General features: G+C 38.0%; 5 protein-coding genes across 14 annotated transcripts; 1 reads left to right on the top strand and 4 right to left on the bottom strand.

Moving 5' to 3' along the window:
• Positions 1–11,300: 11,300 nt before the first annotated feature.
• SK13 (shaggy-like kinase 13) lies at positions 11,301–23,013 on the top strand. Of its 4 annotated transcripts, none has more exons than XM_010250188.3 (13): positions 11,301–11,522; positions 16,001–16,156; positions 16,270–16,362; positions 18,036–18,095; positions 18,226–18,498; positions 20,355–20,429; positions 20,503–20,559; positions 21,450–21,590; positions 21,687–21,737; positions 22,018–22,113; positions 22,211–22,294; positions 22,503–22,605; positions 22,687–23,013. In XM_010250188.3, the coding sequence occupies exons 2-13, from the start codon at positions 16,046–16,048 to the stop codon at positions 22,767–22,769; spliced, it is 1,227 nt and encodes a 408-aa protein (XP_010248490.1). In that variant the 5' UTR covers positions 11,301–11,522; positions 16,001–16,045; the 3' UTR covers positions 22,770–23,013. The 4 variants fall into 4 exon arrangements, with proteins under 4 accessions (XP_010248490.1, XP_010248491.1, XP_088760106.1 ...); XM_010250189.3 differs by having other exon boundaries at positions 15,976–16,156; XM_010250190.3 differs by having other exon boundaries at positions 11,341–11,522; positions 16,020–16,156.
• A 932-nt stretch (positions 23,014–23,945) lies between these two features.
• Positions 23,946–27,200, bottom strand: LOC104591399 (putative polygalacturonase At1g80170). The gene is made up of 9 exons (XM_019196805.2): positions 26,802–27,200; positions 26,548–26,676; positions 26,299–26,469; positions 26,161–26,181; positions 25,812–26,019; positions 25,337–25,418; positions 25,112–25,220; positions 24,831–24,947; positions 23,946–24,586 (listed from the first exon to the last, which is right to left on the bottom strand). The coding sequence occupies exons 1-9, from the start codon at positions 27,051–27,053 to the stop codon at positions 24,272–24,274; spliced, it is 1,404 nt and encodes a 467-aa protein (XP_019052350.1). The 5' UTR covers positions 27,054–27,200; the 3' UTR covers positions 23,946–24,271.
• Positions 27,201–28,599: 1,399 nt separating this feature from the next.
• Positions 28,600–31,513, bottom strand: LOC109114353 (PPR superfamily protein). Its single transcript, XM_019196795.2, has one exon. The coding sequence runs from the start codon at positions 31,468–31,470 to the stop codon at positions 29,461–29,463; it is 2,010 nt and encodes a 669-aa protein (XP_019052340.1). The 5' UTR covers positions 31,471–31,513; the 3' UTR covers positions 28,600–29,460.
• Positions 31,514–34,469: 2,956 nt separating this feature from the next.
• On the bottom strand, positions 34,470–39,194 carry LOC104591400 (uncharacterized). 4 transcript variants are annotated; one of them, XM_010250192.3, is made up of 6 exons: positions 38,922–39,194; positions 38,634–38,748; positions 37,930–38,267; positions 37,234–37,338; positions 37,077–37,124; positions 34,470–34,953 (listed from the first exon to the last, which is right to left on the bottom strand). In XM_010250192.3, the coding sequence occupies exons 3-6, from the start codon at positions 38,194–38,196 to the stop codon at positions 34,714–34,716; spliced, it is 660 nt and encodes a 219-aa protein (XP_010248494.1). In that variant the 5' UTR covers positions 38,197–38,267; positions 38,634–38,748; positions 38,922–39,194; the 3' UTR covers positions 34,470–34,713. The 4 variants fall into 4 exon arrangements, with proteins under 4 accessions (XP_010248494.1, XP_010248497.1, XP_010248496.1 ...); XM_010250195.3 differs by having other exon boundaries at positions 38,716–38,748; XM_010250194.3 differs by having other exon boundaries at positions 38,634–38,685.
• Positions 39,195–49,100: 9,906 nt separating this feature from the next.
• LOC104591402 (uncharacterized) lies at positions 49,101–53,835 on the bottom strand. 4 transcript variants are annotated; one of them, XM_010250200.3, is made up of 5 exons: positions 53,714–53,835; positions 52,757–53,156; positions 50,195–50,299; positions 50,043–50,090; positions 49,101–49,556 (listed from the first exon to the last, which is right to left on the bottom strand). In XM_010250200.3, exons 2-5 carry the CDS (start codon positions 53,021–53,023, stop codon positions 49,317–49,319), a joined length of 660 nt encoding a protein of 219 aa, XP_010248502.1. In that variant the 5' UTR covers positions 53,024–53,156; positions 53,714–53,835; the 3' UTR covers positions 49,101–49,316. The 4 variants fall into 4 exon arrangements, with proteins under 4 accessions (XP_010248502.1, XP_010248498.1, XP_010248501.1 ...); XM_010250196.3 differs by having other exon boundaries at positions 53,653–53,793; XM_010250199.3 differs by lacking the exon at positions 53,714–53,835 and adding an exon at positions 53,593–53,645.
• Positions 53,836–61,794: the final 7,959 nt, after the last annotated feature.

Raw genomic sequence — 61,794 nt, 5'->3', positions numbered from 1 at the left:
ATTAATTCCGGTATTGGGTACGATAATACTATTGAATTACAGAATTACAGAGAAAACAATTCATGCCAGTTTTCAAGTCTTCGGTCCCGTCTGGAAGCATGTCTTTCTCTTTCCTTCTACGCCAATCCCATCTCCCATCACAACAACATGGCCCTGTCTTCAGCGACAATCCGCTGCACTCCATCTTTCCACCAGATCCCACCTGAGGGCCCATCCTAATTCTTTTTTTTTTAATCTCTCTCTAGAGATTAAACCTTTTAATCAATGCGCCAGCCGGAGCCCAGAGGCCTTATTATTTAAATTAATCCAACTTGAAATTCGATTACTATCAACCCAGCTGCTTTTCCCAAGGATTTCACGTGAGATCTAGTAAAACCCAAGACGCCTCAAGTAGGAAGAATTCAATCTCCACAAAGAAACAACCAACCCAGGAAAACTAAGCTGGTTTCAATTAAGGAAGATCATATCGATCTGAGTGAGTTGTTAGGGAAAAAAACAATAGTGCATTAAGAAGACAGCTAAAGCCTGTGTATGTGTGTGTGTCTCTCTCTCACAGTCAGTCTCAGTTTCAGAACGAATGCGGATAAAGTGTGTTGTGCAGTGAGTCATGTAAAAATGAGAGATCATGAGCGATAACTGGTCACATGTGACTATGCGAGAGGCCTGGGCCAAGTCATGTGCCTTTGCTTTGAGTTGCTCTCTATACCTGTTCATGGGCCGGGCCGGGCTTTCATTCTATATTAACAGATTTTTCTAAGGCCCGAGCCCGGCCCCCATAAAAAGCCCGAAGTTCGGGCCTGGGCCCGTGCCCGAAATTTAGCCCATGCTATTACTATTGCTAAAGCGGCTGAATAGAGAGAGAGAGAGATTATAAAGAAAAAAAATAAAAATCTATATATTAAATTATAAATATATATTTCAATAAATATTATATTATTTATATAATATATAAAATACACATTATGTATTTTATAAAATATATAATGCTGAATCGGGCCGGGTCGAGCCTTTTTGAGAGAGAGAGAAATTTAGCCCATGCTGTTATTACTGCTAAAGCGGCTGAATAGAGAGAGAGAAAGAGAGAGAGAGAGAGAAATTATAAAGAAAAAAAATAAAAATGTATATATTAAATTATAAATATATATTTCAATAAATATTATATTATTTATATAATATATAAAATACACATTATGTATTTTATAAAAATATATAATGCTGAATCGGGCCGGGTCGAGCCTTTTTGACAAATCCCGAACTCGGTCCGAAACACAGTCGGGCTTACTGTGTTAGGCCCGAGGTCGGGCCTGCAGGCCTAATTACATGACCAAGCCCGACCGGGGTGTGGGCCGGGCCATCGGGCTACCCAGCCCATGAACAGATTTATTGCTCTCACAGGAAACAAATAGACACCCAAGTACCCATGCTGTTGGCCCTAGGGGTGTCCATAAAAATAGAAAACCCAAGTAACCAAACTAATCAAGAAAACCGAATCGGAAAATGCAGTTAATCAAATTCATCGGTTCAGTTTTGTATTGATATTTTTTAAAAATCAAAGGATTGATTTATTTTTTGGTTAATCTAAAAAAACCGGTGGTTAACCGAACCGATAGATATATGTATATTATATATATTTTTAATATATGTCGCATATTATCTATATATTATATATAAATATATATGTATTACATAAAAATATATACATATATTGTATATATTTTTATAATATATTATATATCATTTATTATTTATAAAATAATATTATACATATATTTACATAATAGGGTTCAACTATGATGTAGAAAAGATATCATATCTGAAAAACTTCTGACAAGTCAACTGGAATCATAAACCTCCTAACCAATCATGTGTTATTTATTAAAATTCATGAGTGGGTTTTGATTGATCAAAACTCTTGCCATATCATATCTTTTCTGTATTATAGATTTTTCTTTACATAATATATATTATAAATATAAAAAACTGAAGAATTAAACCGGTCAAAAAGAGAAACCAATCAAATGGTTAACCGGTGGTGCCGGTTCGGAGAACCATGGACACCCCTGGTTGGCCCCCAACATTCAAAATTATTCGAAGCCACAGTTCTCAACCCCCGAACCCGATGTGACCACCTGACTCGTGCACAGTGAAGCGACTTCGGCCTTAGGCTTTTCTTCTTGATATGGCCGGCCCTGTCCGGCATCATGGTTTTGGCAATTGTGACAAAATCATAACTATCAGACTGAACTGGGTCCAAGAAGGTTTGCCACATACTCATATAATTGCTAGCAAAATGATCATTCACACAAGGAACACATGGCCAACACAACAGCCTAGAGATTCCAAGTATATGACACACCCTACCAAGGACCAAATAGTATATCCCACTACTTATAGTTTAACTTTATTCTCTTTGCTGCTATTTTGGTATAACATTCATTCTGCTTTGCTACAAGTCTTTTTTCAATTAGAGAGTTGTCTTCGATTGTGACAAATTAAATTATGACTATGAAAGTGAACCTGGTCCACGGTGTAGAAAGTTGCCACTTAGCTCATTTTGCTAATAAAATGATCATCATCACATAAAACACATGTCATAAGTGAGTCCGAATGTTTTATGTGATCATCATCACATAAAACACATAAAACACATGTCATAAAACACAATTTAACCATATCTTCATGTATGACTACTTTTTCTTTTATTTTACTCTTGATTAGGGTTATTTTGTTCTATCATAAACTTAAGTGAAGAAAGTGAACGGCTTTGATCAGAAATTTTGATATTTTTCTATTTTGGTTTCAATGTAAAATATTTATGAAAAACAATCATAATCAGTTTCCCAAAAGAATTTTTCTTAGTTGTATAGCCTTTGAATGAATAGGGCTGGGTTGGATTAAATTAGTACTTCCAAAATTTCTGTAAGAATTAAGGGTGGATTTGATTTGAAGGAAAAAGGGGTTTGGAATCTGAACTGAAATTGTCCATTCTAATTCTAACCATTTGGTTGGGCCGAATGGGATTTCAGTTCCCATTCTTGGTAGAATGGCATTCTCCTACTTGAGGGAACAGTCATTGTAGTCTCCCACTTTGGAAACAAGAATCTCATTCCAACCAATCAAAGAAAAAAGGTCAAGTAACTTAAACAATCCCTAAACCCTATTTTTTTTTACTAATTGCCAAATTTCTTTAAGAATTATGTATATCTTATGGAATCCGGTTCCGATTATCATTTCTGTTAGAATGGCATTCCCCCATTTGAGGGAATGGTCATTCTAGTCTCCCCCTTTGGAAACGAGAGTCTCATTTCAACCAACCAAATAAAAAAGGTCAAGTAACTTAAATAATCCAAACCCTATTATTTTTTATTGAATGCCAAGTTTCTTTAAGGGGCATTCATTTTTTGGATTTTGTGAGGGGGGAGGGGGGAGGGAGTTGGTCAATTGGATTTTGGTTCCACTGACCAAGAAGCCCATATTCTTTTTTAAGATTTATGTAGGGCCCAGAGAAAATTTATTTTCCCAGGTATCACTTGCACGGGTAAGTGGTACACATCTCCCAAGTGGGAAAAGATGGGGTAAAGTTGCCAACACCTAGATAGGACAAAAATGCCCCTTTTATTAATGGTTTTTTATGGCTAAAACGATCATTGTCTTATTTACCTGGGAAGTAAAAGAATATGGATAAATGCACTTACCCAAATAAGAAACACATACCCGGATAAGTGCATTTACCTAAGTAAATAATTCATCGAAAAGCGAATGAGGCCTAAGAATTATGTATATCTTATGGAATCCAATTCCAATTCCCATTCTCGGTAGAATGGAATTTTCCCATCTGAGAGAATAATCATTCTAGTCTCCCCCTTCGGAAACGAGAATCTCATTTCAACCAGCCAAAAACACAAAGGTCAGGTAACTTAAAAATAATCTATAAACTCTATTATTTTTATTGGATGCCAAGTTTTTTTTTTCAAGAACTATGTATATTTTATGGAATCTAATTCCGGTTCCTGAGCTAAACAATGGGGGGGGGGGGATAAGCAATTTCAATTCCTTTTCTTACTGTAAATCAAACAGATCCTAAGAAATAAAATTTTCATTCAACAGAAGAAACAGGACACCTAAACAGCAATCCCTTTTTTCTCATTTCTCATGTAATTCAAGCATAACAAATGTATTTAATTATTTGATGTTAAATGTATTTGCCTTAGGGCTTTAAAAAAATGTGGCATGTGCGGTACGGCACTTAAAGAGAGTGGGTGGGGAACCAAAGCAGAAACGTAGGGAGTGGGTTAGAATGTTAGTTACATTAAGAAGAGGCGTGGTTGGCTCACTACCTCAATCCCTATTTTTCATCAATTACAATCTTACCCTTATTTTAAGGTTTGAAAAATGAATATAATATATAAAAGAAAACTGGCAAATATTATTACTTTATTATTAGTATGGATTATTCCTTGGGGAGTGTTTGACAACATAGTTGGTTTTGCTTTTGAAAACAAAACAACTACTACAGCAAAAATAATATAAATTTACTCATATAGTAGCTGTTTTTGTTTCCAAAAGTAAAACCAAGTAACCAACCATGTTGTCCAACACTCCATTAAGGAATACATTATTGAATTTTAATGTGACAAAGAATAAAATGTTATTAATAATAAGAACTATGGTTACTAATGTATTGAAGAGATGTGTGATAGAATAGATCAAGATTGATAGCTACAAAGACATCCTTCGGTTTTTCTTTTTCATATTTAATTGAAAATCTACATCATTTTGTTATTTTAAAATTTTAATTTGAAAAAGAAATAAAAACCCACCCAATTATTATTTGTAATAAGGGAAACTTTTATGTTAATAAATAACTGTATTATTAAGTGGATAATATAAATGAAAATTGTTGATAAAAATAAGTTATCCGAAAAAGACATTGTTTCTTTTTCTTATAAGGAATGCTTTCTTATCGAACAAAACATGTATTATCCTGCAGGATCGCCGGTGCCCCTCAGGTATACTTTTGGTTTCAAAATTTAGTTGTCAAGGTCTCCTTATTTTATTTATATACTTATTTATTTATTTTTCAAATGCTGTTGTCAACGTCTCCTAAGGACAATTTGGAACTAGTTGATGATCAGAAGTCCAAGTTTAGTTATGTTTCAGATCATCATCGACCGTTGTGGTCGTTATGAGGTCAGTTATATGAATTCTGTATGACCATTCCATTCTATTCAGTGTCATATTGGAGATGTCCAATGGAATCTCCTGAAAGCAAAAATTCTGTAAAAGTAAGAACATCCAATCACATATTAGGAATTTCTTATCGTCAATCAGAAGCCCAAAATGGGAAAATTTATGATATGCAAAATATATAATAGGGAAAAGGCTTTGACCAATCACAACCCCCCGTAAATTTGATGAAAACACACCTGATTGGATATTACTTTTATGATATGGGTTGATTGATTGTAAGTTTTTTAGATAGCAAATCTTTCCTGAATTCATCAGAAAATTCGGATGAACAAGCGCTTAGGCCATTTCTTATGGCTTCCAAATTCCAATCTGGTCTTTTTTTTTCTTATAAATATTAACCAAGGAAATGTAACCAACTTTCATTTATAAAAAACAAAAACTAAGAAAATCTGACCAGAAAATTAATCAAAAATCTTTTGATAGGACATTTACACAAACGTTTTTTTTTTTTTTTTCTGGTTGAATTTTTGGTCCATATACCAGAATATGGGCTTATGGCACTATGTATAGGATTAGATTAGGACTTTATCAATGGGCCGAGTAAACTACCCAACCCAATTATGGCCTATCATGAAAATGCTTAAAAGGCCCATTGGACCACTGCTACACCCGGGTACAAACATATATTTATTGAAGCAATTTATGAAAGAAGCGCCTGATCGGTCCAGCCAGATCAGCAGATGGAATGGAACAGTGTTGAGTAGAGAGTGGAGACTTTGAGCAAATACAGTTGGAAAGAGAACAACAAATGTTTAGACGTCGCAAATGCAGTATCATCCTTGTAGTGCGTTGTGGTTTCATTAGACTTTGTAAAATTCGAATATAAATAAGCCCAAGTCTTCTTTTGATGGGATTGGGCTGCACGAACAAGTGATGTGGGTTTGAGTGAGATAGTCCATACAAAATTTTACATGTAATGTTGGGCTGATGGCCGATTCTAGCTCAATAATTATGGCTGATTCTAGTTTAATAGTTAATTTTAGGTCTTGTTCATTTTTCGGTAAGTTATTTATCTGGGTAAGTGTAGTTACTTGGGTAAGTTTTTTCTGAGAAACACTTATTCAGGTAAGTGCATTTACCCATGTTCTTTTATTTCTCATGTAAATAAGGCAATCACCATTTTAGTTATAAAAATCCATAATTAAAAATGGCATTTTTGTCCCATTTAAGTGTTGGAAACTTCCTCTAGGTGGAAAAGTTATTTATCCACCTAAGAAATGGGTAAGTGATATCCAGGAAAATAAACTTTCCCTAGTCCCCACATAAATCTGAAAAAAGAATATATGATTCATGGTCAATGAGAACCAAAATCCCATTGACCAACTTTCCCCCCTCTTAAAATCCAAAAAAAGAACACCCCCTTAAACTGAGGCAAGTCTCAACTGACTCCGACTCAGGCAAACCCAAGCTGTAAAGACTTTAGGATATGCTACCAGACATACCCATAAAACATTGGTGTGCTCATTCATGATAGGTTCCCGGGTTCGGCCGTTACGTTACGACATATTCTGCACACATGCAGCAGCCTAGCTCATTAGATTTCAAACTGCTGAACTGGCGGAACCATAATTGTTCTCAACCCACACCAAAACCGAAAGTCCAACAAAATCTAAATTCAATCAGAAACCCTTTAAATCTGATTACACTATGAATCAACTTCATTAATGCATTTTCTAATGATTAAATCAAATTTGGAAGTAGCTGGATCCAATGGAAACTCAACCAGATTACAGCCCTAAGCAAAGGTCAAACACACCAACTAGTGGAAATAAATGAGGCAAAAACTATAAACATAGTTCTAAGAGTAGTTGAACGTTCATGTGGTATACATGCATAGATGTGGCCTCTACAGAACAACATCCAGACAGGTCCTATCATGGATGTAAAAGAAATGAGGTGCCAGTACTCAGTAGTAGTAGCCATTCATTCAAAGACCGTGGCCACAACTTTTCCAACAAATCAAGAAAAAGATGGTGAACTGATACCCAATTACAATTAAATGAGTTGGGCCGGATTGTTTGAATTAGTCCTGGACTTACCTGATTTAAATATATCAAATCGAGTAATGTTTTAAAAACCAATTCAGAACCGGAACCGAAACCGCTTTTGGCCATTGGTTTCTGGATCAGCAGTTTGACCATCTGATCCAAATGGATGATTTGTTGCAATTAAAAAAAAATGTATAAAAAATTATTAAAATTTGTTCTCTGAATCAAACAGGCCCGTGGTTTAACCACCTGGGTCGATGAATCACTGAATAAGCCAACAGTTTTTGAAAAAAATTCTAGTTCAGGAGTAAAGGAGAACAAAACCGGTTGCTTAAACGATTTCTGAGCCGAATGATCCAACTGTCCTTATCAACGAAGTTTTGAAAGCCATGGAATATAGACCTTTTAACTAAAAACACTAATTAAAATGTAATTGTGAATTTCAAACCCCAAATACTCTGTTGGTTGTGAAGGCCCAAATCACGCAATGGCAGGTTGAAAAAAGTGATTCTAATAAGCGCAATAAAAGACTAAGGTAAATGTGTTGAACTTATTTAATTACTTGAGCTACTTATTATTATTATTATTTAATTTTAGTTTTGTGAACTCTTTCCTTCCAATGAAATTATAGTACAATAACAATTCGAATATATGGCAACTCAGATAATTGTTGGACTCTACCAATAAAGGTTTTTAAAATTGAATCGGACAACAAACTGATCAGGGTCCGGTTTTCAGGTTGAATAGTCCAATCATTTGAACTGAATAGATGGCCCATTCTAAAATAAAATAAAAAGTTAAAAATAAATAAAAATGGCCAAAACTGTTGAACAGTTTAAACGATTTAACTGCTCAAGTCAGCATTTTGCTGACCAAATCAATGGTTTTTGGTGAAATAATAATTCTGGGGTAAAATAGAACCGAATCACTTGACTGATTCCTGATTTTTCGGTCCGACCATTCGGTCTGATTCGGTTTTGAAAACGATGATGCCAACTACCAATTTGAGTTTTGAGCTGACAAAATGTTCATGGCGTGTTTGTAAGGCATGCAAATTATTCTTTCTTTTGTAAATCGGGCTAATATAACTTGAGTTGTTCAACCCCCAATTTTGGGTTGAATTGTTTTTTTTTCCCCCTCCCGGGCTCTATTTATTTGCAATGTAAATCTGGACTGAATATAATTTTACACCCGGTTCAGTTTTTGTGTTTGTTTGTGACTATGATTGACATTTCTATTGGGTACAAAATTTATTCATATGGTATTATATCTGACTGGACCGGAAAAATCGGGAACTGGTCATCTTATTGGTTCCGTTTTACTCAAAACCATATTTTGACAAAAAACTATTGATTCGGTCAACGAATCGTTAACTCGGATAACAGTTTTTGACTTTTATTGCTTTTTAATTTTTTTGTCAGAGTAAACCATTCATTCGGACCAAACGGTTGAACCGTTCAACCGGAACTGGACCCCAGAATGATTCCCTGTTCATTTTTGCTACAACATAGTCTCACCTTAATGTCATCACCTCTTCTAACTCAAAGTAAAACACGGCAATCCATCGAATGCCATGATTTGACAATTTCAGTTCAGGGCCAAAATCACATTGCCACAGTTGTTTTACTCTTGTATCCATATATAAAGAGGGGCCATTTCATTTTGCTTCTTATTACATGTAAAAAAAAACGTAAACTAGAATTTACATTCGCCCTATTTGAACTCTGCATTTATAATGGCTTAATTTGAAAAGAATGCAAATACAAATATATACCATGCAAATGTATATAAAATAATACAAAATATAAGATTTTGCACTCTACACATTTGCATTTACACTCCTTCCAAACTGATTAAATGGTGCAAATGAAACTTGCACTGCAAACAAATTGAGACTTACATTTTTAAGTTTGCTTATAATGCATTTATGAATATTTGCTGCATGTTAAGTTTAAATTTAAATTATTCACATTACAAATGTTAGATGATTTACTTTTGTTTATATTTCACAATATGTTCTTTCAAGATGCATAGACTCATACCAGAATAAAAACTAGAATGCTATTCAGGTCCTAATTTTATCAGTTAACCCCAACCTACCGAAACTATCATTTAACCATACTCGAAAAGATCATCCAATTTGAGCTAAGTCTTAAAATTTTGGTTGTGACATTGTTTTATCACTGATCACATTTTTTGTTTCATGGTGTAATTCTTTTTTTTTGGGTAAATGCTTCATGGTGTAATTCATGCACCATGGATTTTGCCTATGTTTTTTGTTCATCTTCTTGTTTCTCAAATTTAAGATAAACAAGTTAACTCACTTTAACATTATTATGCATACGAAAATTGTATCTGGACCATTGTTTTAAAAGGCTCTTGAGGTGAGGCCAAAGGCCTAAGCCTCGAGGCGAGACTAGGAAAAAAGACTTGGCCTCAATAGCCTTAGACCCCCACCAACAAGGCTTAGGCCTTGAGTTGTTTGAGGCTTACGCCTTTGGGCCTTTGGTCTCAAAATGTCCAAGGCTAAGGCCTTAACCTAATGTGGAATATGAAGGTTTAGATAGGGGCAAACATAAATTTAAGACAAAAAATAAAACCTTGTTTTGTATATATTGGTATAATGAGCAAATAAATAAACATACAAATAATAAAAAAATTGCATATAAAATATGTAAGAACATAGCTTGCTTTATTGTTCATGCTTTATTCTTACTCATTTGCACTTTTATCTCATACTTCATAACCTATTTCTTCTAAATCACATGCATCATATAAATGGTCACTCTTCGCTAATGCATGCTAGTGCAAGAAAGGAGATAGGAATGCCTTATTATTAAAATAATGTTAATTTATATCCTTAAAAAGTTTGACTTCTATGATTTTGTTCTTCTATGTATGAAAAATTAAAAAAAAAAAAACTACTTCGATAAGATTCTAACCCAAATTGTAATGTCTTTGGGGCACAATGTGAATACTCAATACATCCCTTTCAGCATATTGGAGTATATAAATACTTTGAACCATGAATTCATGTCTAATATACCATACAAACTATATAAAATTATAATTTTATATTTTCATGTCTTTATTATTTATGTATTATATCCATTTTTTTTTTTCAAGTCTTACGCCTCAAAAAGCCTTGAGACTTGCACTTTGCCCCTATGAGACAATCGGCTCGCCTCGACCACTAGCCTTTTAAAATCCTGATATAAACATAAAATAGTTGATACTTAAATGCATATTTATAATACAGATTTAGGTCGGATGAAATTGTCTAACATCTCGGCCCTAATCCAACATAAAATTAATTGGGTTCATAAATTTCAACCATACCCCAAATCCAAATTTCATTCCGATCGGACCGAACCCGATTTCTTTGGGTGGTCCAAAGTTGCAGCCCTAACAACTATGGCCAATTTCGGTTAGTCTATTCCATGAATAGTATTGGAAAATGAAAAATACAGACACTCATTTTGACTGGAGAGCTCTGTATCAATAATCAAAATCATAACGTCGTCGTCACTCGTCACTATGGCTTTAATTAGGTAAGGACTAAGGACCCTCAGACCCTGGCGGTGGTGGTTGGTGGACCTTTCCCTCTCTCTCTCTCTCTCTCTCATTCTCGACTTTCAATTCAACCATACTTTGAAAGTTTGAATTAAACAAAACAACACGTCCTCGTCTATGCTGGGGTCCATGTCCATTGTCCAAGTGTCCAACTCCGTCCAAATCCAATCTCCAAGCCACGTGGCGTTCTCTCTCAATCTGATGAGTCCAGTCGCAGTAACAAATCAATAATCATCCTTGACAGCGCTGTCGCAATGGGACAATTAATTCCACCTTTGATGAACAGTTGTAAGATTAGGGTGATTTGATTACTGACTTTTGACTTTATTAAACCAAAAAGAAAGCGAGGTGTCGGCGGGAACGCCTGTCAGCAACTTCATAAACGCTTCCAATTATCGTATGCCACGTGTCTTAACGAGAACCGATTTCAAGATTGTGACGGACGTGGAAACTGTTTCTTAACTGGATTTAACTGCGTGCTTGGAGTCCGCCCTCTGTTTAAACGCCAAAGCTGAATGCAGAGACCACCAGGTACGGACTCTTTGGTCAAACCTAGATAGAGCTGCAACTGGAAGAGAGATCAAGGACTCAGGTTCAAGGAGTTTGAGAGTTTCTGAAGAGGAGCACCGTTCTTTCTTTCTCCCTCCCCTGCGCTCCAATTTATAAGGTGATCCGTTAAAGGTGGAAAATGTGAGGTTTTTACAGCTCATGGTATCCCTCTGCAACCTTTTTTCTCTTTTGCCCTGTCTTGTGGCATAGTTTTTTTTTTGCTTGTCTTTTCATGCTTGATTTGTTCTTCGTCGTCGTTCTTGTTGTCGTTTTAGGGTTTCGTTTCCATTTTTCATGACACATGAAAAGCTGTTGCTTCTCTTCTGCTGTGTTCATCTCTGTGATTTTGGTTATTCGCTTGTTTAATCTGAGTTATGTTGATGCACAATGTATTAGAATTAAGTTCTATCTTTTTACTTTTTTTTTTGGCATCAGTAAACTTCGGTAGAGCGACAAAATATCCATTACGGGGATTTAGTTTATTGGATGAAATCATGTCAACTTGTCTCTCGTAATCCTTAGTAGTGAAATTTGGGCATTTATTCAATCAAGTTTGCCTCGTTATTATTGTGATGGACGATTTCACGTCTTGGTGAAGACTGCAAACAATTTCCAGGTGTATGCTGAGATGGATGACTAGAAAGGGTAGGATCAGAAATTCTATAAAACTGTTAACTGTCCAGTTATGCTCCACGGAGAGTGTTGGGCAGTCAATAAACAGCATCTGCACAAAATGGATGTGGCAAAAATGCTTATACTTGAGAGAATGAGTGGAAAAGCTAGAAAGGATAGGATCAGTAATGAATTCATTGGAAAGAACGTAGGAGTATCTTCAATAGGTGATAAAATGGGAGAGAGTAGAATGCATGGAAGACCATGAAAAGCACGTTTAAGAAGAAGTCATCTGTTGCAATTTGAAGGAACTATAAGGGCTAGGGGGGAGGCCGAAAAAGGACATGTGTTTGGGATAAACAGAACGGAATGGCAAAATAGGTTCGTGTAGCTGACCCTATATGTTTGGGATAAGTCTTGGGTCAGAACTGTAGTCATTCAAAGGAACCTAAGAGCCAATAGGTGATAAAATGAAAGAATTTAGACTAAGATGGTTTGGTCACTTGCAGACCACCTGCACCGCTACACCGCTTGTAAGAAGTGTTCAGTTACATGAAAAGCACGTTTAAGAAGAAGTCATCTGTTGCAATTTGAAGGAACTATAAGGGCTAGGGGGAGGCCGAAAAAGGACATGTGTTTGGGATAAACAGAACGGAATGGCAAAATAGGTTCGTGTAGCTGACCCCATATGTTTGGGATAAGTCTTGGGTCAGAAATGTAGTCATTCAAAGGAACCTAGGAGCCAATAGGTGCTAAAATGAAAGAATTTAGACTAAGATGGTTTCGTCACTTGCAGACCACCTGCACCGCAACACCGCTTGTAAGAAATGTTCAGTTACAAGTTGAAGGGGCTAGAAGGGCTAGGGGCAGACCAAAAGGGACAAGGGTTGAGGTGGTAAGAAATGATTTAAGTGCTCATGGTTTAACAATAGTTATGGCATTAAACAGAATGGAATGCTGAAACAGGATTCATGTAGCTGACCCCATATAGTTCGGGATAAGGTTCAGATGATGATGATGATGACTGATTTTATTCTTCACAAAAGATGGGTTGACACTCTAGTCACTAGGTGGCTTTCTGGTTCAATATCTCTTAAAGCTTTTGAATTTCTGAAACTTGAAAGTGATGCCGATCAGGGGGAAGTTTAACCTTGATCATCTGCTTTTTCCTATCATATTGCTTTGATCTCAAAGTTGATACTTAGGAGTAGTAAAATGGAAATATTTTTTACCATAGGCCTTGAGAGAGAAAGTTTAATGGAATCATATTTGTTGATGGCTTACCAGTGAAGCTGAAAGAATGCCTTTTTTCAGTGGAATCATATTTGTTGGATTCTTTTAAGCATAAAAGCTATTATCCAATGCTGGTCCCAGATATCCAGGGTACTGGATACAGATCTAAACTCTGGAATTTTAACATGAAATGGCCACTAAGGGAGCAGAATGGAAGGGGTCGTGGTTATGTGCAAATTTGACAGTTATGATTAGCAAAGTCGACTTGATTTCTTTGTTGTCCCAATTTCTAGCATATTAGGTATTGCTGAAATGTTCAAGTTGATTTGCTAAATGAATTCATTTAAAGCAGGAAGTAGAAAACAATCATGACATTTGAGTGACTATGTCAACTGACAGAAAGGATCTAAGAATCTTTTATGGAGGGAGAAGATTATTTGTGCAAACTACAAATCTCAACAACTGCTTTATTTATATCATCAGAATAGTGATGTGTTTTTTTTTTTGAATTGATAACAAAATGTAATTTATTAATGATCATTGTCAATAGTAGAAGAAAATAACATATAGAAGGGTCCAAAAGGGCGGGGCGGGGGGGGGGGGGGGGGGAACAAAGCTCTTCAAAGAAGCCAACACATGGCACAATCCTTGACAAGACATCAAAACTGAAAAAATACACCTCTGATAACAACAAAAAAGGTCAGATGAGATATGGAACTTAAGACATAAAGCAGTGGACTGATCATTTTTGAACAAAAATTCTTCTTCAGTGTTTTCCCTGCCGCAACTTCTGCTTCCTCTCTTGCCCTATAACCAACCATGTTGAGCCACTGAGTCAGAAAGGGATTTTAGTGGGGTGACTAAAATGTGCGCAAATCTTTAATACGATGCAAGATATTGTTTTTCTAAAGATAGTGGTAATTATGTAAATTTGAGCTATGAGTGGATTCTATCTCTTATCCTTGGGTTATCTATTTAGTTAGTGATATTTTTGACCAAAAATGTGTTTGATGCCAAATTATTCAAAGATACATAAAATCTGAGAATGTTTATTTTTATTATATTTTATATTATTAAATATGATTATATTTGTGAACATGCACATTTTAATATATCATACATACACTTGCATGTGAAATATGCTGGACCTTTTGTTCCATATCTTAATAACTAGTGTGAGGGCATGTGCCATGCACGTGGCAAGTAAAGGTAAAGATATAAATTAACAAAATGTTATGAAATTTAACTATTATGACTGCACCATAACCAAAGCAAATATCCAGTTTATAATAGTATAGATGTATTAAATGCATTTTTTTTATTGCATCTTGAAGCCATACACAAACTTTTCTAGTATCAAACTTATACCATTTACATATTTACTATGATTATAAGTTATCCTCAGCGCGAGGTTATATTCTTACTGGTTGAGGTTTATGCATGGGATTTAGCATGAAACTAGTTAAATGCCCAATCTTTGGAACAATATTTCAATTGAAGGGTTGAGACATGGTGTTAGCCTGTGATGCATGCCTAGCATACTGGTGTTGGGCACAATAGGTACCCAATATGACATTCTATATTGCATGGACACTTCCAAAGTATACTTCATTATGTTAACACATTTAAAAACTTTGTATATGTTATTATGTTAGAAATTAAACTTGACAAGATTTTTTTTTTTGATAGATTAAACTTGACAGGATATAAGTATTGAGAAATGACCTATAGATTCAAAGACTAAAAGCCCGAAATAAACATAGTAAATGGGATAAAATGTGACTATCCAAGATCTTACTCTTAGGAAATAAAGAGTCCTATCTCTGTTTCTCATATCTTTATTGATGTCACTACTTGATGATATCTCCTCTTTTTTTTTGTTTTAATTAAAACATGAATCAACTGTTTTGTATGTGTCTTTAGACTGGGTTATAGATTGGGTTAAAGCATTATTGCTACCTATATCTATTGTAATTCAATACTTTTCTGTTATTAATAAAAGTCTTTTTGCTGATAAAAGAAAAAGTACCGAAGCATGATTGAAAGACTATCTTATATAGGCTGATAAAAAATACTATCTTATATAGGGAGAACATATAACAAAATAATTATTGCATACAAAAGGATTATAAGAATATTAAGGGCCTTAAAAACTCATTGCATTCTTAAAATGCTTCAATGCCTTTCATTAGTTTCTTTAGGTAAAACAAATTTTAAACCCAAATTTGCCAAAGTAAAATGGTAAAAGCACACATCTGGAATGAACAGTGATAGAAGAAGAAAAAAGGAAGAAATAATGAATAACTCATTCAGGTGGATCCCTAGAATTTAATATTCTTGTGAATTCCCTACTATGATACTTTGCTTGTTGGGCTTTGTACCATGGTCTCTCTCCTTGTATGTATGGGTTTTGCTGTCGCACTGCTAACAGTCCACACTGTAATATTAGTAAAACATTCGTTGATCATTGTTTCTGATTAAAACAATAAAATCATGGGTATGTTTAGAAGATAAAGCAGTGCTGTGTTAACTGCTAAGCTTTGGGCTCACATTGTAAGCTTCAATTATAACACTGAAGAAACTTTTTTTTTTTTCTTTTTTGTTTTGTGGTAAAGTTCAGATGAATTGGTGAAGGAATTCCTATAATGTTTCCCTTGGAGACCAGTTGTGAAAATTTTCTATGGTTCTGTACTTTTTCTGAATTCTGATGCCTAGATATTTTCTATTTCTTTCTGAGGTCTGTCTTATATGTTTCTCTGTCTATGTTGAGTGTCTCTTTGATATGTGATCTCCAGACCAGTTAGTTACAAACAGATTACTTCAGTGTCTCTGGACCAAATATGGCTTCTGCTGGCATAGCCCCTTCAGCAGTCGGAAAGCCTGATGGCAATTCAATGTCTGTTGACAAACTTCCTGAGGAAATTAATGAGATGAAGATCAGAGATGATAAGGTTGTAATTGCTTTTTCCACCAAATATTTTGGAGGAACCAGTTCTATATTTTGTGATTGTTTCTACTCCTTGATGCCCCATATTCTTGCTGAACCTTTTTTTTCCCTTCGTAGGAAATGGAAGCAACTGTTGTGGATGAAAATGGGACTGAAACAGGTCACATTATTGTAACAACAATTGGTGGTAGAAATGGTCAACCCAAACAGGTATATCATGGTTGATCTTTTTGGTTAACTATTGGATTATTTGTTGTTTATTTAGGTTGCAGGGAGAAAAGTTGTTATTATAAAAAAGAATATGGGAATGGTTAAACCAATAAAGGAAACACCACCTCCTAAAACCCACTCCAAACATAACCCCGACCATCACCTCCCAAAACTCCAAGAACAAAATTTAAACAGCAAATACAAAATAACAAACCCACCGTTTACAAAACACAACCAAGCAAAAAATCTTCCAACAATTCAGGATAAGCAGTAAACTGAACCCCCAAAACCCACCCTTCAACCTTAACTATGCCTAAAAACAATCACTATCTTCTCCAACAAGCAGATTCTTCAATCACTGCCTACCACCATTTGAACCTTAAAGCTCAATTAGCTGGCTACTAAAGAAACAATTTACACCACCTCAATACCTCTCTTAAAGATTTTTTTTCCACCTTTTTGATAGGCCCCATCTCAAACACACCACCTCTCAACTCAGCAAGCACTTTGGAAACTGGGATAGTTTGATAACATTTATACCTGTTAAAGTGTTTAACTGCATTAATATTCTTCTTACTGTCTTTCACTCATTTTGAATTGTCATTAATCATCTCCAACTCCAAAACTGCATTTTTTTTTCTCAAATGTCTTGAACTCATCCCCCTTTCCAAAACCTCCTCTATCAACCACCCCACTATTTCCAGCTAAACCCATTCTGCCTTGAGCCTCCTTAAACCCTAAATTGAAACCATCCTCAGCTTGAACGTTCTTCTCTTCCTCCCAACCCCTCTCCCCCAACTCTTTAAATGTCTTTCTTGCAAATTTTGAGTTCTTCTATGCTTATCATTTCAAGATTTGAAGTCCTCGAGGGTTCAAGGCAGTACATATTGATTCTTTTTGATCAGCAGGCAGTACATGTTGATTGAACCCTCACAAATAAGAAAACTAATACAAAAGAAACTAGTATTTAACTTAAACTGAATAATTTAATTTAATAATCTCTATTTTATTATTATAATTTCAAAAAGTTAAGAATACAAAAGTATCCAAGAGCATGTGTAAAAAATATCTTGGCGATTAAGCAAGGCAACCCTCCATGAGAACCTTATTGCCTAGGCATCACCTTTACAACTATGGTATAATTTGTTGAAACCTATCATTTTATATATTTTAAAATTGTTCATGGTATAGAGTATATTCAGAAGTGTCTATGCATTATCTGGTGTCATATCCGCAAGTAGTGTCTGACACTGGTACACCAGGTATCTACAAGTATATGGGTAGTCAATGCTAGTTCAGTTGTCACTAAATGATGCCTTAGTTTCATATTATTTCACCTTAACAGGAAAATGAACGTTTGGTCTCTTTAAGATGTTGTTTCATGCTGTGGTCTGTTTGTCTATGGTAAGACTTGAGAAAACATGATTAAAGTGTAAAATGGTATGATGAGGAGACATGCTTAGCAATTAGGTTATGCCCTCAAACTAGTATGGATTTTCTTGTTCTACACATACTTGCCCCTGCACCTCCTCTCTTCCCTTGTATGATTTGTTGTTATGTGAAATTTAAGGTGTGTGCAAGTAAAATATTCTAAATATGATTTGTTCAAAGTAACAGAGATTCCTCTGCATATTATGGTTCACCCGCTCTAATGCATTTTGAATTGTTGTCAGACTATAAGTTACATGGCTGAGCGTGTTGTTGGACATGGTTCATTTGGTATTGTGTTTCAGGTGATTTATTGAATCAATCATCATATTTTGAATCCATTAAATGATAAACTATTGTTGTCTAAGTTTATGAGGCAGTTCTCTCCAGACTGAAATTTTAACATACTCTAGCTTCAATAACTTTGTTCTGCAGGCTAAGTGCCTAGAAACAGGGGAAACTGTGGCAATCAAGAAGGTTTTGCAGGATAAGAGATATAAGAACCGGGAATTGCAGACAATGCGCCTTCTTGATCACCCCAATGTGGTCTCACTAAAACATTGCTTCTTTTCGACAACAGAAAAGGATGAATTGTACCTCAATTTGGTTCTTGAATATGTACCTGAAACAGTTTATCGTGTATCAAAGCACTATAGCCGGGCAAATCAACGAATGCCTATGATATATGTCAAACTCTATACATACCAGGTCTGGAATTTTGAATACACAATTCCTCTAGTTTTGTTTGACATAATGGAAGAAGAAAATGAATTCATCGAATTATTGTTTTCTTGGCATTGATTTTTTAAAAAAGTATTTATTTCTTACTGCGACCAGAAAAACTTTGTATCAATCAATATTTGCTGCTTTGGAAGCAAACTTACCTGATGTTGATTAAAATTGTTTTTATTTATTTTTTTCCCTTCTTGTTGGTTGTTGTATTAGATTCATAGCCTTGAGCCCTTCACAATACTATGTCTCTAATCTATAAATACGTGTTATAGACACAAAACCTGCTTCCTCATGAATTGTACTTGGAACTCACAATTTGTTATATTTATTCATCCATTTTTCATCAGAAATAGATTAAAAGGAACTTCTAAGTGCAGATAAAGAGGAAGCAAAGCACACAGTACAACTTACAATACATCCAATTGAAATGATGCGTTAACCATGAGAACGCAATATCAACCTGAAGAGAATCTAGCATCAGCAGATCTTGGAATAAAATCACTCTGAATGAGCTGTTCAATTGAAAGTGTAGGATCTAGCATTTAATAAGTTTCACATTAACGTCCATTTGGACAGCATCCAGCCAACCACCAATTGAGAACTCCTCTATATGCAATCTCTCCCAGCCTAATGCAACCCAGTCTTGTGTCCTGATCCCAAAGAGAAGGGCTATAATTACTGTTCTAAGGGGACTCCTTTATTGAATCAGAGAAAACAACTCGAATTTTACTTTATCATAATATCAGTATTATCTTATCCAAGCATTTAATTTTGTTCCCCTTTCAGATTGTCCTTTGTTTTTGGTAACATTTCCTGTACTATCTTTCAATATCTTACTTCATACTTGTTTCCATAGTAAACTATTATTTTACTATACTTACCATATTATTGTTTCTATTTCATCTTTGAGAGTTTCTTTCTTGAAACAAGAAGAAAAGAAACCGGACTTGACTGGATCTCACAATCAGTTAACCATTGTTTCTGTGAAAGAATATTTTCTTAACATATATTAAAACATTAGAGTTTATTTTATGGGATTGGAATAGATATTGGTTTCCTGACAATGATGAAAAAGAAACAGTGCTGATCTGGCACACGACATTGTTGATAAACATGGCACACCTCCATTGGAACTACGAAAAAATGCCCCTTTATATAATAATAAGCATTAGTACAAGGACAATTTTTCCCTTTCAATAGTTTGGAACTAATAGCTAGGGTTGTCCCCCCCCCCATCAGAAATGGGATGTGCCTATTTCCAAACCAAAAAAACAAGAATAAACAAAAGAATTGTGGCACAGTTAATGGTTTTCTTGGTGATTCACCCTTGTTGGTACGGGCTTGGCAGGGTAGTTTCATCATTTCTGGTTTTGTGGAGTTTGTGAATATGTTAGGGTATGGTGGATTGAAATGGTAAGGTATCTATAAATAAATAAAAACAAAAATATAAAGTCATGCCTCTGTGGTTTTGCTTCTTCATATTTTTCTTCTTTCTGTTAGTACAATGATCGTTTATCATCCATACAAAAATCAGTGTAGTTACAGAAAGAAGCCGAGCGATGACATGTAACATCTTATTGTTTGCATATGGTTTCCTTCTTCATGTTCAATAATCAAATTTTCATCCAGATACCAGTCCCCCGTCTCTCTGCTGTGGTTTATTCTAATGTTCTGCCTTTTAGGTGTTATTTGTGGTGGCTAATGGTGGAATTTATTTTTGTTTTAGCTAATAAAAATGATTGTTTTTAAAAACCAACATCATGCATATTGGAAAACAGTCCCTTGTTAATTCCAAAATTTTGAAGATTTCTGCTTTTTATGGACAATGGCAGATCTGTAGGGCATTGGCATATATTCATGGGGGCATCGGAGTTTGTCACAGGGACATCAAGCCACAAAATCTATTGGTTTGTGTTAGAAGATCAAAGACCTTCTGTCTTTATGATTTAAAACTCTTCATTAACCCTGCTGCTCTTTCAGGTCAACCCTCACACACACCAGCTCAAGCTTTGTGACTTTGGAAGTGCAAAAGTGCTGGTATGTTACCATTTTTTTACATGTTGATGCATGTTCCTGTTTTTGATAACTAAGCTAAATTTTGTTTTTAAACTGAAAAGTTTCCTTGTAACTGTAATTTAATTGCGAATTCAGGAAATAGAGCAGATGTGGAATACATGTGGTTAGTGTGGCACATGGTTCAAAGTATTGATATGCGTTGTACTGTATTGTTTTTCTTTTTATCAGTGTACTGTATTGTGTTGTAGTTTATTGGTTTTTAGGGTCACGAAACACTAAATACTAGGATTTAGGACATGTAGCCATGTTCAATGTTTACTACCCTTCTCAGAGATGGCCATGCTCAACGCTTGACACCTGGAACAATTTTTATCCATCAGTATTGTTCCTTTGAATTGTGCAATGTGCAAAAATTGCATATTGCTTGTGCATGTTGATACTATGAACCATGGTGTGGCAATAGTTCTTAAAATGATCAAGGGAGCCATTGCAGGTTGTTTCTTTTATTGTATTTGGGAGGATTGTGCAACACCATCAATTGCAGTCTCTCTCTGGTATCTTCCATTTCTATGAAGGCTCTTGAAGGTGTTGCACAATACTCTTTCTCAGGAAGTGTGCCTGCCACACCAATGCAGCTTTGATTCATATCCATCACTAATGGTCGGATTTGCCCATATCTGTCAAAAAATTGTCAGATTTGTCCATCATTACATGATGTATGACCCATGACCCATCTTAAGTTCCATTTCTTTTTGTTCCCTTCTTTCTAGATGCTCGTAAATGCCAAATGCCATGTTTCCACGTAGACCTGCATTTCTTTGTCATTTTTAATGGATTCCTGTTAATGATCTCTTGGTTTCCCTCTCCATTGATAGATACCTAAGCTTCTTTCTGATCTATTTATGTAACAGGTCAAGGGCGAGCCAAACATATCATATATTTGTTCACGTTACTATCGGGCACCCGAACTCATCTTTGGGGCAACAGAATACACAACTGCAATTGACATTTGGTCAGCGGGTTGTGTCCTTGCTGAACTACTTCTTGGACAGGTCTCTGCAAGGAATTGATTTGTTTTTATTGATATGTGGCAATAATTGGGAGTACTGATCCTTCCATTGTTTTCTCTTTCTTTTCTTTCTTAATAGCCTCTCTTTCCTGGGGAGAGTGGAGTTGACCAGCTTGTTGAGATAATCAAGGTAAATTTATTCCAAGGCTTATACAATAAGGGCTCTGTTTCAATATTAATGCTCAGTTTGGAAAGAGTACAAATACAAAAGTGTACGGCCTAAAACCTTGCATATTGTATTTATAAAACCTTGTATTTGTATTGTACATATATGTATTTGTACTCTTCCCAAACTGTGCCTAAAGGGGCAGAAATGTTCATTTTCTATGTTAAAGTTGTGAAAATTTAATTAGCTCTATTTCACTATGTCAAAGTTGTGGGCAACTGAGCGTATCTTAGTTGGGTTTCAGGTGCTTGGTACTCCCACACGAGAAGAAATCAAATGTATGAATCCGAACTACACAGAGTTTAAATTTCCACAGATCAAGGCTCATCCCTGGCACAAAGTGAGCACCATGTGTCTCCATGTTAACTAGGATTTATGCATGAAAGCTTCTTGGTATTACTTACAATTGAGGTTTTACATTATTTTCATCTGTTCAGATATTCCACAAGCGCACGCCCCCAGAAGCAGTTGATCTTGTCTCAAGACTCCTTCAGTATTCTCCAAATCTACGATGCACTGCTGTGAGTGCTTCCTCTGCCCCAATACTACCTCCTTTCCATAACAAGGAGGGGGGGGGGGGTCCATTTCCTTTCTTTTTACAGTTTGTGGAATCCATTTATTTGTTTGAATGCTTTTTTATGCTATTTATACATCTTGCCAAATGGATCATTTATTTAATTTTGATGTTGCTCATATGTTCTTGAATTTGTGGGGGGATATTTTATGCAGTTGGAGGCCTGCGTTCATCCATTCTTTGATGAACTTCGTGATCCAAGCACTCGTCTTCCTAATGGGCGCCCTTTGCCTCCTCTTTTCAACTTTAAACCTCAAGGTTGCTTTCCTTCTTACTGTGCGTTCTCATTTACTCTGTTTTGACTGCCTGCTGATGTCATGTAACCTTTTATCTTTGCAGAGCTAAAAGGAGCAACTTTAGAGCTCCTTGCAAAACTGATCCCTGAACATGCTCGGAAGCAGTGCCCCTTCCTTGGTTTCTAAGCTGTAACATTACATGGTCATAGATATGAAGTTGTCAAGTGTAACATAATGAATGCCCTGCATGTAGTTTCAAGAAATACAAACTGCGCAGTTAAAATTGTTGTTTTGGGTTTCTTCCAAAACACTGTTGAAAGCTGCTTGTTTAACCATGTATTGACCTGCTTGTCATAATATTCGATCCGGAAATGACGTTGAAAAATTATGCTGGGTATCGTATCCATATTCAGCTATTGACAGGCTAAAACATTTTCCCTCTTGTTTTTCTCCCTGGTATTCTTGCTTTTGTATGGACTTGCTTGGACCTCTTCCCTGCTGTATTTTCCTACTTGTATCGACTGGTTTGGTTTCTATCCTAAGAAACAAAGATATATGAATTATCAGTAATAAATGAAGAATGCCAGAATCAATGAATTTACCCTGCTGATAATGAATGAATATGTGAAAACAGCATTTTGTCAGACAAGTTGGGATTTTATTTGGAAATTTTTTTTTTATTTAAACCAGACCACGGCTGACAGCTGATCCATAAAAAAGGAATAAAGAAAAACCCACAAAAATGATTTGATTGTGGGTGCTGTGCTGCAAAATTTTAACGCCCCTTTTTCTGACAAGTATAATCCCTAAGATGCATCGTATTCTGTTGAATAATAATATTGTAGACGCGCACCAGGAGGCAGCACGTCTGTCCTATACAATACCACCTTCATCTCCTCAAAATACCAAAATAAACCGTAATTCCCATGGAGGAACAGATAGATTGTTAGTAGCTATGGAGTTTAGACGACGATGATTCTACATTCCTTTAATGCCACATCTCCTTCCATCCTACCCTCTTCCCTTCATCCCTCACTAGGTTTGTTTGGAAGGTGCATAATTGTTCTTACCCTTAGTCCAACCATTTGTGGTTTTTATTGTCATTTAAGAAGTCATTTTTTTTGTCTGTTTCAAGTTCCAGATGACTGTTTAGGTGAATGTGAGATATCGTTTCTCTTGTAATGGTAAATGTAGGCTTTTTCTGTCTGTGGAGGAAACTCGAAGAGTTTGAGTTTGCTGCTTCAATGGATACATACACCGTTTAAAATGTGATGTATGCATAAAGAAAGTCTCTGTCTTTCTATAAAATCTACTTTTAATTAATTATCTAAAATAATTAGTAAAATCTCTTGGCAAAGGAAATAACCAATCTCTCTAAATCAATGTTATTTTACTTCTTTAGTGTACATTACATATGCTTGCTTTCTATTCATTGAATCAACGTATCATGTGTAACACCAATATCAAAATATATGCAGCTTTAGTACTGCTTTGGGCAATGGACTATTTTCACCCATGGCCCAATTCTACTCTATGAATTAGCCGACCCTATATAGTTGGGACAAGGCTTAGATGATGATGGTGATGATACAAAACTCTATGAACTACATATATATATATATATCTAGTTTGCAACCAATCTCACAGCACTATTGGTGGCTCTAGAGGTTTTAAGTCGAGGCTCAGACTCAGAGCTCGGTGTGGATAGGGTTGTTTCTACTGATGAGTGTTATAAGTTCGGTATCCTTTGTGTTGTCTGGGTGGGTCTTCTTGTCCGAGAACCGCAAGCAATCGGCAGAGGGATGCACGACTCCATATCCAAATCCAGTGGCAGAGTTGCAGTAGGTCTCAACTGTTCCGTCCTCCTTCTCCAGGTTGACATTACTCAGGACTATGTGGCTGCATGGAACTGTATCGCTGCACGCAAATTTCATAGCTTTTGCGCTCTTAGTAGTCCCACTGATGTTTCGGTACATGATTTGGCTTATTTGCACAGCCGATGTCTGATAATGCAAAGAAGAGAGCGAGGGTTTAGGGTTAGTTTAAACTTTAAACCTGCAGCAGTCATTCTTGATCATGAGCTATATATGTTTAGTGGGTGCAATTCTTAATCTTCTTATGTGTAGTCTTCAATGTCTAGTTCAGTCGATGGAATGAATACTGAAGAATCGTCATGCAAATATGCAATGCAACAACACCAAAGCTATGGGATGAAGAGTCCCAAGGCTACAACTATTAGTAGTGTACCTGATTCTGACAAGATTTTGGGGAGTCGCAGTAGAATTGATCGATGATGATGGGATTTTCAACTTCGTCCATCTGCACATTTTCAAAGCGTATTGCGCGAACGTAGCCGGATCCTCCCTGCACGGAAAATTAAAAGATAAATCATATCTCACCGAAAAAAACAAAAACAAAAATGGTCGAAACTCTTCTCTGGGTATGGACGTATTGTTTGGGGTGCCCACAAGGCTACAACTACAAAACAATTAATCCTTGCTTGTCTGTTTGTTTGGAGAAAGATTTACCTGCCAAGTCTTAATCCTGACGCCATTAGTAGTCTCCCTAAGGAGTGCAGTGTCCAAAACCACCTTCGAGACGATGCCTACGGAGTTGTCTTTGCCAAGGCTCCCTATGCTGAATGTTTATTATAACCAAAAAAAAAAAGAAGAAGAAGCTTTCAGAGCCATAAACATTAATTGCTACTCTTACTCTGCCCATATCTGTTTGCTACCACCCAAAAATCAACATACCTGATGCCGTGGCCTGGTCCGCAATAGATGTTCTTCATCTTGATAGCTGAGCTAGCATTGACGATGGAGATGCAATCATCACCTATGCATCAAAACCACAGACCCATGATATACAACTTGTAACTTGTTTAGGAGATGTAGTCTGTAGAAAGAGATCTAGAGAGAGAGAGAGAGAGAATTAAATTTCATTGTGAAACAACGTAACTGAGCTTTCAGTTATGAATGTTTCCTTTGACGGTTTAACTGCCAGTCAGATCAGATCCCATAAAATACCGTCAAAATGGGGCTCAAAATGCTCACTTGGTCAGGGCCTCGGTGATTTGAGATTAAACCGCCGGGCAGATTCGGGCTAACCCAGTTTAGTCCATTGCTTCAAGTTTTAGCCTTTAAGATATAATAAGCTTATCAACCCAGAGAAAAGAAAGAAATAAGAATGCAGCTGGGGCCGTGGGGAATGGAATAATGTATGGAAAACCTGTTCCAATTTTGCAATTTTGAATCGCAACATTAGTGGAGGCAGTGATATGGATTCCATCAGTGTTGGGACTGTTCCCTGGAGCCGAGACTAGGACGTTGGTTACTCGAACTGATGTGCAGCGAGAGATGACGAAGTGCATTTGTTGACTGTTCTGAATGGTAAGATCTTTCACCCTCACCGCCGTGCTCGAATCTATCGTTAAGGCCTGCATTCATTCAATATAATCACTGCTCCTACGTGCATTATATGTACTGTTGCTTAAAACAACTAATAAAAAAGTAATGCTATTTGAAACCATTGGCGATCGATGATGAGTGGGTGTGGGTTAATGGAAGGTAGTCCTTACTGTTGGTGCTCCTCTGCATGGCTGTCAAAAACAGATTAAAATTAAAATGGAACATCAGCAAATTAAGAAAATAGTGCTGGTTGACAGAAAAGAGATCAATATTGGAACAGAATTAATAATTAAGATGGAAGAATTTACATTTGATTTGTTTCTTTTGCAGGATGAATCCCACCATTTTCTGCCTGAGCCATCTATAACCCCACTACCTTGGAAAACCACCTTATTCAGTTTGGAGAAATCAAGCCAAATTCTTAGGTTGTTGGGGTCCCATCTCTTGGGATCATCTGGCGCTACTATTGTTCCGTCGATCTGCATTATTTAACGCTCATTCTGAAACCTCAGCTCATCACCGGTGATTAATACCCAAATTACTGAATGATTTGGTACCTGGATGATGAACTTGTCGCCACAGGGCCCTATGAATCTAGTGGCACTAACGAGATAACGTCGTCCAGCAGGCACCAAGAAAACTGATTTTGGAGTAGAGCATGCTTTATTCCATGCACTCACGAAGGCCTGAAATATTAAATATATAAAATCAATATATCGAGAACACCGAGGAAAAGTTCTTTTGTGTTTCTTGGTTTTTTTCCCTTCAATTTAATTTATAAAATCTCAATAAATAAAGAAAATTTTCACACCTGGGTATCATCAGCAACTCCATCTCCAACTGCACCAAAGCTATCTACATTAAAAAGGGTCTTGCCACCACGTTCGCTTCTCCATCCTGGGGTCTCGAGAAGTTCCTCTTCTATCTCTGTGACACCGAAATTCAAGTCTTCATCAAGTTCTCTAAGCATGGCAATGTCGTCATATATGTTATTCTCTGCAACTCCATGAGCTGCAGCTACCAGCACAAAAACAAGAAGCAACACAAGGGAAAACTTCTCCATGTTTTCTTACGTGTGTGATGACTATGTTTTTGTAGGAACTTCTGAGTTCTGATTTATATAAATCAAGGGGAAGACATGGTTTTGATTTATATACGTGACATTAGTGGTGAAAATGAAGAGTTTGGGAGGGTTGCATATGGCTTGGCTTTGAAGAAGATGAAGGTGTCTTCTTTCTTTATTCTTTATCCACATGCCTAGACTTTAAGTAGAAGGGAAAAATGTTTTGGAATATTTGGCTTTACTCTTTCACCATTGAGCTCGAAATTCACCCAAATCCCAAGCTTTTCTGGAAATTTTGATCTGATCTACGGGTACATGACTACATGCCGGCAGTTTTCCTGCTTTGCCTTGTCATATCAATGACATAAATGAAGAAATAATTGAGCCGCTTTCAGGTTCCACTCGTTTCAGTGCTGCGATGACCCATTTGCCACCCATTATCTACTTGAATGCTACGTTATGTAGCATTACATGTTTGCTCTGGCCTACCCCCATCTTACGGCAGTCCAAACAGACCATCAATGGGCCTATGGACGAATAATCTATTAGCCCAACCTTTCTGGGTTTGGATTTATTTTTTTATTATAACTTGCAGACCCAATAAACAGAATACAGAAACATGGGTTAGCATGAGTTTGTTAAGTGGGTGTTGGTCCCTTCTTAGAATTAGGCAGGCCTAGGACCATTTTTATGTACCCATGGATGGCTTGTTAATTATTAGGCTACTCAGGTCTGGAGAGAAGCCGTCTTTGTCCAAACTGCGCCAGTTATTTAAGATTGCTTCCCACAGATTGGAATCAGACCGTTTATGAAGAGAATCAACTGCTGGTACCTCTGAGAAATGTGACTTCCTATTACAGTAAAGTTGACAGGACTCGTATGGATTTCAAATTTTCAATGTTTAAAACTGTTTTTCTTGGCTCCATATCAAATCTGCGACAAGCAAATTCTGAGGGGAGGATTGGTCTTTGGCCTCTTTTCTTGTAAACAGAGTAAAAAACAAGATGCTCCCTTACGACTGATGAACTACATCTATGAACCATGCCGATGTATTAGCTTCTTTCAAGTGGAACATGAAATTTTTACACCCAAAATTTCCTTTCTCATCCCATCCCACCAAAATCTTCCCACAAACCAAAATTTCCTAACTAATTTGCCATGTATTCTACCAAAAAAAACTTGCCATGTATAAGTTCCCTGGGTCATTCAGGGAAGCCCACTTCACAACACAACTAAAGAAACCCACTCTGTTATATGTCATATGACTCATATCTTTGGTCAATGTATTCAATCCTAGCTCCTTCTTCCTTGTCTGGAACCACCAATCGTCATAAATCCAAATATTGCCCAACTCATAATTGGTTGTTCATGTATGAAAGGAACGTAACACAGTTATTGATAACGTCATAAACTTACTAATCAAAAGTTGTATCTTCTTATGTTATCAGGTAAATGCCTAAATGGGTCTTTGCTCCAAAAGAAGAAATAACAAATAAATAAATGAAATAATGAACCTCACAGGGGAGAATGGCATCAAAAGTGAGTATTTTTACAAAAAACACAAACTAGAATATAATAACAATTACAATCACATGTCAAAAGATACAGCTGAACATTATACATTAGCAAGTCCCTGCTCAGAAAACATGACCCCCCCCCCCATGTCATCTCAGTTCTCCCTAGGATTCAAAGGATTTTTACACTGTCATAAACAGAAAGCATTATCAGTTCATAGTGTCAGCAGACCATTGCAAGAGCCTCCAAGAGGGGAGGCAGCAAATTCCATCTGGGTGTCTTCATCAACTCTTGAAAATAGAGAAACATGGATGAAGACTGAAGAGAGACCTGTAGCCTCTCTGTTCAGCAAATCAAAGCGGGTGGTAGTAGATGTAATAGCACATAAACACATCTGCATCATCTGATACTGCTACATCATAACCCTTCTTACTCAAAGAACTAAGCGATGGCATCAACACAGCAAGTAGTCTTTATGCACCAAATCAATATTGCTACATCATACCCCACTCTTATATGAACAGATTCAAATCAATATTGCTCTCTTACAACTGATAACTACATTTATGAATCATGCCTATGTATTTGTATCTTACAAGTGGATATATATACCCCTTTGTTCCTTTATCATCCAGTTGAATGTGATAGTCAATTGCTTCCTATTGTGACCTGTGACTGTGAGAGAACCATTACAATAATTCTGTACTCAATAATTCTCGTTTAACCATTGCTTCCTAATTTACAGTCTTCTGTTTCATTCTTATTTCAGTAGAAGGTATTAGGTTCAGCCTGATCAGTATGATTTCTGGGCTGTGATTGACTGTACAGAATTGATAAGTATACCTGCAGCAAAATAATGTGAACCTACCGGGGTAAGTGGTTGCACATGATGTCAAGAGTAACCATGATTGATTGACTCAATAAAGCTGTAACCTGTCCCCTTTCTCATTTCACTTGTTTCCTTGTATTCTCTAATTTTCATGGACATCTCTGTATCACCAATTTCAGAATAGAAGTTCGATGCCTGCAACAACACTGCAGGATTGTCTGGGTCGAGCTCCAGCAAAGCTATTGCAGCTCTTCTTCCTACCTTCTCATTTCGGTGTACTATACAACTACGCAACAGGGAGCTCCACATTACTGAATCACCCTTAACTGGTGAGCATTTTAGCAACACTTCTGCTTCCTCTAACAAGCCTGCTCGCCCCAGAAGATCAACCATGCATGAATAGTGCCTCCTGTCTGGGTAGACGGCATGGATGGTTTCCATTGATTCAAATATTAATTGCCCTTCTCTCACCAAACCTGAGTGACTGCAACCCATTAACACAGACAAGAACGTTACAGCATCTGGCTTCAGGCCCTCCTGGATCATGGTCTCAAGCATCTTGAGGCCCTCTCTACCCATTCCGTGTCGAGCATACCCAGTAATGAGTGATGTGAAGCAGATTAGGTTTGGAGCTGGAATTTGTTTGAAAACCTGGCAAGCATGTTGGATATGACCACATTTTGAATAGGCATCAATCAAGGAGCATGAAACCACCATATCCAACTCAAATCCTGATTTTATTATGCAACAGTGCAGCAATGCGCAGCTTGTCAAACTTGCCAAGGCAGATGATGACAATGCCTTCAGTGTCGTAGAGAAAGAAACATGATCCAGTCCTACTCCTTCATCCATCATCAGTCCAAACATCTCAACCACATCCTCTATTGCACCACAGTGTAACAAAGAAGTCATCAATGAATTGCAGCATTCTAGAGTTCTCTCCGGGCTATCCTCAAACAATGCTACTGAACTTTCAATTTGGCCACATTTTCCATACATGTTGACTAGTGCAGATTGAAGATGGATGCTTACACAGTCAAAACCCAGTTTTAGAACACAACAGTGAACTTGTTCCCCAAATTGAAGAGTCTTAGACTCGATGGCTGCATTCAAGAAGGCAACAAATGAACGAATCGAAGGGTTCTTTCCCCAACATTGCATCCTAGCAAAGAATTCAAGAGCTTCATGTAAAAGACCATTATCAGCATAGACAGAAACAACTGAGTTCCATGAAAGAACATCTTCAACTGGAATAATTTCGAAGGACTTCCTTGTATCAGTCAAGCTTCCACAAGCCGAATAGAAGTCCACTAAAGCATTGGCAACAAATAAATTCGACTGTAACCATCCGCCCTTAATCACCTGACAATGCAGCTGCTTCCCTTCATCCAACAATCTCCCAACACCACAGGCATATATCAAATAGCAGAAAGTAACACCATTTGGCCTAACCCCAACATCTGATTTCATCTTCAAGTAGAATCCTAGCACCTCATATGATCGACTCAGTTGAGAGAACCCACGAAGAACCAAATTCCACGTTGCTAAACTTCTACCAGGCAATTCATCAAACAACCGCATAGCAGGGTTAAGATATGAAGCTTGCAGGTACAGATCAATCAGTGCGGACCCAACAAACAAGTTTACGTTGAACCCAAGCAAAACCACTCTGCAATGAACTTGAAGGCCTTCTCGGTAGAACCCAGCACCACTGCAAATACCCAAAACTGAAGAGCATGTGGACGAGCTTTCTCTAAGGCCTCGAGAAACCATTTCTTTGAAGAGATCAAGGGCCAACTCTGGAAACCCATAGCGAGCGTGACCAGCTATTACCAAGTTCCAGGAGACGACGTCACGGACGGACATTGCTTCAAATATCTCAACGGCTGAATGAAGACGGCCACATTTGATCAATTTATCGATCGTTCGGTTGCAGGAGAACACACCCGCGTAATAACTTCCATCCAGCTCTAATAAAGCAGAAGAGAAAGAAGCTCGGGTTGCTATTTTTGGTATAACAACGGCGACAATCGATCGGGCAAAACTTAATAGACTTCTTGTTCGCAATGGCATTGCTTGCAATTGCAAGCGCCTTCGATGGCGAGGTACCAAGGTAAAAAAAAACAAGGATATTAACTTTGTGACTTTGGGATGCGGACGGGTCGGGTGGGAGATATCGTAACATGACCCGGACCCAATATGCATAGTGCGGCTCCTTTCCAGTTTCCACTTTCCACGCAGCACTGACGCAGGTTATGAAGTATTGAAGTATGATACGTAATCCGAATTCCGAACCCAAACACCTCTCAAGTCTCAAGGCCATGGCCCATGGGCACGTCCAAGGTAAAATCGTTAGGGCCCATTTGGGATTTGGGAGAGGGCTAAGCTGAAGATGGTTCAACTGTTTTTAATCTCTCCGGTCCAACTAAGTATTCAAAGAGGCTGAAGCTTACAACCCTTCAAATGACCGACTGACAGATGATTAGGACCCTCCTGATTTTTCGCCAAATAAGTACTTAAGGTTATGTTTGGTTTGAAAGAAAAAATAGGGAAAGGTAGAAAAACCTTTACAAATCTTGTATAGGTTTTCTCACCTTTCCCTTTCTTTCCCTACATTTTCCTTCAAACCAAACATAGCCTAAAACTCCTTTATCCCAAAGTTTTAGTTTAGGATACTAATGTGTATGGTGATAGACTGATAGTGACTAGGACTAATTCTCCAATTCTAGTGGGAACTGGGAAGAACAAGCATGCGTTGGACCTTTACATATTTAGGGATGCAACTTGGATCAGGTTGGGTTGAAATTTTGTCAAATTTCAATGGGTACTAATCTTAACCTTAATCCAAGCCTGATGTGATGTAATTGAAATTCTTTTTAAGTCGGGCAACCCAATTTGCAGCCCTAAATGGATTGATCACATTGGTTTTATGGTCAATTTAGATAGGGTGGCAAAGGAGTGGATTGGATTGGGTTGGGTGTGGGTTGAGTACCAACCCACCCATATTGACCCACTAACCTATTTGTCACCCATATTTATAGATGTTAATGGGTCACAATCCACTTTGACCCCGACTCACCCATATGACCTGCTAAGAAATTTACAAAACCTCTCCTTTTTATGTACAATCCATAAAATTTCAAATTTATCTCTGGTGATCCCACCTTCTCTCTTTCTCTCCCTCTCCTCTCCCAATCTCTTTCCGCTCATCTCTCTCTCTCTCTCTCTCTCTCTCTCATTCTTCTCCTCCTTTTCTCTCCACTGCTGCAACCTGCTTCCTCCTCTCTTCCACTACAACCTGCAACTTTGTATATAACAAAAATAGAGCAGTAGCAGCTACCCTCAATAGTAAGGGTGTCAATGGACCGATTTTGGATTGGACCCCATCCAGTCCAAAATCAATTTGGATAGACCAACAAGACCTATTGGATTGGACTAATCCGGTCCAAAATATTTATTAGATTGGATTGGACCTGGTCCATCCGTAATAAATTTATATTGGATTGGGTTGGATTCAGCCAATATCTGGTCCATTGATATAAGATAAGAATATAGGTGTCAATGGACCAGGTTTGGGTTGAAACCAATCTAAATCAAGATGAATTTGAACAGATTGGATGGTCCAGACATTGAATTGGACCGGTCCAAAATATTCATTGGATTGGATTAGGCCTGGTCCATTTATAATGGATTTGCATTGGACTGAATTGGATTGGACCAAATTCAGATCAATTGACACCCCTACTCACTAGACTGGAGGTGAAAGGTTACTCTCCAACCTTCAGCCCTAATGCAAATAAAAATTTGCATTACTGCAAAACTATGACAGTGCAAATCATTTGAGTGTAAATTCTGACCTATTTTGTTTCAAATTTTAACTTATTTTATTTGATTGCGATATAAATAAAGTAAATTAAGACATAAAAGCAAAATAAAGTAAAACCCAAAACAAAATTAAAAGAGAATTAGCATTTTTTTCATTTGCACTCTCATACATTTATACTAATGTAAATAAAATTGCACTGTAACCAAATAGCAGAGGTAAAAGGTGGGTTTTCAAGTAGGTTGGGGTCAAAATTGTCAACCTTAATTTAGGCCACCCTACAGAAAAGAGATGGTACATATCAGCCACACGTAGACATTATATTAATAATAATTCCTGAAGCTTAATTATACGGACCATGCACGGTCATGGGATAGATCTACATTTGGTTTGCCGGATGAGAAGGAATAAAAAGGGAATGACTCTTTTCTTTTTTTTTCGGTTTTGAGATGAAATGAGATACGAGATACATAGGGCTGTCAATGGTCCGGTCTACCTGACAGAACCGAATTAACTGAACTGATAATATCCGTTTTGGTTGAGATTTTTTGTCCCAATTTTATTAATTGGGTTGGGGCTGGTTTCATGCAGTCCTGACCCAGACCCGACACGTGACAGCCCTAGAGATGGGATAGAAAACAGTTGGAAATGTAATTCTCCCTTTTTTCAGTTGTAATTCTCGTGGTTTTTGAAGTAGGTTTGCATCATTTTGGTGTGAAAAAGTAGGAAAGGAGGGCAAGACCCATCAAACCCAAACTACTCCATAAAAAGAAAAAAGCAATGGTACATGAAATTTTTGGGGACTGACATTTCCACTGTATCTGTATTCCCTTGTACAACCAATGGAACATGAATTTTTTTTTGCACCCAATTTTCATTTGTCATCCCATCCCGCCAGAATCTTCCCACAAACCAAATGCAAAAGCTCTTTATGAGCTCCGAACTAATTTGCATAAGATTCCTGTGCAATTCAAGAAAGACCATCTAACAACAAAACTAAAAAAACCCACTCTGTTATATTTTTGGTCAATGCATTCAATCCTAGCACTTCATTCCTTGTCCGGAACCACAAATCATCATAAATCCAAACATTGCCCGTAACACAGTTATTGATAACATCATAAACTTATTAATCCAAGCTTGGGCATGTCATCAGGTAAATGATTAAATGAGTCTTGCCCTATGAGTAGCAATAACAAATAATGAAATGAAATAAAGAACCACATAGGAGAATGACATCCTGTGAGTATTTTGCCATAAATACATACTGGAATATACTGATAATTAAGATCATATGTCACAAGATACAGCTGAGCATTATACATTAGCAAGTCCCCGCTCAAAAAACATAAACCCCCTATGTCATCTCAACTCTCCCTAGGAAAGAAAGAAACTTTCCTCGGATTCAAAGGACATTTACAGTACTATCATAAACAGACTGTATTCTCAATTCTTAATATGCAAGAAAAGAGGCTATTGCTAAGAATGTTGTGTCAACAGATCACTGCAAGAGCCTCCAAGAGGGAGGCAGCAAATTCCATCTGGGTGTCTTCATCAATTCTTGAAAACAGAGGAACATGGATGAAGAGAGACTTGTGGCCTCTCTGTTCAGCAAATCGAAGAGAGTGGTAGTAGATGTAATTGCACACAAACACGTCAGCATCATCTGATATTGCTACATCATACCCCTTCTTATTCAAGAACTCAGCGATAGCATCAACACAGCAAGTAGTCTTTATGCATAGACAAAGATTAAATAAATAAAAATTAGAATTTTAGGTTCCATATATAACAATGCACAATTTCATATGATAAGCAAAGACCAGGTAGTCTTTTTCCCCGGATAAGAAAGATGATAGGCAGTAGTTGAATCTTAAAGGGAGGATTTGATCTCAGGTCTTAGGATGATTAGGATACAATGATCCTAGCCATCATAAAACAGTGCAAAGAGGAAAAATTTTTAGAAGAAAAAGGTATAGAGATCAAGAAGCTAACATCATCCACCATTTGAGACCATATCCTATGGCCTTCGGTCCACCATTTACATGGACCATCCAATCAATTTTTTCCACGTAATCTCATAATTTTTGAGACTTAATGGTGGTTATGGACACCACCAACACAATGAGAGCCAACAACTGACTTCCCCTTCTCTATCTCCCCATTCCTTCTTCCTTCTCTCTTCCTTTTCTCCTTTGTTGCCGGTGAACAGGAAAGCAACCAAACCAGCAGTGATCAATGGCAAGAAGAGAGAGGGGGTTATCTACGATAATCTACTTGTATTATCATGCTCATGGCATCGACCTTCTTCAACAATGGAAGGTCCTGCTGTTCAGCCAATAAGATTTCTTGACCTCCATTTATGGTCTTGCCACCCTTCCATAGTATTTTCTTGAGTTTGATCTGAAAAACATTAACCAGTTGATTGCAGAGACACAAATGAAATTGCGAAGAGAAAGAATTCCAGATCAAGGGTAGAAAGAAGAATTGGACAAGTTGGGTTCACCGGATTTCATCTGAAAGAAAGTGTGACAACACAAATCAAAATTCTCATGAGCAACAAAGCAGAAATCAGAGATATACTAACCTAGGTCAGAAATCGGCAGAGGTTTTAGTTCATGTTTCATGATCTGTAATGACTTCATATTTTTCTGTCAGAGTATCTTGGTTTTTTTTTTTTTCTGAAACACCATTCAGGTAACTCAGATCATTGATTCCAAAGAAAAAGAAATAAAAAAGATAGGGAGAAAAAGAAGGAACCAAGGAGACTAGAGGATCCTGTACCTTCCATGGCATTGAGTGTTCTTCTTTTTTGATGAATGCATTGAGTGTTCTTCTTGAAAAGCAAGTTTCGGAGCCAGAGGCATAAAATTGGTGTGTGTGTGTGTGTGTGTGTGTGTGTGTGCGTGCGTGCGTGCGTGCGTGTGTGTGTGTTCTCACACGCACAGCGCTCTGGCTTTTTGTTCGAAGGGTTTCAGGTTGGGGAAGAAGAGAAAAGAAGACAGTGAACAATCAAGTTTCAGAGCCAGAGGCATAAAATTGGAGTGTGTGTGTGTGTGTGTTTCTCTCACACACAGCGCTCTGGCTTTTTGTTCAAAGGGTTTCAGGTTGGGGAAGAAGAGAAAAGAAGACAGTGAACAATAATGGCTGTTAAGTCTCATAAAAGTCATGAGATTACATGGCAACAACTGATTGGAGGGTACATATAAATGGTGGACTGAAGGGTCTATAAGATGTGCACTCCCATCATTCAATCAGGTCAAGTAGCTATCATCATGCAATCATGTCAACTTGTAACTTAGAATATCTCCATATGGATCACAATTAGCATTTTTGCAAGCACTTGTTATATTTTCCGTAGGGAGGATTGCTTCTTCACATACGAAAATTTTGGGTATTTCTCTTGTTAATATCATTTTTTGCAGGTCAATGATATTATTATCATTAACTGAAGTAATTTTAAATTTTATAACTGAAAAGTTACATCAAGTATTTTTGTCAAAGTGCTTAGCTTCACAATCAATAAACTATCTATAAAAAAGTTTTAACACTCAAGAATTTTTGGCCAATTAATGCTTGTTATGATCCTTCATAAGTCCCACAAAAGATTCTACAAAGCTATGTTAGTAGCATGAAAGTTGAATTGAGAATTTGTGAGCAAGCATTATTTGGAAAAGTGCCACAGGGAATAGGGAGTAAATGATTAGTAGGAGAAGCAGTACTGGCACATCTTGGATCAAGAAGATCTCCAATCTTTTTTTCTAATACAATGATCAGTTCTCTATCCAGAATATGTCACCAATTTATCAATTGCAACAAGCAAGTAACAGATAATAAAACATAATATGCAACTCACCTTTCTTGTTTGGAAAGTTCCTCCATCCTCAGGAAATATTGCAAGTTTCTTACAAGATTAAAAAAAAAAAGGTTGAGTTAATAAACCATACATCCTGATAGCTTGGTTTCAACCAATTTAAGTGCAATGATATATATAAAATAAAAAAGACTCTTACCTGAGGCTGCCATCCAAGTTCATCCGGACAAAGAAAGGTAGCCTCATTTACTGCTTGCCGCTCAATAGCAAATTTCAGTGCCCCAGCATTGGCTCCAAAATGAAGCTGAATATACAGAAAAGGAGAAGCTTGAATGGTGAGAAATGTTACATCAACATTGGAGAAATGTAAGCAACCCAGTTTTTGTTTTTAATGCATTTCATTAAGCAACCTAGTATCTTTGAAATTATCAATGCTTTAATTATTCATAAATTTCAAACATGTTGAAGCAAATCTAAAGCTTTTCAATCAACGCCACATAAGTTGAATTTTTGGAAATCAAATTGATGAATGTAGACAGGCTTGATCACAACTACTCAGTTTGAGGCAAAACCAGATAATGGTACAGATTGCACAGTGCAGCTCACAACACTATTCCAAGCTTAGCAATATATACAACCAACTCTGTACCATGAATTGCAAGTCAAGTAAGGTTGATTTTACTCCCTAAAGGTTACCCTAAACTCACCCAATTGGAATGGGGTTATAATTTCAAAAAAAAAAAGTTTTGTTTTTTTTTTTGTTTTTATTTTCCTTAGCAATCAAAAATGAATCTAAATGAAGTGACTAAAATGCTATATAAAACTAAAATGAAACAATTCCATTTCATTAGAACACTAAGCTTCTTCAGACTTGAAAAGAAGGGCTGGAACTGACCCAAATGACTGGTCCATCGCTTGAAGAATTTGTAAATGGTTCAGAGCGACCTGACTCCATTAACTGATAAAGTGTGGGAAGCACCCCATGTCCAGCAGCCTCGAGAACAGTACAACTCCCAAGAATGATTCCCCCGGGCATTCCTCTTCTTTTGAGAAACTCTTTCAGGTTACTAACTATGACCTCAGTAGGATTATTGGCAACTCCATAGAATTTCTTGAATCCAGTCACATGGACTGTAATGGGAAGAGGCCCTTCTGATCCCATCTCCTTGCAGCAGACTCTAAATGCACTTCACAACATTTCTTGGTGGTATGCATATAAATATACCCATCAAACTGGAAAAAAAGTAAAACAAGGTTACTTCCTTGAATAATAGCACAAGCATAACCAATAAGAGCCAGAGAGAAATCAGACCCCTGTTTGGAGGTCGGAGATTATACAAGAAAAGTATGGAGTGAAGTTTTTTTTTTTTTTTAGGTCCATGACAAGAAGTATGCAGTAAAATTGAAGGATGAGAAAGAAAAACGATTATATGAGTCTTTTCTGTTATTATTAATATGGAAACTGACAGGCTTCGACATCCATCAAAATGGAAATTTGCAATCATACTTTCGAGTTTCAACAACTTTATCAACCAACTTATGCGACAAGCTGCTTAAGGCTAATTCAAACCTATACAAAACTTGTATGGGTTGCCCTACCTTTTTCCTTCAAACCAATACAGCCTAAAGATACACCAAACTTATCTAAATCCTACAAAATCAAGAAAAAAGTGAGCTTTACAAATTCTGAGAAGTAACTTCTGATGCTTAAGCCCTGCAATCCAGTAGACAAATAAAGGATAGCAACGTTAAAAGTGGGGGAAAAAGAGTAGTATTAGGATTAGAAAGAGCAAAAGAAAGAAAAACAACGGAACGAATAGAAATTTATGACTTATGAGAGACGATCAAACCATGGGATTGAAAATTAAAGAAGAAAAAAAAAATCACCTGTAGAACCGAAGTTGGAAAAGCCAAGGCTTCAAACCCCACAAAAACCCTGATTCTTTTTTATATGAATCGAAGAAACATGGAGCCGGTAGAAGAAGGTATAAAAGCTGCAGCTCTGAGCACGGGGGTAGGGGGTTACCGCTTCCCCTTGTTAAATGTTGTTTCAAGACCTCCAATCATCCAATGGTTTCAGTTGAAACAATCAAACCGGAAAAGACAAAAAGTAAAACTGCGTATTGGAAATCCGGGATCGACAAATCGACGACGTGCTCAGTATTATTATTATAATGTAATTTTGTGTTTAGGATAAAGTTGAGAGTTGGGAGGCTGAGTTGGAACTGGAACAGTGATTAAGAGAGCGAGCCGCCGGAGAGTGTGAGTTTTACAGTTTTACCGGTTCAGGAATAAGGAGGGGAGGGGGAGAGAAAATAACCTTCTCCCAATCTTAATTCGTAGTTCGTAGTAGGTGGCAGTTTGTCAGCTTTGCTTGCGCTTGGCAAGGTTACGTTAAGGGATACCATCGTCGGGTGGTCGATCTCCTTGGGTGCCTAACCTTGGCACTCTTAGACCATCATCCCTTGCGGGGCGGCCCTAGTTAATGGCTAGCATGATTATCAAGGTTCCTCATGGGTGCATACATGCTCATGGGAATAGTGTATGGACGACACTGCATTGCCGACACTCAAGGGAGGCTTGGCATGCAGGCCTAGCTCAAGCATGACCCTTCACCATGCCAGCCCCTTGCCCAAGTTGAGTGAGCTATCTCGTTGCCCATAGCGCACGGGTGTGTTCCGGCCCAACGGTTGCCTTTCATCATGGCACACAGGTAACCACATCATCGGCATACATGAAACCCATCACATCGACCCTTAGTCGCCTCACATCATGCCCTTCCCCCTTTAGCACGTAAGCGGTGCCTCCCATGGACCGGCCAGAGCCAGCCGAGTGACCCGGCCATGCGACTTGAGGTCATGATCAAGTGCTACTGACCTTGGTGGAGCCATCTCATCGGGCAACTCCTAGCCTCCAAGCGCACATAAGGCTTATCATGGACGCCGCACGGGTTTCTTCCGCTGTAGAACTACCCCCGTGACAAGTTGGCACGCACAAACAACACAAACACTGAACCGAACACAGAGCCACCACGGCACCACCGTGAAGAGAAGACTGAAGAGATAGATGAGATCCTTGACGTCGTCCATACCATACCATAGAGGACTTCGGCTTCAATCCAGGCAGAGTTGGTGCCCCCATCGTTCGCGCAGCATGAATACGCACCACATGTCCTTAAAACATAAAACATGTGCGTCATAAAAATGTGCGGGGTGCTTCTCTCTTGCCCATACCAAATCAAACCACGTTGCACGCTGGTTCTCGAACTCGCATACATGGACCGGGTCGCCATGTCTCTCTCTCCCCCGCAATCCCCATCCTTCCTCTCCCTCTCACTCTCACTCCCATCCAAGGTCAGGGTTCTACCTTTCAAACCGGCTAGTGACCAAAGCAACCGGCGACCGACGGCAACCTTCGTCCATATACTGGCCATGGTTCTTGATGAAGGGTGATTTGGCATGACCTAGTAAGAAGGGGACACGTAGATGCGATCTCCTCGAGGGGCGACAACCAAGCCAAACGAACCCATTTCACAACATTCGGAGCTCGAGTATCCAGCCACTTCGGCATAGAGACACCTCGATACCCATTCCAGTTTGGGACTAAAGAATCGAAGTGCCAGTTCGGCGCTAAAGAGCCAAAACGCCACATAATCAACTCCAAAGGCCTCCCCAACGGACCCCGAATTTCTCAGGATCACGATGAGACTCGTCCTAGCTCCGCCTGAATCGGAGGTAAATGATAAACCTTATCAACATATTGCTCTCCTTCAAAAACGGAACAAACCTTATCTACACAGCCCGGAGATCTCGGAGCTCTTTCGTAAGGCCCACGACTACTCCATTATATAAGGACATGAAACCTCAAGGCAAAGGTACGCGTGATTATTTTACTCATTAGCATTCAAGCACTCAAGTATTCAGCTCGCATTCATAGTATAAGTACTGACTTAAGCATCAGAGCGACCTCGCCGGGTTAGCTACCCCGAGTTCTCTGATCTACTATTCTACAGATTGGTCCAGCTCACCGCACAACTGGAGATCGGATCGTCTTCCAACTAGGAGTATTGAGATCGCGCGCCATCAATTGGTGCCGTCTGTGGGAAACGATCGAAAGGTCATCCCAACTTTAGTTGCAATTTTATTTATTTTTTTCAATTTATCCCAATGGACTCTTCCAGCAACACTGGAAAAAGTACCGAGATGAATGTCACTAGTGGGCAAGATCAGCAATCAACCTTCCCCCAAGGTCCTACGGTATGTATTGGCCAGTTTACTATTCCTCTTACAGTGTCAGGAGTCCCGTCACTGTTCGTACCGCGGGGCACTACGCAAGTGAGCATCCCACTTCCCCCAGCGGGCGCAACTTTCTCCGAGCCATCTGTGGTCCCTCCTGGAATCGGGCACTCCCAGTTCCATGACCTCGTTCAGTGCGTCCAGACAATACAGATCCAGATGCAGCAGGTCCAATAATTCCAGTAGTATCAGTAGTACTATCTGTACCAGCAGTTCCCACCACTGCAGCCGAACCAGCAGCCGATTCCACTCCGGCACCCAAAGTTGCGTCAAGGCTAGAACCCGAATCAGCCTGGAACCAGCCAGAACGTCAACCGATCCCCCCATCGGGGTGAGGGGATCTCGCAAGTACCGGTTCCTCCCAGGGGTCAGGTTTTGCCCCGTGGGAGGAGAGACGGTCAGCACACTCCTCCAGCCTCGCAAGGAAAATTTAGAAACAGGTCCGGGGATAGTCAGTTCAAAAGGGCCAATCCACCTCGGCACTCCCAGTAGGAAAATGACAGCCCACGAGGAGATAATAACCAGCCCGGAGTTTGAGGTGTGAACTCAAGGCAAGACCCCTCCGTTCCTCGTGATAGCCAGTGCGAACCCCGCAACCAAGAGAACCTAGCAAGAAGGAACCAGGATCTACCTCGCGATAATGTTCATAGTGATGCCGAAATACCAGACCAGACCGAAATCAACAGTACCAATGTCGAGCCGGTGAAGAAGCAGCAGCAGCGACGTTGCAAGACACACTACTCCTCGGCCAGAAACAATCCGCCGGTGAAGCCAGGCCAGCAAGTAGAGCAAGCCAAAGAAAGGGAAGAAGTGATCTTGGTGGCTATGAAAACTACGCCTCCATTACTTTGCCGGTCATCTCCTCTGTCTCCCAAGCTCTTGGCAACTCCGATGCCGAAAGATTTCAAGGTACCCCCGTTAGACAAGTATGACGGGTTGCTTGACCCCAACGATTGTCTGGATTCCTTCCAGTCTCAGATGCACCTAGATGGGGTTGACAAGTCTTGCATGTGTGCGGCCTTCTCCACTGCGTTTAGCGGGGTAGTCCGAACTTGGTATCGGAATCTCACGCCGGGCTCCATCAAAAGCTGGTCTCAATTTGCTGACATGTTTACTGTGCACTTCATTACCAGCAAGAAGTGCCCAAATTCGCAAGAAAACCTTCGGGATAACCAATTGCCTCTAAGTAGCCTGAGCATAGATAGCTCGGGTGCAAACCCTACGGCGTCTATCCACCTTGGCGTACAACAACGTAAGGCTAATCCCACTTGGAGTCCAGCTCGTTAGTTTGACACGTTGGGATAACCAACACTTAGAAAATTTTTAGAAATATTTTCGCACAAGAAGATTTTTGCACAAGATTTTTTGAATCATTATATTTCATTAACATAAAAATTCCGAGTACATGATTACTATAACCGGGCTCAGAGGCCCGGGACACACACTATATGGGGGGGTCCAAGAAAAGAGGCATGATTAAACATCCGATCTGCCAGAATCCCCTCCATTAGGTAGGTCAGTCTCCATGTGGTCCTCCTCCACGTCATCTCGGCCTGCCTCCCCTAACGGTCTCGCCTCGAGAAGTTTGTCATCTCTTTCTCCCTCGGAGGAGCCAGGTTCCTTGTCAACCTCCTTCGCCATTTCCTGAGTAACGGTGGACATAGAGATGGACCCGAAATCGAGCTCAAGGAACTTCTCCCGCATCAACCACTTGTAGAGCTTGAAGCCCAACCAGTACAAGCCAGAGCCATACTCGACCTGGAGGTCGTGAAACTCAGGGGACTCCTTGAACTCCTTGATGGCGCGATCTCTTTTCTGGATCCTCACTTCCTGAATGGTGGTGTCGAAGATTTCAGTACGCTCTCTGATCATCGCCTCAAGGTTTTCGTTCTCCCGGAGGAGAGCTTCCTTCTCCCCCTTGAGCTTCTTCTTCTCCTCTGTCAGCACTAGGATCAGCTCCTCTTGGCTCCGAGCTCCCTTCTTGGCTCTGAGAACTTCACCCTGAGCTAAATCGAGCTCATGGTAAAGCTTCTAAGTGTTCTCTTCGGCCTCCCGAGCTCGCTTCAGGCGGATTTCAGATTGGCAGATGAGCGAGTGGATAGCGAAGTTCACCTAAAAAATAGAAAGCAAGTGTAAGTATCACTGACAGAAGAATAAGAAAGTAAGTGAAGGGGTAGGTTACTTACCACCATACAGTAGCTAGCCGCTCTCCCTCCGAGATGACTCGTTGGCATGTCAGCCCACTCCGCGACCTCCTCAAGAAACACGACATCCTTGCTCTTAAGAAGCCCAAGCCGAGGAGTCATTATGCTCTCCTTCGCTAAGGAGGGCTGAGGCTTAGGCACCGAAGTACCTTCAGGCTTGCGAGGTTGGGTCCCCTCATCCTGGTCCTCGTCCAGGTCAACAACCAAGGGTTGGGGGCGAACTTCCTCCCCCGGGAGCTCGGCAGAGGTCGGCTCTGGCGTTGCGACCTCGGGATTAGCACGAACCGAAGAGCCAACCTCCTCTCGACGAGACCTCTTCGAGGCCTTTCTCTTCCTTCCCTTCTGAACACTCCTAAGAAGGTTAGCAATGTCAACTCCCGTCATAGCTTCTGCAAGAGAGAAGAAAAAGAGTTAGTTGCGAACTGAAGTAAGTGCAAAATGAAAAAAAGGAGAAGTAATGTGTGTGCCGAGGTGGAGGCCTACCGGGAGGACTCAGCCCAGCTCGTACAAGCTTTTCCTCGGCTAGGAAATCTTTCATTTTAAGGTTGAGGTCCCTCCAAGAGTTAATGACCACCCTAGTCTCAGCATCCAGCCTCACCCCGGGGCCCTTAATGGCCACTCGCCAGTGAGTCGGGAATGGCCATCCTTCAGGATTCCGAACAAAGAAGTACCTCCTCTTCCAGGCCGATACTTTGTTTGGGTTACCGAACAGAACCTTGAATCCAGGGCGAGGAGAGATATAATAACTCTGTCGGGTGTCCCCGCGCAGGCAAGAAGCATTCTTCTTAATGGAGCAAATCGAGCTAAAGATGTCTAGGGTAAGAGGTTGGTTATACTCGTGGAAAAGTGAGATCATGCCAACAATGGTACAAATGGAGTTTGGGTGTAGCTGGTCAATAGTGATGTTAAAGAACTTAATGATTTCTATGATGAAAGGGTGGAGCGGGAAGCGCAACCCAGCTACGAGCTACTCCTCAAAAACCGCGAGCTCGTGATGACCGTGAACCCAAGGGTATTGACCCAAAGGAATATTGAAGACAAGAGCGTTAGGGAGACGGTAACGGGCTATCAAGGACAACAATCTATCCGAGGTCATTGTGGAAGGGCCGAAGTTATCTGGATCCCGACCTCGAGAAGATGGGACCCCCTCTCTGGAGGTTGATCGCTCGACCTGAGGTTCGGGTTCCTCAAGCCGAGATGCCCAACGTTAGGTAAAGGTGTTTGTCCTAAAAGGTGTAAAGAGGAGCTTTCTAGCGAAGAGCTGGCCCCACTGGCGGGAGCCGAGGACCGCACCTTGGCACCCTCGGGCTCACTAGAATCGCTAACTAACCTATCTATGCTAGCACTAGACATATTGGATAGGAAAATGAAAAGGTAACAACTAGTGAAAGAAGAAGAACTCACCAAAAAAGACAATAACGACCTTTGGCCCTCTATCTATGCTGAAGGACTCCGACGCGATCTCAGGAGAGCTCAGTTACACGATTTATGGCGAAGGTAATGGGCCCTTTGGCCCTCTATTTATAGTCCACCACATTCGGAAATCAACGGTTGAGACCTGTACGATCCGACGGCACCCATGAAAACCGGTTGCACGCTACCCGAGGACGAAATTGGTTAAGCGCGCCCTTTGGCGTCTACGGAGTTTATAAACAGTGTGACGACCGCGCGTGCCCGAGACGTAACCTGGGTCATTTCATGGTTGAGCCAGATGGTTGAACAGGCCCGACCAACGGTTCGCCCTCCAAATCGTCTAGACTTCGTGCCAAATCCACCTAGACTCGTCATGAACTCCCTGCACCGGGTTAGGACCCCTGACATGAGGAGTGGAGGGCAATTGATGAAGGGTGATTTGGCACGACCTAGTAAGAAGGGGACACATAGACGCGATCTGCTCGAGGGGTGACAACTCAGCCAAACGAACCCATTTTGCAACATTCGGAGCTCGAGTATCCAGCCACCTCGGCATAGAGACACCTTGATACCCATTCCAGTTCGGAACTAAAGAATCGAAGTGTCGGTTCGGAGCTAAAGAGTCAAAACGCCACATAATCGACTCCAAATGCCTCCCCAACGGACCCCAAATTTCTTGGGATCACGATGAGACTCGTCCTAGCTCCGCCTGAATTGGAGGTAAACGATAAACCTTATCAACATATTGCTCTCCTTCAAAAATGGAACAAACCTTATCTACACAGCCCGGAGATCCCAAAGCTCTTTCGTAAGGCCCACAACTACTCCATTATATAAGGACATGAAACCTCAAGGCAAAGGTACGCGTGATTATTTTACTCACTAGCATTCAAGCACTCTAGTATTCAGCTCACATTTACAGTATAAATACTGACTTAAGCATTGGAGCGACCTCGCTGGTTTAGCTACCCCGGGTTCTCTGATATACTATTCTGTAGATTGGTCCAGCTCGCCGCGCAACTGGAGATCGGATCGTTTTCCAGCTAGGAGTATCTAGATCGCGCACCATCAGTTCTTCTTCTTCTTTTTTTTAATCCTTGGTTTGGCCGTTACATCCCCTAAAAACTAACGTATTCTTTTTTTATTTTTGAATTGTTCCAGAATCGGTGGAATGAACAAGGTATCAGCCATTACGGGCGGTTACGGCATTCTTAACCATTACCAGTGACGAAGAACAATAGAAGTCAGGTAATTTCCTTCTCTCTTCTTGTTGTCTTCAGCCTCACCAATGACCTGGTCTTGTTTTTCCATGTTTGGTGGAGGTGGGTGTTCATGGGTCACTGGGAAGTCAAGAGAATGGGAAAGAAACTCTGGAGGAGGTTCGCTGTCATGGAGGGCTGAGCTGCTGCTGTTGTTGGGTTGTTGGTGGGGACCCTCCACTTTGAAGTTTTGGCAATAACAATTTCAATTTTTAATAAGAGAGAGTTCCTTTTCAGTTTTCACACTAACAAAGGTAACCTGCGATCCTTTCAACAGCCCCTAATACAACAACCCTGTTTTAATTGAATCTAAGATTCTGTCTTTCAACTTTTGAACTATACTTTTTTTATATAATTTTTAGCAAGTTATTCGTTCAAAACCAAAACTTCAAAAGGAAAAAGTGTTGTGGAAGTTGATATTCATGGATATTTTCTACCTTTCTAGGTACAGAAACTGAAAAAAAAAGTGACAAGTAACGAGAGTCCTAATCTTAAGTCACAATTGCAGATAAAAATGGCTTTAGCTCATTCGTGTTTTCCACCAACTACAGTGTACAGTATAGAAATCCACATCGCAACTGGCAAGTAAATAATGCCAAATCTTCAGAATGTACATTCTCAATTTCTCATAAATTTGTTTCTTAAGCTACAAATAAAATAGAATATAACTCTATCATTGAAATGCCAAACAAATAAAAGAACCCTGCCATTGAGACTCCATGAAGCAAAAGCAAAACATATTCAACGTTTTCTTAGTTCCATCATGCTCTGTCATTGAAATGACAAAACATAAGCTTGTTTCTTAGTCCCACCGTGCTTTGTTTTCTTCTTTTTTTTTTATCTCAAAATAGAATATTTTCGGACTGATTTAATAAGAATAAGCCATTAAGATTTAAGGCTGAAGCAAGAAAACATAATATTTGTTTAAAAAAATAAAACAGAGCACGATGGAACTGACCATGGAATATTGAACGGCAAGACATAGCATGAAGAGAGAAGGGAATTACTGGACTTACCTGCTGTTCTTCGTCATCGGTAATGGTTAAGAATGCCATCACCGCCCGTAATGGCTGATACCTTGTCCTTTCCACCGTTCTGGAACGATTAAAAAATAAAAAAAGAATACATTAATTTTAAGGGGATATAACGGCCAAACCAATGATTAAAAAGAAGAAGAAGAATCGTGGCCAGTATCTGGACGAAGGTTGCACCGGTCGCCGGTTGCTTTGGTCACTAGCCGGTTGAAAGGTAGAACCCTGACCTTGGACGGGAGTGAGAGGGAGAGGGAGGATGGGGACTGCCGAGGAGAGAGAGACGTGACAGCCCTGTCCATGTATGTGAGTTCGAGAACCAGCGTGTAGTGTGGGTTCGATTCGATATGGGTGAGAGGGTGGTGAGAGGGAAGCACCTCACACGTTTTTATGATGCACACGTTTTAAGGATGTGTGGCGCGTATTCATGCTGCGCGAACGATGCGCGCATCAACTCTGTCTGGACTAAAGTCGAACTCACCATAGAGATAGGGGCCAACCAGAGAGTTTCATATTGCCAGGACCAAGTTGTCACAGGGCCAATCGGTAGGGCCCCATGCGACACTCGAATGGTTCGAGTAAGCCTAAGAAAGCAAGTAATCACACACAAAGATGGTACACAAGTTTGTGTCGAGGGGACCTCGTGCTTAACCTTTACATGGTCTTGGCACCACTCAATTATCTACCTCCCCTCAAAGAGTAGCTTAAGCTTTTAGTGCTCTGACAAAAGATTACATAAAAATACTGAAAAATCATACTACATAATTACAATAATGCCATCGGCAATCCCCCATACAAAATACACATGTAGCCCCACCCGAGACACACTAGATGACACTCTGATGGCACGTCGTGGGCATGTCAAAGGCACTTGATGGCCCGAAAAAATGGTCACTTGTGACAAAGTGGCGACGCTATACTTCACTTTAAGCCATCAAGCCATGATGTCGATGCTTGACTAGTGAGTAGTGACTGGTGGGGTCTTAGTGTCGGTCTCTCTCTCTCTCCTCTCATCCTGAATTGTGATGTCAACAAGTTGGGCGATTACTCGACTACTGATCTCATAAGACCGGATCTGCTCCTCACACCTGGCGTCTCACAAGCACGTTACATGCACATCCTACCAATATCATGCATTATTGAAAACATCTCACGTATTTATTAGTTATTATTTGATGGAAAATGTTTTCAATGCACGGTGAATGTACCTGTGAGACGCCCGTTTGTAAGGAGCAGATCCCGCTTCCTGATCTCATCACCCCATCCCAACATATATTGATTATTGATTAATGAATGAGGACGAGGAGTCATTTGTTGCTATTCATTTTTGTCACGTTGGTAGATGTTAATGTATCGATAGAATGGGATATTATTGTGGGGTATACATGTGTTTGAGTTTTCTTCCACTATCCTATTACCAAAAAAAAATGTTTTCTTCCTCTATTAGCTAGTTTTAGGGATAAATTTCCCTGAAGGCAGATAATAAATAGTATTAGAGCCTTACATTATGCCTCCCTGTTACAACTGTGCAGCGCAAGTAATGACATCGGTATTGGTAGTATTTTCGGATTAGGTGGACTAGTGTAAAGTCAAGCTGTGTTGTGGACTTGTGGGGTATATATGTGCTCGGTTCCCTTTCCCAAATCTCCTAAGGCACGTAACGTCCTCCTTCTCCCACTCAAAATATGTTAAAATGTTTTTAAGATAAATATCATATGCAAATTCATAATTTTTAATTAATAAAATAATATTCTACTATTAAAATTTTTATTTTTATAGTTCTATTAAAAGAAAATTCATTTTAAATTAATAGATTTGATAGGTTCATTTAACTCCCGTGAAGAGGGGGCACACAGTACCACTGTTTTGAAGATACAGGAGAAAGCCGTACTTGTTGCTCTTACTTACCACAAAATACATTATGATTCCTCCCCGAAAACAGTCCGGACTTCTCAATTCTCCTCCCAAGGGAAAGACTGCAGTCCCTCTGAGTTCAACTATTTTATGAACAAACACAACAAATTTACATGGGAGGAAGAAGACCAATGAAACAGAATTACATTTCAGACAAACAAGGTCATCAGCTGGTAGATGCAAGGGCCTCCAAAAGGGAGGCTGCAAACTGCATCTGAGTGTCTTCATCGATTCTTGAAAACAGAGGGACATGGACGAATAGAGACTTGTGCCCCTTTTGTTCAGCAAACCTCAGAGAGTGGTAGTAAACATAGTTGCACACAAAGCGACCTGCATCATCGGAGATTGCTACATCATAGCCCTTCTTCTTCAAGAACTTCACAATCGCATCTGTAGAACATGAAGTCTGCAAGAAACAGAAGACCAATCAGTGAATCAGATATGCAATGGATAAGGTCATTAAGCACAAGTTTTTACATGTGCTATGCCCAAACATCAACAAATATCTGTGTGCGTGTCTAGGAGAGATAAGTTGGGCGTAACACTGTGAACATACTGACCCATTTGGTAGGACTTAGCCTTATGCCTTTATCTTAGCTTGTAAGTAGCTGCCTTGGTTTAGCTTGCTTTGGAGAAGCCACTGGAGAAGGCTTCAATAGATTTGCAAGACTGGCTTACAATGATCAATTTTGGCCCTCTAGATTTTTTACCAAATGTTGCTTATAAGCTTTCTAGGCAGACCCTACCTCACAAAGCCAAAAGCTACAGCATAAAAGCCCTCCCAAACAACCACACAATCAAGGATTTTCTTTAGTTATTATACTGTTTACAGAAAAAATTTTAACTAAACAAGCATACCAGAATAGTTAGGAAAACAAACAGAAAATTGTACCTCTCTTGTTCGAGAAATTCCCCCATCCTCTGGTACTATAGGGAGTTGCTGAGAAGAAAACAAAAGGATTATGAATAATGTATGCAAAGATAATTTAATTTCTGCATCAAACAGAAGGGAGTTCATTATGGAAAATGAAGAGAGCTTTTCACCTGAGGCTGCCATCCAAGCTCATCTGGACAACGGAAAGTAGCTTCATTAACTGCCTGTCGCTCAATGGCAAACTTTATTGCACCACTATTCACCCCAAAGTGAAGCTGATAGACATAGATATTACAGAAAACTTTAAGGTTAACAATATTTGATTCACAAAGGATCAACACAAATTTGAACGGGTTGTGATAATGGGCTATAATCTTCAAACCATCATTCTTAAACTGCTTTGAACTACTAAAAACTTTAACATAGATCCCCAGGCTAGGTCAAAAGATTTTCATTGAAAAGGTTACTATGCTTGGGAAAACAATTGAAGAATATATTATAGCCATGTAATTCAGACACCCGTTTGATAAACTTTTATAAAGATAGGCTTACACGTATATGATTTGGGTCATAATTGGTACCAAAAATAAGCAAAGCTTTATCCCCACCAATCCATCTTTGAGATCTTTCCCCAACCCACCCAAAGAAGAAAAGAAACAAGCTAGCATAATGCAAGTCAAAATGTTCCAAAACCAAATTAAAATTTAAATATACATGTATAATAGATGATGTATCACATGTAATGTCCAATATATGGCACATACTCAGAAGTAAAGCACAATAATAATAGTATATACTTGGATTCGAAATATGTTGTAATTTGTTATCAAGAGGGAGCAGAAAAGGATCAGAGATCAAACTTTTGATCCCTATGTATGACAATGCTGTTAGAAAAGAAGTATACAGCACCAAAGTTGAAAATATTGATACACCCTGATATGCTCAGAACGTGCGTACTACGGGTTTGAACAACATGCTACCTTTTTTAGATTTTTTTCAAAATTTTACAGGGGGGCGGTATTAGCAAGGCCTACCTGTTAAAATACTAAAATTTTGAAAAACTTAATATTTCACGTATCGGGGGCCAGGGTGGGGCTGATACGATGCAATATGCCCCAATCCCTGGCAAAATTTTGAGCATTGTACAGCACCACCCCTGATCTTGTGGAAGAATTTAAATGAGCATACAGATCTTACTATACCCAAAGTGGGGGTCTTGGGGGAAACTATCCATACCTGATAGAACCCATCCCTCTACATAGAATTAAATAAGCATAGAATCCTAAGAGATATACCATATAGTCCTTTTATGTGTTAATAATAATCCAAAGAATAAATTACAAAGGAAAAAAATCCATGGATAAAGATGAAATATAACAACTGAAAACAAATTAGATAAAACTACATAATTTTCACCAGATTCCAAATCCAATAATCAGAACTTTCATGAACATGCTTCTTTTGCCTAGCTATCTGCCTCTACGTGCTTGGTAAATCATACATAAAATACTAGATAGATGATTAAAATCACTCGAGGATCAGCTGGAACAGTATACAGATAAGAAGGGATTAACGGATAAAAATAAATAGACAACAAAGTGAAGAGGTTGACAAGAACTGGTGGACCTGGATAAGAAAACAGAGACATTTAACAGCAGATTATTGGGTTGTAGTGACACAAGATCTACAAAAGGTGCCAAGACTGCCATATTAGCATTGCTGAAAAGAAATTTGCCTATGCTGGAGATGAGGTAGGGGATGGATGGCTTTATTCTCAAAAGTCACAACGTAATTTAATTTGGTAAATCATTTGTTAGGAATACAAAATATCCAGTATTAATCCAATATTTGTTTCATGTTGGATGGTTTTGCAATATAAACATAGCACCTCTAGCACAGATAAAGAAAGAATATTTTATTTTCCTTTTAAACTGGCCATCCATGTGCTATTTCAGACAGCCATTTCCTACAATGGATGAAGCAAATAATGTGACAAAGGGTAGACCATATCTAGCAACAAAGCAGAACAATGAGGAAGGGTTACTACTATTGCAACTCACATACAAAATGGACAGAAAAGAGGAAGTCAAACCATTCATTCAGAACCACTAGATTCATAACAAAGACCTAATGCTACTCAAGGTTCAATTCCCACTTCCAAACCTGTTATTCCCCACGTCACTATCACTACAAAAAAAAATAAGCTTTAACTCTGAAGTTGAGAATGAGACTAGTGAAATCGTCTCCACAATAGAAGAGGCGATGGTTTCACCATCTAAGAAAGAGGTATAATGAAAACTCCATTCAGGACTCAGGAGGAGAATACTCCAACTTCCGAATTTTCACCGAACCAAACTATGGATCTGATTACAACATAAAATAAATCTCTTTCTTTCATGCCTGGGGGCAGAGGTGTTTTAAAGACCAACAGGCACATAGAAACAGCATCTTATGATTGTTTTTTAATTTAATAACAAGGACTTCATATGAAATGCTCTTAGTAGATTCAAACGTAAATCAACAAGTAACGACTAACGTACTAAATTCTGAGTTTAACTGCATTCTGAACTACCTTACTAAACCCAATTAGAGAATCCAAGTAACGATTTCCTCAATAAGAAACTCCTAACCAAAACAGAGACACTTTTAAGAAAGAAAATCGGTTCCCGGCCAGACTTTACAGAATTGAATTAAAAAAAAAAAAAGGAATGTTTTGCATAATCAAAGCTTACCCATATGACTTGTTCGTTGCTCGGATGATCTGCAGATGGCTTGGAGGTACCCGATTCCAATGTCTTATAAAGCATAGGAAGAGCACCATCTCCGGCTGTCTCGAGAACAGTGCAACTGCCAAGAGTAACTCCTCCCGACAGTCCTCTTCTCTTGAAGAAATCTTTCAGATTACTAACAATCGTCTCTGTGGGATTCTCAGCAACTCCCTGGAATTTCTTGAATCCAGTTACGTGAACTGTAACGCTGAGCGGCCCTTCAGATCCCATTTCCTCAAACCACAATTGGATACAGTTCCCAATATTTGTTGAAAGTAGGAAACTCGTTAGTCTACCGAACAACTCGAACAGGATAAAATCAATACAAATATCGCTCGCCTGGTTCCCACAAATAATAACCCGCCTGAAAGTAAGACGAACGAAGGCAGATCACTGCATGCTTTAAGGAATTAAGAAAATGAAAAACGATGACAAGCTCGGGGAAGAAAACGAAAATTTTAAGCCAAAACTGACGGCTACGATCTAGGGCGTTCCAAAGAAATTAGGATGAACAGGAAATTCGCAAAAAAAAAAAAAAAAGATATTATTCCAAATCTTGAATATAAAAACACGAATATAAAAGCAAATACCTTCTAAAATCAGAAAGAAAGATAATAGAACATCAACTAACTAAATTTGATCATTTAGTAGCGGAGAAAATCGAATAACATGAATTTCGATTGGAATTAAAAACAACGAACTTCAACCCTTCAGAAAGTTGACCATGAAGCAAGACAAAATTCGAGTATTTTTACCGACGAGAGTTACATAAGAATCAAGCAAAAGAACAATTGAGTTACCTAAAACTAACAATCGTGAAAGAAAATTAAGAAGTGAAGTAGGAAAAAGGAAGGACTTACAATCTTCAAACGATCCTAGTTTTTCATAATCGAAAAAATAAAAGTTGCACAGTAGATATACCCTTTCTTTCCGCTCTCTGCCAAATTATTGCCGTCTTTATTAAGAGAAAGAAGCAGCTTCAATGGTCTCTTTATCGGCTGCTGTTAGTATATTTCGCTTATACCCCTCTCCATTTAATTTATTACGAATATGCCACTCCATGTAACAAATCCACCAATTTCTTCTGAGTCTGATTCTACTGCACGCATCTATGGACCATCCATCTAAACCGCACATCTAGCATACACGAACTCTTCATATCTTGAGATTGAGAGCTGAGACGACCGCTAGTTAGGGATCCAGTTGCGTGTTTCACAGAAGATTTTCTGTGAAATACGCACCCTCAATCATTACAGACTTACAGTTGCACCTTTAACAAAGATGCGTTTGGGTAGTAATAGGAATCCATTATTTCAAAGTGAAGATAACCAAACATTGCTACTTTGCTAGTGCGGATAAAAAAAAGGATTAATAAATTATTTATAAGTCGATTATCGACAGGTCAGGTGACTCAGGTCTACTCGATAGAACCTAATCCATCGAGTCCATTTTCTCGGTTTTGTTTCTGGTTGGACCGAAACTGGTTCTTATTTTTTCTGAACCGATTTTATAGTAAACCACCTTTTTTTTATTTTTTGTTATATATATCTTAAACTATAAATTTCATAAAAACTAAATAAATCTATACTATTATTAAAAAAGTATGAATAAAAATGTGGAAATATCTTAATTTTTTTATTTGATTTAAATCCCTAAATATAATTTAAACAACCATTTTTCTTCTCATTTAAATCCCTCTGGTTAAGCCTATATTTTTTAAAGTAAGACCTTAAGCAAAATGATTCATCAAAATCATCAAGAGAGTGTAGAGGGGCTACAAGCATATTTTGCAATAGCATGGGCGGCTTTATTGCTTGTACGTGGTCTGAAAGAGAAGTAGCATATTGGAATTCCTTTAGATTAGAAGGTCCCTGCAATTGGCAATGATAGAGAAAAGTGCAACGGCGTGTTTAGATTATCATCCAACAAGGAATTAACAACCATCTATTAACATATTAAATAAGTCTTATTTTTTAACTAGAATATCCCTTTGAATTTTGGTCATTTTAATTGTGAGGGCATAAAATGTAATTTGAACTACTTTATTTCTCCTCATTCAATTCCCTCTTATTAAGTTATTTAGTATATTAACTCCATTATTTCCATTGGAACCTATGTTTTTTTGGTAAAGAATAATTGTGTGACAAAGAAACCTATGGTTAATGTTAATATTATTTCATTGAAACCTATGGTTGATATTAATTAACCATATCAAATAAAAATAAGTATGATAAAGAATAATTGCTTTTGTTGATGATCGAAATAAAATATAAATTTAAAATTAACCCAAAATAGAGTTGTTTTCCTGTTTCGTGACAAGTCAACAATTCAACCTTTTGGATTAAATATATAAACCTTTGATTTCATAATTAAATAATAATAAAAATTAAAAAAATATAAAAACACATTAGGCACATCTTTAATAATGTATATTTACCATATTAAATTAAAATAAGACACATCTTTAATAAGGTATAAAAACACATTAGACACATATCTTTAATAATGTATATTTACCACATTAGACAATTATTGTATTTTTTCATTATCAATATATTTTCAATAATTGTGTATTTTCACTATAAATTTTCAATAATTATTGGAGATTAAACTATTGTTATTTATTAGAGATGAGACTATTAATTCAGCTGAAATTATGAGTGTTCATGAGTTGGTTCAGTTCAGTCGTAGGCTATTTGGCCCACTCAAGTTCAACTGTTTTGGGTCAATTTTTTGGTTTGGTCAGTCGATTCAAAAGATTTAAACTTAAAAATTTAATTTAATTTTAAAAATTATAGTGCAATTATTAAAAAATAAATTTAAAAATTAGATTTATGATATAAAACATTTTAAACTAAGAAATATGAGAAATTTTTCACTTTTCCATATTTTAAATTATATTTAAAATATAATATATTAATATATATATATATCCATGGTTAGGTCGTTTGATTTTGGTTGGTTTACAAATGGCCAAAGTGAAATTGATCCAACTTGGTCGAATTGAGAAATTTTTTAACCAAAATCGACCTAAAATACTAGAAAACCGACCAACTCGGGTTGAGTTGATCGAGTTGGTTAGTTTCAACAATTTGATGAATAAGCCTAACTGAAATTAATTATTGTTATTTTTGTATTATAAAAAATTTATTAAAAGTAGTATACAAAATATGAATAATTATTGATTATTTAAAAAGTTGTAAATATAAAACAATTGTATACTCTTATGTGATTCTATTAGGGTCATTTACTAGAACACATCTTATAGTTTTACATATTTACTTAAACCTACTTTATTGTTTTTATTTTATTAAAACATCCAATATATTTTACAACTTATTTAGTTAATCAACCTTTCATTATGGAGTGTTTGTTTTGTCATTAGGTCCATGATTTATTTATTTCAAAAATATCCTTAACACTTGTTTTTTGTAAAGAAAACAAAATTAACCAAATATAACCAAGTGGTTCCCCGTGTCTTATAAAGGGCAAAAATGGTATTTTTATTTTTATTTTCTTTTGATTAAATTTATTTAAATGAACATTATGATCAACACTATCATTTTCCATTGTCATCTAATGGATGATTAATTAAATCCATTGCAAATTATAAGTGGTGTTTTAGTAAAATTTTAACTATAGGATAGACTTTAGTAAATCTATGAAATTGTAAGGGGTATTTTAGTAAATGACCATTTCTATTATTTAGTTTTTGCCTAATAAATCCTATGCATCGCACCAGTCCCCACTAGTATATTTTTTAAAAGACTTTATTGTCATCATCAAAATTGCCAGGTGCACACCCTTACTAGTATTATTAATATATAAACAGTTTTTTACTTTTTTTGGTTTTAAGCCAAAGGCAAATTCATTCATTCACATTGCTAAGTACATTGATCCTTGAAAACAACTCTGTCGAGAAAGGTGGTGAAAAAGTAAGCGTATGTGAACATTAGAAATAGCAAGGCTAAACTTACCCATGGGCCACCATATTGCCTACCTTCGGAATATATTTCTCCTAGCAATGGGACAACTTTTGCCTAACTTCTTTGCAATTGGTTATAATCTAACCACTAGTGTGCAATTGGATCGGATCATGATCCGTTTTGATAATGTTATTTTATCGGATTCAATTATTCATACTTTCGGGCTTTTTGATCGGATAATAGACGAATTGGATCACTCCCTACCGACCCAATATAATATTATATATATTTATAAATGTTATTTATATTGCATTTTTGTAATTTTTTATATTAATTTAATTTTTATAAAAAACATGTATATATATGACGAAATAGTTAAAAATATACTTGTATTTTTTGTTTTTCTTTATTTAAACTGTCATATTTTATTTTTCTTGTAATAGTTTGTTATTTTTTTAAATTAAATCAGATTGAATCATATTCGGATATCTAATATCCTTATTAGATTCGAATTCAAATCAATATTTATGAGATACGATCAAATCTTTGGGTCAGATCAAGCCAATTCTTTATTGGGTCGAGTTCAAATATGTCCTGGTTCACATCCAATCCAATCCATTTGCATCCCTGCTGACCACGGGCATGACATTGAAAAGAACATAATAGTGAAAATAAAATTTATGTAGCAACCCTCTATATTTGTTTTTTTGATAAATGACAACCATATATAGTTGGACAAGTCTAGACAAGGACGCCAGTGATGACAACCACGACGACCAATAAACCAGAATATTCACAAAGAAATGAAATTAAAATAGAAGCAACTGTTTTACCAAAATACCCTTGGTATTCATTCAAGCTCATATTACTTTCTGATTGGTCAAAGTTTTTTTATAGATCATACCTTTTGGGCATTGTAATAAACAAGAAAGTGTCAAGAAACGATAAATAGGTTTTTAGAAAATTATAAACCATATATTACTTTTTTTATCACTAAAATTAGCCATATGTGTGAAGGATTGGAACAGGTCAAGGATGTCAATGGATGCTCAATGTTCAACATCCAATTTGATATTCAATCACATCACTCATGGATTTAGATATTAGAATTTGTATCATCATCATCTAAGCCTTATCTCAACTATATGGGGTTGTCTACATGAATCATGTTTCTCCCTTTTGTTCTATTTATTGTCATATTCATTATTAAATAATAAGTGCTTAAATCATTTCTTACTAATTTGTCCATATCATTTTTGGTCTTCTTATTAGCTCATTTAACTTGGAATGAATGTGAATCACTTCTCATGGGTGATATGAATGGTCTTCACTACATGTGACCAAATCATTTGTCTACTTTCTCTCACTTTGTCACTTATTTGAGTCACTCTTAGATTCCTTCCGATGATTGATGGATCTATTTCTATGTTAGTGTGTGCAATTGCCCCCATTGAGATTTGAAATGATTTTATAAAATAATGAAAAAAATATTTTTTTCACAATTGCCCCCATTTAAATAAAATAGTATGATCAATTTATTTTATTTTATTTTGTTTTGATAATAAGGGGTCAAATAATGGCACCCATGTCTAGGACCCCATAAAATCATCATCATCCATGCCTTATCCCAATAGGGTTACCTACATGAATCCTATTTCACCAATCCATTATATTTAAAACCATATCCACTTGTTAAACTTTTTGTGCATAAATAATTTCTTATTATGTTTACCCGTATCCTCTAGGACTCACTTAAAATCTAAAACTGAAATAATGAGAAGTGAAGTGACTATTATGCCCTTATTTTTTTCTGATATGGCAATTAACAAGCACTACACGTAAAAATTAAAGTGGTCATTCAAACCATCTATTCTCTTTTCAAGTTTAGGATTGGAGTCTCGGACTCTTGGGGCAGGTTGTTGGACTGTGGAGGTGAAAAATGGGAAGACAAACTAGGTAGAGCCATCTTCTATCTCTATTCACTATAACATTTTTGAAAAATGAAACACATTTGAGGAGATCTTTCTCGTGGTGTTTTACAAATTACAAACCCTAGTTTTTATGTAAAATTGTCCAAACTGTTGCTATGTTAGGAACAATGTTCTTTCCTTTCCTTTTAGTTTTTAGATCCCTATGTGCTTGAGAACATTGGAAAAATCTAAAAAAAACACTTGTGAGATATATTTATTTTCTTAAAATGTTTAGAGTGAAAATATTTTAACCTCAATTTTTTTTTTTTATTTTAATTACTCAAATGTTATGAATAAGTTGATGTTCTATATCAGCCACTTCTTCCAATGACTTCATTTCTGATCCTATTGTTTCTAGTTTTTTCACTCATGCATTTTTACATTACAAATAAACATTCAAACTCTTATATAGAATTTTTCGGATGCATTTGAATTTAGAGATTCAATGAGCAAATAACTCAACTTCAAGATGAATATTGAACCAATCAATGGGCTTACTTTATTTGGGGTTACACAATGGGTTATCCTGCCAATCTTAGTGGCAATTGGATTTGATCTTTGTTACAATCAGATCAATATCCTAATGCAAGATGCCTTCCAGCTGGTTGGTAAGGTCTCCTACTAATGGTAACGAAAATTTTGAATCAATCTCGCCGGCACCTGAATTTGGGGGGTTATGGATTGGGGGATGGACTACTATTATATAGCCCCTCAAAAGATATAAAAAAAAAAAATCAATATCCTACCTAATGTGCCACTTACTAACTGTAACGAAGTCAGGGATCCTAACTTTTTTTTTTTTTTTCTGATAAATGGGATCCTACCAACTTGGGTTAGGAATTTATTAGAATTTGAATGGACCCAACTCGAAAGTCCAGGTCCAATGCACCCGATATACTCCCCTAACATGTTACCAAGACCTAACCCCGATTCGTTGCATTTTTCCCTGCTTAGTTATATTTGATCGCCCTTTACGATTCCAATATAATAATCATGAAATTATCGTAATATAGATTATGTATAATTATATAATAATTGAGCTATATTTACTATTATATATAATCAAAGGATAACGTTGGGGTATCATAGCCACATTATCAGCAAAAACCCATATTTGGCCCATAAAAACCCAGTTTGATATATCATAGCCACATTATCGGCAAAAACCCATATGTGGCCCATAATAACCCAGTTTGATATATGGCCCAAATCAATTATTTAATTTTGGCATGACACGTGGTGGTTAATGTTAAGCTTTAAACAATGGTCACATACAACCATTAATCGGGTCAAATAGGAAACCTCCCCGAACCATCCCACGCCCATATGAAACATTGGTTAACCCGGCCTTACTGAGTTATTAAACCAAATAAAGCCCATTTATACTTACAGACCCTCTAGGATATGAGTTGGGTAGACGAGGTCCAAACACGGCCCAGTAACAGGCATATGTATAGATGCTTCCAATGTGCAGCTGGTGACCTCTTTATCTCTCTCCCAGAAAACCAGATTGTTTTACTTTTACCATACAATGAAGCTTTAAACAGAACGAAATTCTTCCAGAGTTGAAATTGTAGAGGTAAACCATCTTCATTACGTCGAGTCTGCTGATCTATACTCTTTTTTTTTTTTTCTCTTGATGCTTATTTGGAACAATTTCTGCAGAGCTTTGAAGCAATCTCATGCTTAATCTTCAGGATTGTTTTGTGTTCCACGTTTCCACAAGTCACTAGTTTTAAATAACTTCAGCGTTTATAGTGATGTCATTTGTTTTCATGTTCGAATTTTCGGAATTGTAGGCATAAGATTATGTTCCAATTATACTGTAAATTTTGGTGTTCTACAAGTATAGCTAAAATCTACCTTCAATTTAGTGCTCCATTTATTTTTTATTTTTTCTTCGGAATTTCTGATGGATGTTTACCTGGTTTACATACCAAAAAGGAGAAAAATAAAGAAAGAAAATCCTGATTACATGGGCTATTTTGTTTCAGTTCTCATCCTCACAAATCGATTCCTGTTTTAACAGCACGCTAATGGTTCCCGACACTACCTCCACACTCCATCGGCTCTTGGGATCAGTTTGCAGACCTCTTCCTAGATCACTTTGTAAGTAACCAACGGTGTTATAAAACCATCATTTTTCTAATGTTTGTCAAGCAAAAGTGTGGGGAAAGCTTTCGGGAGTATATAAAGAGGTTCAAGCAAGAAGAACTCGAGGTTAAGGACCTCGACACCTCGGTCTCCATGCATGCAGCCATCAATGGCCTTCGGCTTGGACCCCTCAATTGGTCTATTTCTAAGACTTCGCCCAAGTCTAAAGCCGAGTTCTTGAAGAATGACCTCATCCTCAGAAAGGTCATGATTCCTGAGCCCAGCATTAGAAAGCTTGGCCTAAACTAGAAAGGGCCCTACAGAATCAAGCAAGTAGTAGGACCCGACACCTTTTTGTTGGAATATATGGGTGGAAGACCAGTGCTTCATACCTGTAACTCTAAAAATCTTCGGATGTACTATCAATAGAAATGTAAATATCTTAACAAAAATTTGTGAATGAAAAGTGCAAGTTCCGCTTTCAATCGAATCTTTCTTTGTGTAAATGTTCTCATCCATTTCAATTACCAAGACCCCTCGACCAACCGATCACAACATACAACCTTCCTTAAGGTTATACGCTTGGACCAGACGTCAGCCCCCTTGGCCAACCGACTGCAGCATACAACCTTAAGGTTATACGACCTACCAAACGTTAGCCCAAGGCATACGACACTTTGCGAGTCACACGCCTAGTTACCTTTTTTACCTTTTAGCTGAGGCCAGAACCCTCGGGATCTCGGAAACCATTGATAAGTGACCGACAACCCCAGGTTCAACCTCAAAGACCCTAAGAGGAGAGAGTCTTTGTGATGGCCAAAGAGTAAACACCGGCCACTCACTTAATAAAAATACGACAAGCGACACTCTAAGTAAACAACACTTGTCTACTAAGGCAATCACCATCCTCCTTCGCTAAGGCAAGAAGTTCCAAGACCTCGACAACTGTTGCTAAGTGACTTATGATGTCGGCCTCAACCTAAAAGATTCTAAGGTGGAACATCCTCATGAA

Source organism: Nelumbo nucifera, chromosome 4, assembly GCF_055504915.1.
Source record: "Nelumbo nucifera cultivar China Antique chromosome 4, China Antique-T2T, whole genome shotgun sequence".
In the NCBI taxonomy this organism is placed as follows: Eukaryota; Viridiplantae; Streptophyta; class Magnoliopsida; order Proteales; family Nelumbonaceae; genus Nelumbo; species Nelumbo nucifera.
This window is presented reverse-complemented; position numbering and strand designations above follow the sequence as displayed.

Coding starts and splice junctions, on each gene's coding strand:
- LOC104591400 (XM_010250192.3), bottom strand. CDS start 38,196: ATGGGATCAGAAGGGCCTCTTCCCATTACAGTCCATGTGACTGGATTC. Junction 37,339..37,929: donor GCGATGGACCAGTCATTTGG/GTCAGTTCCAGC, acceptor CTGTATATTCAG/CTTCATTTTGGAGCCAATGC. Junction 34,954..37,076: donor GAACTTTCCAAACAAGAAAG/GTGAGTTGCATA, acceptor CTATGCATAAAG/ACTACTTGCTGTGTTGATGC.
- LOC109114353 (XM_019196795.2), bottom strand. CDS start 31,470: ATGCCATTGCGAACAAGAAGTCTATTAAGTTTTGCCCGATCGATTGTC.
- SK13 (XM_010250188.3), top strand. CDS start 16,046: ATGGCTTCTGCTGGCATAGCCCCTTCAGCAGTCGGAAAGCCTGATGGC. Junction 21,738..22,017: donor AGCTTGTTGAGATAATCAAG/GTAAATTTATTC, acceptor GTTGGGTTTCAG/GTGCTTGGTACTCCCACACG. Junction 22,114..22,210: donor AGGCTCATCCCTGGCACAAA/GTGAGCACCATG, acceptor TCATCTGTTCAG/ATATTCCACAAGCGCACGCC.
- LOC104591402 (XM_010250200.3), bottom strand. CDS start 53,023: ATGGGATCTGAAGGGCCGCTCAGCGTTACAGTTCACGTAACTGGATTC. Junction 50,091..50,194: donor AGCTTGGATGGCAGCCTCAG/GTGAAAAGCTCT, acceptor TTTTCTTCTCAG/CAACTCCCTATAGTACCAGA. Junction 49,557..50,042: donor GAATTTCTCGAACAAGAGAG/GTACAATTTTCT, acceptor TGTTTCTTGCAG/ACTTCATGTTCTACAGATGC.
- LOC104591399 (XM_019196805.2), bottom strand. CDS start 27,053: ATGGAGAAGTTTTCCCTTGTGTTGCTTCTTGTTTTTGTGCTGGTAGCT. Junction 26,020..26,160: donor CATGCAGAGGAGCACCAACA/GTAAGGACTACC, acceptor GAATGAATGCAG/GCCTTAACGATAGATTCGAG. Junction 24,587..24,830: donor CAAAATCTTGTCAGAATCAG/GTACACTACTAA, acceptor TTGCATTATCAG/ACATCGGCTGTGCAAATAAG.